Genomic DNA, 72,089 nt, shown 5'->3' with positions numbered 1-72,089 from the left:
TAACTGGCTAGATCTCACATTGACGTTGAGTTTATGTTAAGCGTGATAAGCAGAAAAGCTGGGATTTCTCTCAGACATAAATGGGTAACACTTTATATTACAGTGTCAATAATACATGATTGCTAAATAATGTAAAAAGTTAGAAACCATCAATAGTTCAATTTATAAATTATCAATAAATCTTTATAATATATGATTTATCATTTTAAATACAAATCTGTTTTATTAAGTATTTACCAATTATTTATTAATGAAATCTTAATATAAAGTGTCATAAATTAATAACCAGGGGAAGGGAAAAAAATACTTTTAATTAACAGCATGACTGATATATTGCAATTGCCCTTGATTTTGTATGGTGTTCATAACAAAACACTTGTAGCTCTGTCTAATACGACCCCCCCCACCACACACACACACACACACTCCTAACTGTGGTGTGCTGGAGTGAAGAGTTCGTGGCAGGCTGACGTCACCATGGCAACCAGGGCGATGAACTCTTTGAAGTCAATCTCCAGGTCTCCATTCTGATCCAGGTCTCCGAACAGCTGGTCCAAAGTCTCCTTCTCCTGGATTTTCTGAAGTTGAGAGACAGAGAGAGAAAGGGGTGGTGAGAGGGGGAGAAGGAACAGAAAGAGATACAGAAACTAGCTTTTGTCGTGTCTTTTTTCAAGCTCCACCCCCACCCAAACCACACTCGAGTCCAACCCCAACCCGGCCTCACCAATATGAAGTGAGTCATCTCATTATTAATCAGCTCCTTTAGCTCCGCCTTCCTCAGCTTGCACTTATGGCCAGAATACTTGTGAAACACCTTGATGATGGAAATCATGGAGTTCTCCAGCTCAGACATGGCTCTCTGACCGACAAAGACAGACAGACAGACACAGTCAAGAGGAGAGTCGCCACATTGACTCCAGAACCCAAGAATTACAAACGGTTACAAAATCTCTTCAGTCTTAGAAAAAAAAAAAAAGGCTAAGAGGAGTTTTAAAAGCAGCTGATTTATTAAAGAAACAATAACATTAACAGTTAATGATCTTGATATAATAATAATATTAATAATAATAAACCTACCCAGTCTAAAGGATTGCATGTTTGCATTTGTAATACCTTTAATAATTCCTAAACTATTTTAACTATTGAATTCCTTACTGTAAGTAAATAATGACAACAATCATTACTGTATTAATATAATTCTATAAAATTCTTTATAGTACAAAGTGCTGCTAATCTGAATTACACTATTTTAACTTTATATAAAACATTCATATTATCTTATATACATGTATCTTAATACGCTATACATATAACAAATGCACCACTGCTTATGTCTTCTTCTGCTATATTGCCAGGAGGGCTTGATGTAAAAGGAAGGTCTTACCGACGGTCTGGGGGACACAGGAAGTCTCCGGGGAGTCTTATTTTTGCTGTCGCGCAAAAACACTGAGAAGCTCCCAGTGAACATAGACTGCAACACAAACAGTATACAAACAGACAGGTTAATGAGAATAGCATTGTGTGGGCATAGACCATATCAAAACTTTGAATGAACTGTGAGTTGGTTACAACTATATGTACCATTATTAAGAAGTTGTAAAGTGACTTCTGAAAGCAATTCGGCACAGCTGTATAATGGTCAGTATGGCAAAGTCTTATTTTGGCCTCACCCCCAAGTGTGTATCGCTACAGAGCGCTTTCCCTTCTCCTAATTTGTCTCATTCAAGCTCTTTCTCCTCTGTCACCCCATAGGGGTGCCATGAGGTCCCTGTCAACACTGGGTAGGCTAAACACTTTTGATTTGGTGTATATGTAGGACATTGTATTTTAATGATTGTTAAATCGCCTCAGATAAACGTGTTTGGCAAATGCATAATAACATATTTTGCCCATTTTTAATATGTAATAATTAAAATCTGGACCACCAGAAGCTTTTGAATGGACCGTGAGAATAATTTTAATTAATTTATTATCATTGTTTTTTTTATGTATTGTTATGGAGGTTTGTTGCACTCAGTGCTTGTTATTGTGTGGAACCCAGTAGCAGCCCTTCCTGGTTATTAGCCAATAGGATGTTACATATTAATATGGGATGTCCTATATAGAGTTCGTGTTCCCGTTAGTTACTTGATTGCTCACAGATTCCCAGGGCAGTTACCAGAGTGGGGGATTTTCACCCAAATCTGGGGGATTTTTAAGTGCCCAGAGGGAAATTTGGGGGCAACATCTGTATGAGGGAAATCTTGGGGGATATTATTTTCAACCTGGGGGAATTTAGGGGTTTTCACAGTTGATCTGCACCTCTTGTATTGTTGAGATAGAATGCTCTAAGAAGCTGAAAACACTTCATGAACGACCGGGGGGTGCACGGTGCCATAGCTTGTATTCACCTAGAAACTCAGGGGTGGAAACAGCTGATTTCCATTGAAGACGCATACTTCTAACAGGTGCACAAATTGAGAGTTGTGCATCCACACTCGTTTCAGTTACAGAGACCCACCAACACAGTGATTGACAGGCACCAGAATCCTTGTCTAGTTTGCCTGCATAATATTGGTTGATATGTGATTTTTCACTGGTGATATGTGGTTGTGAAGCAAAGGTATGTTTAAATCCAAATCTGCCTGATTCATGGAGATTTAGAGCTATGTTTTTCGACTTCGAAATTTCAAGTCTCCAATTGTCAAAATCTTCTGGGGGAGGACCCCCAACCCCCGCCCCTGAATTCCTCAATCCTCCATGCTCCATGAAATGGTTTAGACTTCAATCTAATAAGACACGAAATGCTTGAAAGTTTATATTATGTATATCTATATGCCTACAAAAATCTTTAACAAATTTAAATAAAAAATGGTCTGAAACCATTTTAATACTAATATTTACATTTATTTAAACGTTTTATTTTTGTACTTTGTCAAATGAATGTACTAAATATAAGCAACTAGGTATATTACTAATTCAAATAATTGTGTGCGTGATGGAAAGGGTAATTTGAAGGGGTGATTCCCCCCCTATGATGTCTGGATCTTGACTATACCTTGACCAAGAAATTTGGACCCTGACAGAAAATAATTGACTACCCTTGACCTAGATTAACCCACAATTTAACAACCCCCCACAGTTGTAGATTGTAGCATATTAACTATAGTACCACCAAATTGTTCTATTCCAGTCATTTGGTGTTGGTCCTGTATATGAAGCCCTTAAAAAAATGGGAACTAATCTCCCACATCCTGCTACATATCTGCTGTTATGATATAATTACCGCAATTTAATTAGGTTTTTGTAACAGATTATATACATCAATAATTGTAACCCTTGTGACTCGCCAGAATATCATTATTTTATTATTATCAACAACAACAACAATAACTAGAAGTTATTAAGCTTTTAAGGCTTCCAAGCTATATCAGCAGGTTTCAGATTTTAGAAGGCATTTGTAGTTTAAATGCTTATGTTTTTAAATGTTTAATTTCCAATTTTAATCCAATATAGTATACATTTGAGGTTTTCATTCTAGTGTAATTTGAAGTGTGTATTTCAATCTCAGTGAAGATTGCATGCTTCAATTATGTAAGGTACAGTTGTATTTTTCACTTAATTCTAGCATATATGTGAAGTTTTCATTCTTGTGTCATTCAAGATGCAGCATGCAATTTCCAAACTTGAGGCTGTAAAGCAGCCATGTTTTTTGTCCTATCAACTCAGCTTCATCCATTTTGACAGATCATTGTACTAGTGTAACTCATTGATATGTTAAGCACTTCAGGCATTCCAGTTCTGAAGATATTCACTGTTGCAAGTGATATTTTGTAATGCACATTGCTGCCATGTTGCGGCACCAATGGTGACGAAATTCACCTCAATAAAGCATAACATAGCCCTTTAGTATTGTTTCAATTTTGGTGAGTTTTTTAATATGGTCTATGAGTTTTTTCTGGGGTTAAATGTCACGCATTGAAAATATGCATATTTTTCATACATGCATATTCATTGCCTTGTGGCGGCCATGTTTTTGCACGCAGTCACTTGCCTTTTGCAAATTTGATAGATTCCAGTCTCTATGTAACATGGGTAAAGTTTGACCCCATGGGCCCTATGGCTCCGGTGCAGTAGCCGTTTTAAGATGCTCATGCGAAGAAACATATTTTCCAATATGGCAGCCAAACCATGTACCCTATGAACTTAATCTTTTCTGGTTGTAAGTTTAAGACATGGACATTAACTTATATGTGAAGTTTCATGTGTGTACTGTATTGCAGTGTGCAGAAAATGTGTAATGTGCATGGCGTGGCGCATGTGTTATCTTTCATTGGCCCACAGTAGCCAAGTTTTAAAGTGGAGCAACTCACCTTGAACAAACTTGGTAGTGCTCTGTACTAGTGTCAAGCATGCCAAATTTAATTATTATAGGCATTATGGTTCTGAAGAAGAAGTCACTAGAAGTTGGAACCAATGATGCGACATCACTGCCAAACTGTGTGACACACTGACTTCTGATGAACTGCCGTAATAGTAGGGTATAAGGTATGTATGTGTATGAAGTTGCATATGCTTGTGCCAAGATGTTTTGGAGAAGAAGATTTTTGTAGCATGGCGTACCTTCGCCACTAAACACAATATGGCAGCTGCACCATGTGACCAGCATTTGTAGTTTTCACTGTGATTGAAGGTCTTAGTGGTTTCTACAACACTGGAAAGTTTCATGAGTTTATATGCATCTATGACCGTTTTAGGGACATTTGAAATTTTGGTGGTGAAGAAAACAAATAATAACTAGAAGTTTGCATGCAACTTTTACATTACATTACATTACATTACATTATTTGTCATTTAGCAGACGCTCTTATCCAGGGCGACTTACATTTGTAACCATTTATACAGCTGGGCATTTTACTGGAGCAATCTTAGTGAAGTACCTTGCTCAAGGGTACAACAGCACTAGAGCCCTGCATTTCAGCCCGAGCCTGACGGGCCCGACTTCGGGCTTCGGGCCAATTTTCACATCATAGTCCACACGCGGGCCGGGCATCGGGCATGTTTTAGGCTCCTCCTCCTTTTTATATTTTAGACATTAATTAATTAAAAGAAACTATGAGAAGTTGATGATGGTAAAACAAACATAGAAAGATGTTATATAATCTATCACACTGACACGCATGACAGTCTGCTCACGCACACAGGTTTCCCACGGACAACACGAGAGCATGCTATTGCGCCTGCGCAGACCGGCTCGCATGGTGTTAGTGTCCCCGCCAGCGGCAGCAGCAGCAGCAGCGTGTCTTCAGCGCAGCTGGAGGAGGACAGAAGAAAGCAGGACTGGATTGAAACCTCCACTGTGGACGCTGTGCTTTTTCTCCACGATGCTCTGTAAGAGACTGTTCTGCCTGTAGCCATGTTAAGACTAGGAGGCTGTCTTGTTTTTTGTTTGATTGGACTTTATTGTCATTAGTCTAACTGTTGGAAACTATTGGAAATAAGAATGGCCATGTTCTGTGGTGACGCCTTGATTTTTGAGGTAAGATAACCTGCGTGTTTCATTTTATTTGTTTAGATCGTACAGCCCGTTCGTTCGTTTTTCCGCACTCTGTTGTGAGCAGCAGAGCAGCCTGGTCAGCTTGTCAAAAATGCCTTTTTACTGTGGTGGTGATAATAAACATTTAAACTAACATTGTGTGATATGCTTCAAGTGTTTTATATCTATCGATTTTATTGTAGGCAAGTCAAGTGTTGATTTGAGAGGCTAAATTGATCAAACGTGATCAACTCACTGTCGGCCGCTGACTGCTTGGTCGTCACTTTAAAAAACAAAAACTTTAATTTAACAAACAAAAAATGCTCCAAACATTTTTCTAAATTAACTTAATAAAGAAACGAAAAGAAATATAACTACTTTGCCATTAAAAACAAAACTGAACTATTTTAATGGCTGCAACAGTAGTATAGGCTGCCATGATGGACTCGGGCTGATAATTGTGATAAGCTGTCAGACAAGGGCCAGGCTGGGGCCTAGATTTAAGGCCCATGCAGGGCTTTAGTGAAGGGCAATTTAATCACTGATTAGTTAATTATTGTATTTGTTTATTTCAGTTTTATATTGTTGTGTGCACATTCAATTGATTATGGTTATTTTCTTTTATGCAGTATGTTTATTACTTCCTTATTTTGGTTGTGTTGGTATTTTTTTTTTTTTGGGGGGGGGGCGGGGGGTATAATTGGGTTATTGGGTTTTTAATTGTTTTATTGTTTGTCTTGCCCAGTACACGCCACCAGATACATTCTCACCTGGACCGACCCGCATAATTTCTCCTAATCACCTTCACCTGCACCCTGGTTCTCTGCTTTTGGATATATAAGCTGAGAGGGGTCCTTCAGCAGCAGGGCACACAGAGGGTCACAGACAGAACTGCTTGTGAGGTGGTGAACAGCGGGACGTGGAAACAAAGCCAGTGCTGGAGAGGGGAGCAGTGGAGGCTTTTGCGGGGCTGATGAACTCTTTATCTTCCAGTGGATTACAAATAGTACAACGGAGACTCTTAATCCGGAGACGGCGATGAGATATATTAAGGACTTGGCAGCAGAGCAGTGACAGCGAGAGCTTCGAGCAACTAAGTCCATGGGTTTTTTGTTGACTGTGTGACAGTGGTAATTAGTGAGAGCACGAGTGAAGCGGCTTTGAACATGGAATTTAAGAGCCATACACATTAGTACTGTTGGACTCTGCTTTATTTGGAACTGGGTGCATCCCCTCTTCCCTGGTATTCGCTACATTCAGTTATAGTTGGAGAAAAGCAAATATTATTGTGGATCGTATTGCAGAGTCATGGCAAGGAATGAACTGTGAACATTGATTGTTTTTCTCCTTACCTGAGGTCTTCCATTTCCAGTTTGCGGCTGTCCATTTGACCAACTGGGTGCTGTCGGGCGGCGAGAGAGAATGAGAAGTTAGAACTGACTTGCCTGAGTGATGGGATTGTTGATCATATTTGCGAGAGGAAGAAGAAGAATTATTGGTGTGTTTTGTACTGGAGATATAATTGTATAAGAAATGGTAGTTTTATAGGATTTTATGAGTTTCCTTTTTGTTATTTTTGGATAGGGTTTTTAGTGTTTTATTGCCCTTCTAATTAAGGCAGTTTATAATTCTGTACATTTGGGGTAGCGTAGTCGCCTATAAGCACCCACTAGGGGGGGAAACTAGTACAATCTATCAAAAACCGCAACCTTGAATTTCTGAAAGTTGTTCATAATTATTATTAAAAACTGAGGTTCAGGGGGTTTTGCAATGCAGTTTTCCCCCCACCATCTCATTTCAAAAGAAAATGTTAATATAAATGATCGGTATTTTTGATCAGTATAAAATGTTATAACAATAACTGGGTTCCAGAAGTGGAAAGAGTACTGAAAAATCCTACTTAAGTAGAAGTACCAGAGGTGTGTGTGTGTGTGTGTTTATTTTATTATTATTATGGCCAGAGTTCTATTGATTTAAAAGTTTATTTCTAAAAAGCCGTAGCTGATATTTAAATTAATACAAATAAAATCACAATACCTACTTACCCAGAACTCAAACAAATGTGGATATAACTTTATTGTCTGCTATCTCCACCTAGATGCACTCTCACCACCTCAAACTCAACCTCTCCAAATCAGATCTTTTTTTTTTTTCCCCCCACTCTTCCTCATCACACTCTCTCCTTCTTCCGCTAAAAATCTAGGAGTCACCCTTGATCCTGCGCTCTCCTACACCCAGTACATCACCACGCTGACACGCACCTGCAGATTCTTCCTGAGCAACATACGTTGAATCCGTCCCTTCCTCACCCACTACTCGCCTCAGCTGCTCGTCCAGTCACTGGTCCTCTCCTGCCTGGACTACTGCAGGCAGGCCGGCCAGGAGGGAGTTGCAACTAATACCCGCCCGCTCCAGCTCATCCAGAACTCTGAGGCTCGTCTGGTATTCTCTCTGCCCCGATTCGCACATGCTACTCTACTGCTCCGCTCCCTCCACTGGCTCCCGATACGGCACGCATTCAGTTCAAGACACTGACCCTCACCTACTGCTGTCTCAACCACACAGCACCAACCTACCTTCAGTCCCTTGTCTCCCTATACATCCCCTCCAGAACACTGTGGTCTTCCAGTGCCCAGAGGCACAGCTTATGACCAGGCAAGCCAGGCAGCTGCCTGGGGCCCCAAGACTAAATGGAATCCACTGCACTGATCGCAACGCAACGCTCCCCCCCCTGCTCTCACTGGAGAAAACTCTGTCTGGAGCTTACGGCTATTGATTTAGTTTAATTTTACAGATTGTGAAAACAAATAGAAAATGTTCTGCCTAGTGCCTCCACTCTAAAATCACTACTGCTATTGCCAGAAGATTAACTCTGCCTCCTCTCCACTCCCCTTCCTCCAGAGACGCTCCTTCTCATCCCTGGCCCCCAGATGGTGGAACGACCTTCCCACTGAAGTCAAAACAGCAGAGTCCTTGACCTCACACAGGAATCCTAAAATCCTGAATAGACTTTCTTTAAAATAACCTTATATAAAACATAAAAGGGGAATGACATAGAATGACAGCCGCTTTCGATGGAATGGCAGGCATGGAATATCGAAAACGCACTGAAAACATAGCACAAATAGATTTGACTGCCTGTGTGTGTGTGTGTGTGTGTGTGTGTGTGTGTGTGTATATATGTGTATATATACACACACACACATGTCATCTACATTGATGTACACTGCAAATTCAACCTTATCTGAAAAAACAAACTGTGTAAATGGGCAACTATATGTAACATAATGTGAAGAATTTTTATAAGCAATTACCAGCAATAAAGACAGCATTATGATAATTAACTGATTAACTATTTTTACATGCTTTTATATTCAATTATATTGTTTATCCATTTCTGCACAGTAATTGCCATTCAATTACTTTCTCAAGTACTCGAGAACTTTCTATTTTATTCCATTTGAATATTAAAGCAATAGGTTTTATGAAAAGTATTGTGCATTTTTCTGCGGTAGATAAGGTTTGTTTAGTTTTGAAAGTAAATTAACCAATCAAATGAGAGAGGGCATGGTTCTTTGTTGTCAATGCCAGTGGTATCATGGAGCTTGCCTTTTGAACAAACCATACAATGTCCAAGGTATTTAATCTGTGAGACCTCCTTGTAAATCAATAGGTGTGTTTGTGCAGAGCTGGAAAGAGTACTGAAAAATCCTACTCAAGCAGAAGTACTGTTACTTTGATTATATTTTACTCAAGTAGAAGTAAAAGTACTGGTATAAAAAACTACTCAAGTAAAAGTAAAAAGTAGCTCATTTACTTTTATCAAAGCATTGTCACATGATCTCCAAGCAAATACTAACTCTCTCTCTCTCTCTCTCTCTCTCTCTCTATATATATATATATATATATATACACCAATCAGCCATAACATTATGACCACCTGCCTAAAATTGTGTAGGTCCCCCTTTTGCCGCCAAAACAGCCCAGACCTGTTGAGACATGGACTCCATTAGACCTCTGAAGGTGTGCTGTGGTATCTGGCACCAAGACGTTAGCAGCAGATCATTTAAGTCCTGTAAGTTGCGAGGTGGGGCCTCCATGGATCGGACTTGTTTGTACAGCACATCCCACAGATGCTCGATTGGATTGAGATCTGGGGAATTTGGAGGCCAAGTCAACACCTTGAACTCATGATTCATCAGACCAGGCCACCTTCTTCCATTGCTCTGTGGTCCAGTTCTGATGCTCACATGCCCATTGTAGGCACTTCCGGCAGTGGACAGGGGTCAGCATGGGCACCCGGACTGGTCTGCGGCTACGCAGCCCCATATGCAACAAACTGCGATGCACTGTGTGTTCTGACACCTTTCTATCAGAACCAGCATTAACTTTTACAGCAATTTGAGTTACAGTAGCTTGTCTGTTGGATGGGACCACACGGGCCAGCCTTCGCTCCCCACATGCATCAATGAGCCTTGGCAGACCATGACCCTGTCGCCAGTTCACCGCTTTTCCTTCCTTGGACCACTTTTGATAGATACTGACCACTGCACTCCACAAGAGCTGCAGTTTTGGAGATACTCTGACCCAGTCGTCTAGCCATCACAATTTGGCCCTTGTCAGAGTCGCTCGGATCCTTACGCTTGTCCATTTTTCCTGCTTCTAACACATCAACTTTGAGGACAAAATATTCACTTGCTGCCTAATATATCCCACCCACGGACAGGTGCCATGATAATGAGATTATCAGTGTTATTCACTTCACCTGTCAGTGGTCATAATGTTATGGCTGATCGGTGTATACATATATATATACACACTCACCTAAAGGATTATTAGGAACACCATACTAATACTGTGTTTGACCCCCTTTCGCCTTCAGAACTGCCTTAATTCTACGTGGCATTGATTCAACAAGGTGCTGAAAGCATTCTTTAGAAATGTTGGCCCATATTGATAGGATAGCATCTTGCAGTTGATGGAGATTTGTGGGATGCACATCCAGGGCACGAAGCTCCCGTTCCACCACATCCCAAAGATGCTCTATTGGGTTGAGATCTGGTGACTGTGGGGGCCAGTTTAGTACAGTGAACTCATTGTCATGTTCAAGAAACCAATTTGAAATGATTCGACCTTTGTGACATGGTGCATTATCCTGCTGGAAGTAGCCATCAGAGGATGGGTACATGGTGGTCATAAAGGGATGGACATGGTCAGAAACAATGCTCAGGTAGGCCGTGGCATTTAAACGATGCCCAGTTGGCACTAAGGGGCCTAAAGTGTGCCAAGAAAACATCCCCCACACCATTACACCACCACCACCAGCCTGCACAGTGGTAACAAGGCATGATGGATCCATGTTCTCATTCTGTTTACGCCAAATTCTGACTCTACCATCTGAATGTCTCAACAGAAATCGAGACTCATCAGACCAGGCAACATTTTTCCAGTCTTCAACTGTCCAATTTTGGTGAGCTTGTGCAAATTGTAGCCTCTTTTTCCTATTTGTTGTGGAGATGAGTGGTACCCGGTGGGGTCTTCTGCTGTTGTAGCCCATCCGCCTCAAGGTTGTACGTGTTGTGGCTTCACAAATGCTTTGCTGCATACCTCGGTTGTAACAAGTGGTTATTTCAGTCAAAGTTGCTCTTCTATCAGCTTGAATCAGTCGGCCCATTCTCCTCTGACCTCTAGCATCAACAAGGCATTTTTTCCCACAGGACTGCCGCATACTGGATGTTTTTCCCTTTTCACCCCATTCTTTGTAAACCCTAGAAATGGTTGTGCGTGAAAATCCCAGTAACTGAGCAGATTGTGAAATACTCAGACCGGCCCATCTGGCACCAACAACCATGCCACGCTCAAAATTGCTTAAATCACCTTTCTTTCCCATTCAGACATTCAGTTTGGAGTTCAGGAGATTGTCTTGACCAGGACCACACCCCTAAATGCATTGAAGCAACTGCCATGTGATTGGTTGGTTAGATAATTGCATTAATGAGAAATTGAACAGGTGTTCCTAATAATCCTTTAGGTGAGTGTATATGTTACAATATATTGTCCTATCATCTTAGAACATATAATAGCTTATAATATACTACAATATATTTTAAAATATATAAATTATTTAGATATATTTTAAAAAACATATCAAGTTAAAATTTGCTTTATTGGCATGACCAGAGTCCTCTACAATGCAACTGCACAATACACAGAGTAATACAAAAACATCATAATATAAACAGGGATGTGAAAATACAAACACGGAATTAAGCAATATATAAGAAATACATTATCAAAACATCAAAATATAGTTTAATTATTATTATTATTATTATTATTATTATTATTATTATTATTATTTCTTGGCAGATGCCCTTATCCAGGGCGACTTACAACATAAGTGCAAACAAAATGCAAAAATACAGAGAAGTACAAGGCATTAATATATTACCATATATTGTATTTTCTGGAAAATATATTACAGTATCATATACTTTAAAATATTTACATTGCAGTTTTTGTATATTGTGAAATACATTAAGATATTTTTAAAACATAAAAATGTGAATTATGGCCACTTTTATATACTGAAATACATAATACTTTATATATTTTTCAAAACTTCTAAATATATTGTTAACATACTTTTAAATATAAAACATACACCTTGATTTTGAAAATAATGATAATGTTTTAACGCCTGACATTGCTTTAAATATGTAAATATTTGATGGATGAAAAAATAAGCAAATGTGTTTTTCATTAACCCTTTACGCTCCCATGTACATGTCCATGTTCAAGAGAGAAAAACACTTTTGTTACAACAAATAAAACAATGCAAATGCGATATACATAACTTTACAATAGCATACTTTATGACAAAGATTTTTTGTAATACAAACAATACACTAAAATGCAAATAAACAAAACACATACAATAATGGGAAATTAACGCAAATGAAAATACACTGCGCTATTATAATAATACTAATAAACACGAACAGTAACTATCAACTAAAACTCAGTCACAATCCAAACCCGTGCCATCATCGGCTTTCTCTGTGCCATTTATTGACATTTTTATTTCAATACACTTGGAAGATGCGCTACAGGGCGCAGCATTGTGATGGATCTAGCTGCCGTAAACGCTGCTTCACTGCCTTGTATTCAGAACTGTTTTCTGAACGTATCTCGTCACAGCACTGTATATCTTTTGCTAAAAACTACATAAACTACAACTTAGCAAGTACAACTAACAATAAACCGAGCAATGATATAAAACTATGTATATACTTGTAGTGAATAGATTGCCGCAATAGACAGAGGACTTCTAGGCGCACACAGTCCAGTGGAAACTCTAAACACATGCTATTATATAAAATCAGCGCATGATCCCCCTCTGCCCGAGGCCATTAACAATGACATCACACAGTGTCAGATGAAGGGCTGGTATGAGGCGCCGTTAGGGACAAAATTCACCCAGTGGTACATACACCATCTACTGAGATGCATACACCATATACTGAGATGCGTATACACTACATGCTGTGATGCGCATATACTGTATACTGAGACATATACACTACATACTGAGATGCATACACCATATACTGAGATGCGTATATACTGTATACTGAGACATATACACTACATACTGAGATGCATACACTATATACTGAGATGCATACACCATATACTGAGATGCGTATACACTACATGCTGAGATGCGCATATACTGTATACTGAGACATATACACTACATACTGAGATGCATACACTACATACTGAAATGCATACACTATATACTAAGATGCGTATACACTACATACTGAGATGCACATACACTGTATACTGAGACGTATACACTACATACTGAAATGCATACACTATATACTAAGATGCGTATACACTACATACTGAGATGCACATACACTGTATACTGAGACGTATACACTACATACTGAGACACATACACTACATAATGAGACGTATACACTACACACTGAAATGTATACACTACACACTATAATGCATACACTACACACTGAAATGTATACACTACACACTATAATGCATACACTACACACTGAGATGAATACACTACACACTGAAATGTATACACTACATACTGAAATGCATACACTACACACTATAATGCATACACTACACACTGAGATGAATACACTACACACTGAAATGTATACACTACACACTATAATGCATACACTACACACTGAGATGAATACACTACACACTGAAATGTATACACTACATACTGAAATGCATCCAGTGAGATACTTCCGCATACAGTGAGATTTCACATCCTTTTACACTGAGATTTGACTCCTCATACAGTGAGGTCGGTCATCAGTCACATGTCCGCTCAGCTCCACACATTAGCCACACAAGAGCCATTTTTAAGATATAGCGGGAGTTTTAATAGCCAGGGCAGGGGTTTATTTCTTCAAAAATCCATTCTTGTCTGGCAATACGTCCCACTAGAATTAGCCCTGTGTGAATAAATCAGCTGTCTCCCGCAACGAGTGTATGGATAATTACAATAATGTTGCCGGGCTATATACGTGTATTGGTGTAGTGGTCCAGTACAATATCGTGTTGTTTATATCCATCGCCCCTATGTCCCTCCCCTGAGCTCGAACTATGACTTCACATCTTGTCTGCAATTATTAGCTCACAAGGATGTAGGACCTGGATTCACTGTATTTGTTCTTATGCGCTTAAGTCATTTTGAACTTGTAATTTGTACTCTGTTTTGATCTGTAATTGTATACTGTATTGCACTTGTATAATGCTCTTATGTTTTGTAAGTTGCCCTGGATAAGGGCGTCTGCTAATAAATAAATAATAGTGATATATAATAATAATGAAATGTAATCATGTTCTACTAGAACCCCGAGATTTCTGCTTAAATACAGTTGTTATCCTCCATAAGTCAACTTTGAAACGAAAAGTAAAAGCTATATTATCACACTTCGCTCTTGGGCAGGAACTCGAACCCGGATCCCCGGCGCCGCCTTACGGCAACATCCCCGCCTCTCCTAACAGTTCAATACTGCTTAACATGCATAAACATTACCAATCTGTATCTTTACAGATTACATTTTCTAATGCTACAAATAAAATAATACATCGAAAACTCGAAAGTGTTACATTATTTTTATCCAACTGTTTTTATTTTCGTTTCAAAGGTATTTAATGAAGGATCGAGCAGCACATGTTGCGGGTGTGACAGCAGATTAGACAGAAATCTCGGGGTTCTAGTAGAACATGATTACATTTCATTATTATTATATATTACTATTATTTATTTATTAGCAGACGCCCTTATCCAGGGCAACTTACAAAACATAAGAGCATTATACAAGTGCAATACAGTATACAATTACAGATCAAAACAGAGTACAAATTACAAGTTCAAAATGACTTAAGCGCATAAGAACAAATACAGTGAATCCAGGTCCTACATCCTTGTGAGCTAATAATTGCAGACAAGATGTGAAGTCATAGTTCGAGCTCAGGGGAGGGACATAGGGGCGATGGATATAAACAACACGATATTGTACTGGACCACTACACCAATACACGTATATAGCCCGGCAACATTATTGTAATTATCCATACACTCGTTGCGGGAGACAGCTGATTTATTCACACAGGGCTAATTCTAGTGGGACGTATTGCCAGACAAGAATGGATTTTTGAAGAAATAAACCCCTGCCCTGGCTATTAAAACTCCCGCTATATCTTAAAAATGGCTCTTGTGTGGCTAATGTGTGGAGCTGAGCGGACATGTGACTGATGACCGACCTCACTGTATGCGGAGTCAAATCTCAGTGTAAAAGGATGTGAAATCTCACTGTATGCGGAAGTATCTCACTGGATGCATTTCAGTATGTAGTGTATACATTTCAGTGTGTAGTGTATTCATCTCAGTGTGTAGTGTATGCATTATAGTGTGTAGTGTATACATTTCAGTGTGTAGTGTATTCATCTCAGTGTGTAGTGTATGCATTATAGTGTGTAGTGTATACATTTCAGTGTGTAGTGTATGCATTTCAGTATGTAGTGTATACGTCTCAGTGTGTAGTGTATTCATCTCAGTGTGTAGTGTATGCATTATAGTGTGTAGTGTATACATTTCAGTGTGTAGTGTATTCATCTCAGTGTGTAGTGTATGCATTATAGTGTGTAGTGTATACATTTCAGTGTGTAGTGTATGCATTTCAGTATGTAGTGTATACGTCTCAGTGTGTAGTGTATTCATCTCAGTGTGTAGTGTATGCATTATAGTGTGTAGTGTATACATTTCAGTGTGTAGTGTATGCATTTCAGTATGTAGTGTATACGTCTCAGTGTGTAGTGTATTCATCTCAGTGTGTAGTGTATGCATTATAGTGTGTAGTGTATACATTTCAGTGTGTAGTGTATGCATTATAGTGTGTAGTGTATACATTTCAGTGTGTAGTGTATGCATTATAGTGTGTAGTGTATACATTTCAGTGTGTGGTGTATACGTCTCATTATGTAGTGTATGCGTCTCAGTATGTAGTGTATACGTCTCAGTGTGTAGTGTATTCATCTCAGTGTGTAGTGTATTCATCTCAGTGTGTAGTGTATTCATCTCAGTATGTAGTGTATGCATTTCAGTATGTAGTGTATACGTTTCAATGTGTAGTGTATGCATCTCAGTATGTAGTGTATGCATTTCAGTATATAATATATGCGTCTCAGTATGTAGTGTATACGCATCCTAGTATATATGCATTTCAGTATGTAGTGTATACGTTTCAATGTGTAGTGTATGCATCTCAGTATGTAGTGTATGCATTTCAGTATATAATATATGCGTCTCAGTATGTAGTGTATACGCATCCTAGTATATATGCATTTCAGTATGTAGTGTATGCGTCTCAGCAGGGGCGTCGCTAGTAGACTTCAGGTCACCCGGAGCTGACAGTGATCTCTCCGGTACGAGTGGTGGTGCTGCTGCTGCAAGTTTTTTTAAATACGCTTGAGTTGCTACTGTGGTGTTGCCTGTTTGAACTTGTCTGTTTTGACTGAATTGTAGCGCTATTGGGTATGAGAAAAGATAAATTATTATTATTATTATTATTATTATTATTATTATTATTATTATTATTATTATTATTATTATTATTATTGTTGTAGTTGGGGAGTTAAAGAAACAGTGGCGTAGCTTGTGAGAGGCACACCAGAGCAAGAAACTGGAAAGGTTGTGGACTTAGTGCGGTTCCAATGGGCAATGTCCTTGATGGACAACTTTACGGATTACGGACTAATTAATTGAATGTTTACTTAAAGAACCTGTCAGCAATACAGCACAGTATAGTTTTCTGAAAGGTGTATGATTGTATTGAGACGGACGAGCCGATTTACGTCAATAGGCGTCTCGGCGGTGCGGTGACATTCCTGAATCGATTCAGAATCGTCCGCATCTTAGAATCGATGTTTTCCACCACCCCTATTATTAACCCTAACCCTCATGAGTCTCCAATAACGTTACATGTACACAACATAGTAGAGCAATAGGTAATACAACATTCAGAATGATCAACAACATGCCATGAGGTTTTCATTTGACCTACAAATGGAGGTAATTGTGGTTGAGTTACCACTTTTCTATGTGCAATAATACCTAAATCATACACATTATGCAGGGACCTCATCACATTTTCAGCTGTATACAAAATAAAAACAAAACCTATAGTCTTAGTGTCTATGTGTGGGATTTCAGTTGGTTACACTCTCACAGTTTTCAACAGTTCTAGAAATTCAAGTGGCAGGGATCGACAAGTTTGTACATCATATACATCACAAACCAAATGTATACTAACTACAGATCCAGTAACACATATTATAGAGTTTAAATGAGGATAACACAAATGGATACTATTATAGTAGGTAGGAGTGAGCATCTGTACAGCAGTTTCTACATCTAAGTCAAGATTATCTACATTCATAACACATCTTAGGCTTGCAATTCCCATAATGGTTATGGAGTCTCATGATTGTTTGTGAACTATTGCAGCATCAATGGCAACCCCCAGGAAACCATCGAGGAACAGCATCATGGTCTCCATTTTGTCTCAGGAACACCTGAAATATCAAGGGTAGCAGTTATCACTTAACAGTTTTTATCTGATTGATGTGAAACCATTTAAGAGTATATTTGCCTTTTTCCTGAATTTTGATTTTGTACACTGCTGGACTTAATTTGTCCACAATGAGGAATGGTCCATACCAATTGGCTTCTAAGGTATGGCGTTTGTGTTTGTAATTTCGAACCATACATCTGTAACCAATCTGCAGTTCTTCTTCATGAACTTTGGTGTCAAAATACTTCTAAATTTGTCTCTGTGACCTAATTTTTTAGCTACAAAGCATTGCATGTGATTTACAGACACTAGGCAATTTCGTAACCAAGTCACATTAGCAGCTTGCAAAAGAATAGGTTGTTCTTCCAAAGGAAGCAAACAATGTCCTGGGACATGCATAAGATGCCCAGTCATCGCTTGATGTGGTGTAATTCTGGTAGTGGAGTGTGGTGTTGACTGCATTGCCATTAGGCACAGAGGTAAAACCTCAGCCCACCTTTTTGGATTGTCTTGACAATTTTTTTTTAAAGTGTTTTTAGAGTGCGGTTTCCACGCTCTGGGTGATGCCTAATGCTTGACACATAAGTTTCACTACACTGCTTTTGAAATGTGTTCCTCGATCACTATCAATCACCTTCGGTAGTCCCCACCTAGTGAACACATTTTGGATGAGAGTTTTCGCTACAGTTGCAGCAGTGGCACGCCTGCAAGGAAAAGCCTCAATCCACTTTGTGAATTTGTCAAGGATAACCAAAATATACTGGTTACCCTGTGATGTTTTGGCTAAAGGACCAATAAAATCTATTTGTATATGAGTCCAGGGACCTTCCGGTGGAGTTGATAGTCTGTGTTTGGATTTGTGTGTGAAAGGTGCAGGATTCACCTGTAATCAGACAAGACAGTGGTTACATGCAGTGGTCATGTCAGCTTTCATAGTCGGCCACCAGTAGTACTGTGTAATCTTCTATAGTGTCTTCTCTACAGAAAAATGACCTCCTACTGGTGAGTTGTGAAATAGGTAAAAAATATCAGGAGCTGACTGTGAGGGAACACAGACTACAGGGTATTCAGATTGTGGAATGTTTACCATGAGGACTTTGTCAGAATCACCCGCACCAACTAGATTAGTTTTGTGAGACCAAAACGTAGGTTGTGGAAGCGGTTTCTCCTGCAAATGCCAGTGAATATTAATCTAGATGTCTGAAACTAATTTTTGAATCTCAAATAGAGAGTGCGATTTCACCAAGGCAGAGACATTTTCATTGGTAGGCAATGGGTCTGGCAAATGCCACGGACCACAATGTCTAGCAGCTAATTTAGCACACTGATCAGCTTCATCCTTTCTGATATGATGTTCACCTTTACAATCCTTTCTCACATGGGCCTTAACTTTCAAAACAGCAATTTTGCCTGGTCTAGACTGAATAGAAGACCAGATGTGTTGTAATAAGGTAACATGTTTCAAGGGACGATCATCTGATGATGGAAAATTGTTTTTTGGCACAGAGAGTTAGCAAGGTACATGTAGTAACAACATAAGCACTATCTGTACAAATATCTGCAGAATCATCAGTTATCCTAAGGGCTTCTAGCAAAGCTGCCAATTCAGAATATTGTGACGATTGTCCTGGACAAGAAAATGTAACAGTGTACTCTGCAAAACCTGCTAGCAATCTACCAGAGTTCTTACAAATGTATGCTGATCCACACGGAACCTGTGAACGCAGCTCAAAAACAAAAGGATTAGGCAAGATATCAGTGTCAGGCAATGGACACTCATGTGTTTTACCCTGCATAAGCAACATTTGCGGAATCAAAGTGGTTCATTTACAATCAAGGTCTAAGTCATGTTTAACATTAAAAAAGTCCAATGCGAAAGTCTCTGTGATTAAACTGAAGTATCTGTGGGCTTCAATAACAAGTTCAGTGGAGTATGCGGTGTGTGCAGCACCACTTTGTTCAGTCCTGTAATATAAGTGAAATGTTTTACTGCCCAAAAAGTCACTAACAAGTGTCTAGTGCCCGTATCATACTGTCTCTCAACACCCTGAAGACAGCGCGAAGTGAAGGCTACTGGTTTCAGCACACATGGCGTTCTTGACAAAGCACGGCAGTCAGTGCTTCTTTGGAGGAGCCCACCTCTAGGTGAAAAGGTAGTGTAGGGTTTGGAGTTAGCAGCACAGTAGCTTGCACTAATGCTTGTTTTAACTGTTAAACGGCTTTAGTGTGGTTCTCTGTCCAAGTTTCATTACTGTAGAAATCTTCAGGCACCTCTTTTCGCAAAAGTTCGTATAGTGGCTTTGCAAAAGCAGCAAACTCTGGAATAAAGTCTCTTTGGTATCCCATCAAACCTAGGAAAGAACACAATGCAGTTTTAGTGACAGGCAAAGGCAACTTTGTGATTAGCTGAACCTTGGCATTGTCAGGTGATTTCCCCTCTGGAGTGAGAGTAACCCCTAGATATGGAACAGAGTCTCGAAACAATTGCACTTTCTTTGGGTTGATTTTCAAACCTGCTTGTAAAAGGAGATTTAAGAGTTCATCAAAGAGCTGAAGATGTTCTTCTTCTGTAGTTGTAGTGAGCAGTAGATCATCGTATTGGACAAGGCACTCAGGTCTGGAAAAACCTTTTATAGCCTCAGCCATCTGCTTGTGAAAAATGGTTGGAGAATTATGCAAACCTTGCGGTAAGCAAGTCCATGTGTATTCCCGATTTGTCAAAAGTGAAGGCAAATTTGAATTGGCAATTTTGAGCAAGTGGAACGCTCCAGAAACCATTGGAAATGTCCAGCACTGTGAAAACCTTACTGTCAGTTGGGACACGGGACAGTAGAGTGGCAGTGTCTCTTCCAATCGGTGCACAGGTAGGTGTCACAGCGTTGAGTCGCCTGTAGTCCACAGTCAGTCTCCAGGATCCGTCTGGCTTCCACACAGGCCAAATAGGAGAGTTTGTTGTAGAAGTACAATGTCTTATGATTCCTTGCTGTAACAGAGAACTAATAACAGTTGCAACAGATTTGTGACTTTCATTGGGGATATAATATTGTTTTTGAAATTTGTGAGGAGGACCATTAATGTCTTCCACCTGACCCACATTACCACAATCATGCTTATGCCTGGCAAACACATCAGAGTATTTTGCTATTATTTGCCTCACTGCATAATTTACACTGAATGGAAGCGGTAATTCACCTGGTGACTTAATAGTACATACTGCATGTGAATCACTAACAGTGTACACAACATTTCTGCCTCTGTTAAACCAAATCTGATTATTAGCGTAATCAAGTATTACACCTTCTCTTCTCAAGACATCCGAACCAATAATTGACTGACCCTCAGATAAAGGCATTAATATAGGAGACCAAGTTGTCTGATAATCCCCTATTTTCAAATTACATTTAGTACCCTTCATAGCAGTAGTCATGTCTCCCTTAAACCCAAATACATTAGCTGTAATACCTGTAGATAATGTGTGTGTGTGTGTGTGTGGAGATTGAGCATGTAGGACAGACACAGAAGCACCAGTGTCTAAGAGCATGCATTGCTGTGGGCCTCCATCAACAGCTGCTCTTAAGATCGGCCTGTTCCATCTGTCCCGGTAGAACTTCGTTTCTATCTTCAGGGAGGCCACGCACCCCTATGTGTGCTGTGCATGGGCTGCTTTCCCTATGAGATCAGTGCGCAGTTGTTGCATTTCCTGTCGCAGGAGCTGTAGCTCTTTCTGAGGATATAGGGGAGGAGTTGAGTACTGAGGAGGAGTCGGTGCTGCCTTTGACTCTTCATAGGTGGGAGGTGTCATGTTAGGGTATCTCGGCCTGTCTGTTTGATTTGGGGTCAGTGTGAGTCTGATCTCCAGCGTGTTCACGTCTGCCATTGTTGCGCCTGTAACCAGAGTTCTGTTTCTTTTCCCAGTGTGGATTATGAGGGGGACAACACCCATATTCCCCATAGTTTAAGAAAACATGAGGCCCCTCGACCTGGAATAATTTTTCACGGGATTATTTTTCAGTTTTCCCCTATTATCAATTTGAACAGATTTCCAAGCTCCTTGTTTCACTATTTCCTGTGCTCTGCAAATTTTAGGGAACAAATTCTCCCAATCTTCGGTTGCATCAACCGAGATGCACAGGATTGCTTTCAAATCAGGGTGTAATCCATGTAAAAAGGATTTCTTAAACTGTTTGTCATGTATATCATCATCAATTGAATCCAAAAACACATAGAGAGCACGTTTTCGCAGAGCATATGCCCTTACATGTTTGCCTTTTCTCTGTGTTGCAGAATACATTTTACTTCCCCAATCTGCTGCATTCCAGCCACAAGCTTCGCTTATTAATTCTAAGACCTCAGTCCACGAAGTTGCTCTCACCACTTCGTCAACACTTAACAGGGATCTTAAAGTCGCAGTGCACGCAGCTAAAACTATTGTTTTCCAATGTAGGTCGTTCAGTTGTGGATGCAACTGAATGCAAGATAAAAGTCGAACTATTCATTCCTCTAAATCTGTTTCTAAAGTAATTGGACCCAAATCATCTTTGAATGCTCTCAGTTCCAGAGCAGTCAGATGCTTAGTTGTCTGAGGCTCATTATTTACTTGAGGATCATCAGAACTGTTTGAGTTTTCTTAATTACGTTGCCTTCTCGTAGTTTCGTGAATGAAACTGGGCTCTGCGAAGCTAGTTCATAACATGCGCTTTACGGCAGCCCGAGTACAAACTACGCAAACGGGAACAGCACATGTTTCAGGATTTAAATCATTCCCAATAGTTATTCCCAATATTCATCATCATCTGTGTCCAGTTCAGGAGAACACGGACCTCTGACAGCTGCAATGATACCAGTTTTCATCCCTAGTTTCGTTTTTAAGAAAATTTCTAGCTGTTTACATTTTGTGTGATTACTCAGGGAAACTTTGGTTGTAGTGTGTCTGAGAGCTGCCTGGCAATCATGTAACTTTTGTTGTAATGCACGATTCTCATTTCTCAAAGCCTCATTCTCAGATCTGCACTGTTCTTCATCAAAACAGGCAGCAGCTGCAATAACAGCATTATTGCTTACTGTTTGCATTTGAAGTTTCAACTCTGCATTTTGTAAAAGCAGGGCAGATTTCTCTTCGTTTAAAAATTTCGGCAGAATGATCAGTTAAGACCTTAACACACTGAGCTAACCCATAAAGAGCAGATAATTTTAGTTGTGACTTGCCCACACTTTATGTGGTTTCCCTCCTTGGAGTTGAATTTGCTACACACTCCTAAGGTCAATGATACAGTTCGTACTATCCTGGTTATGCTGACGACAACGATACGCAGGAGTCGGATATACAGTGCGTACTTCCCGTGATATCCTGTCTAATGCATGCACATTAATACTCTCAGAGCAATCTGCAAATATCCATCATCCCCATAGTGGCCACCACTATGTAAGAGAATTTCGATATGCTTGGTTTTTCAGTAAGTCTAAATAAGTAGTTGAAATGAAAACTCATAGTTCAATTGGTTTCTCTTTTAAGATTCTTTTTAGAGGGAAGATGCGGTTAAGACACAGATGTGCAATAATCATTTATTTGTGACAAAAATAGGAAACTAATATCATTCAGTTATATTACTGAAAATAAGGAATATTAAGCTTCTGCTGGATTAAAAAAATAAAATAAACAGATAATACCCGATTTCGCCTCTTCTCCTCATAGGACAGCTTATAGGTCAGTCTGATCAGGCAGCAGTGTGTCTCTCTCTCTCTCTTCCTCCTGCTCTTCTCTTGTTGTTATCGCTTCTTCTTGAACTCCTTGAAGATAACTAAACTTCTCTTTGTTTTCCTTTTTATAAGGTTTCCTTCCAACCAATCACATATTGCCACCACCATGAGTTGGGTGCTTGATGCTAATGTTATTTAGAAGTGGGGGGGTCCTTTGGATTTTGGCTAGGAGCCAATTAGAGGACAGGTACCCTTTTGGTCTCTGGACACATAGATAAGCCAGTGGTGGGAAACGCGCACACCAGGACTCTCTGCTGCAATATTTTGGAAACACATTAACAAAAAATACATTCAATGCGAAATAATGCAATGTGACAATTTGTGCAATTGCAAGAAGTTCTGAACTTTATTTTAAAAGACTCCTCTAACACAACAACTTTATTAAATAAATTCAGAAACATACCTGTGCGTTCAAGTTCCTGTGAAAACAAAATATATAGCAATAGCTGGCTGTGTGTGTTTTAATAATATTAGTTTGTTTGTTGCTCCTCTTTCCTTTTCTGTCATTGCTAGTTTCGCAGAAGGGTGTTTGGCTTTTAGGTGGGTTAACATACCAGCTGTAGATTTGTGGTATATTAATTGCACTGCACATATTATACACTTAACAGTGTTTTAATTTACTTTGTCAAAGAATTTCCACACAGAAGAGAGGAAGCTATTGGTCGGGTTCTTGTAGCGTCGCAGATTTCTGCAGATCTGCAGAATTCCACCGATTCCCTCCATTGGCAGAGTCGCACAGATCTGTCATTGTCAGCCAATCACAGACAAGAAATAACAAATCCCACCCTCCCGTCAACCTTCATTACAGCTACATAGAGAGCCAATCAACCGTACAGGTTTTAAAATAAAATCATTATTATTATTTTATTATTATTATTATGTTAACCATCGAATGCTAGATTCTCTTGTCAATAGTAGCCATCTATAACGAATAGTTGAATTTTCGACTATTTGGTCTCATCCTTAATATATATATCATATATATTAAATAACTAGTAAAATTGTATAAAATGGAAAGAGAGTGTTACTGTATCTTCTGTAACTATGTTGATTCAGGCTCATCTGTACTAGATGGAGTAAGAATAGGTTTATGCATAGAGAGATTCCAATGTAAATGGTCAAATAAAATTGTGAAAAGTGAAATGCAAACAAGTTTTAAAGTATATTCATCCTTAGTAAATGTTAGGGCTTTAAAAAAAAAATGGTAATATAAATATGAATGTGTGGGACATGGGAGGGGGGATGCGAGCTGTGACCCAAATGTTTTTGGGGGGGTGCCACACAGAAAGTTTGGGAACCACTGGTATAACGGACATTCTTAAATTATTTATAATAATAATATAAACTAGAAGTTGCATGCAACTTTTAAGGCTTTCAAGCTGTATCATTAGGTTTCAGATTTTAGCATGCATTTGTAGTTTAAAAGTTGAAATGGGTAATTTTCAATTTCAATCCAATGTAGTACACATTTGAGGTGTATACACGATGATCAGTGAGGACCAGGAAGGGATGTTTAGCACCCTCCAGCCAGTGCCGCCATTCCTTGAAGGCCAATTTGATGGCTAGGAGCTTGCGATTCCCAATATCATAATTTCTCTCTGCAGGGGATAGCTTCCTGGAGAAGAAGGCAAATCGGAAAAGCTTGGCAGGATGACCGTGTTGTTGAGAAAGAACCGCACCTACACCGGACTCTGAGGCGTCTAGCTCAACCACAAAGGGGAGAGAAGGATCAGGGTGCTTCAGGATGGGAGCTGTAAGGAAGGCATTATTAGCTGCATTGGACCAAGACAGAGTACGGGGAGATCCTCAGAGAAGAGAAGTCAGGGGAGATACTACAGTGCTGAAATTTGTTATGAAGCGCCGGCAAAAATTGGCAAAACCCAAGAATCTCTGCAGTTCTTTTATAGTCCGGGGCTGAGGCCATTCTGTAACGGCTTTCACCTTGTCTGAGTCCATATGTACACCATTCGTATTGATCACATAACCCAGGAAAGTGATGCAGTGTTGGTGGAACATGCACTTCTCAGCCTTCACGTATAGTCCGTTCTGTAAAAGACAGTGAAGTACTTTTCGCACATGGGAGATATGTTCTAGAAGAGTTGGTGAGTAGATTAGAATGTCATCAATATAGACGATGACAAAGTGATTTAGGAAGGGTCGCAATACTTCATTAACAAAAGCTTGGAAGACAGAGGGTGCATTAACTAGTCCAAATTACATAACTAGATATTCATAAAGACCACTGCTGGTAAGAAATGTCATCTTCCACTCATCTCCTTCTTTGATTCTGATAAGATTTTAGGCGCTTCTTAGGTCAAGCAGCTGGCATTAGGGGCAGAGGTAACGATATTTCACAGTAACTGAATCTAGACCTGTAATCAATACACGGTTGCAGTCCTCCGTCCTTTTTGGCCACAAAAAAGCAACTTGCCGCTGCTGGCGATGTGGAGGGACAGAAGAAACCCTGTTCAAGTGCTTCCTGGATATACAGTGAGGGAAAAAAGTATTTGATCCCCTGCTGATTGCCCACTGACAAAGAAATGATCAGTCTATAAGTCATTAAGGTTTCAAGGCTGACGTTTGGCAACTCGAACCTTTAGATCCCTCCACAGATTTTCTATGGGATTAAGGTCTGGAAACTGGCTAGGCCACTCCAGGACCTTAATGTGTTTCTTCCTGAGCCACTCCTTTGTTGCCTTGGCTGTGTGTTTTGGGTCCTCCCGTGTAGTTCTGGGCTGATTCCTCACCGTTCTCATGATCATTGAAACTCCACGAGGTGAGATCTTGCATGGAGCCCCAGACCGAGGGACACTGACAGTTATTTTGTGTTTCTTCCATTTGCAAATAATTGCACCAACTGTTGTCACCTTCTCACCAAGCTGCTTGGCGATGGTCTTGTAGCCCATTCCAGCCTTGTGTAGGTCTACAATCTTGTCCCTGACATCCTTGGACAGCTCTTTGGTCTTGGCCATGGTGGAGAGTTTGGAATCTGATTGATTGATTGCTTCTGTGGACAGGTGTCTTTTATACAGGTAACGAGCTGAGATTAGGAGCACTCCCTTAAAGAGAGTGCCGCTAATCTCAGCTCGTTACCTGTATAAAAGACACCTGGGAGCCAGAAATCTTGCAGATTGATAGTGGATAAAATACTTATTTCCCTCATTAACATGCAAATCAATTTATAACTTTTGAAATGCGTTTTTCTGGATTCATTTGTTGTTATTCTGTCTATCACTGTTAAAAAACACCTACCATTAAAATTATAGACTGATCATTTCTTTGTCAGTGGGCAAACGTACAAAATCAGCAGGGGATCAAATACTTTTTTCACTCACTGTACCAATGTTTGTGTATACCAATGCAATAGATTAATGTATGTTGTATGGAAGAGTATTTGAAATGCATTTGGTATACTCAATTGCATTTCAAATACTTTTCCATACAACAGACATTAATCTATTGCATTGGTATAAATTAAATTAATTAAATTGAAATCCAAAGTACTTGTATTTCAAAATACAAATATCAAGTGAAATGCAAATAATTCAAAATAAATACAAATTGTTCAATCTTTTTTGATGTTATTTTGTTTGTTATTTTTGATAAAGTTTGGAGGTTGAATATTTCAGAATTGATTCTTCCTTAGGTGAGCACCGAGCAGCACCTGATCATGAAAAAAAAATAGCGCCTTGCTGTGCTCACCAAGTAATCTTTTTACTGGTCAGGTGCTACTATTTTTTACGGCAGACTACTATTTTTTACGGCAAGTGCTACTATTTTCCACTTCAGAACTTCAGAATCTCTGCAATTGTCCCAGATAATCTCCTAACTCAGGGTCCCACTGATTTGGCCTTCTTACATAAATGATTGAATAAGTGCCATAATACAAACAACGATCTTGTACTGTATCTAGAAGAGAGAATAGTTCTAACCGTGCATAGGCTGTGGTGAAACTGGCGATAAAAATATTTACATTTAACAGCTGTGTGTAGTGCTCTTTTGTACATTTCCAGGTGACACAGAAACAGTCATCGTCAAGATGACACAAGATGAGACCTCGTGGTATGGGGCAAACACATATTTAAATAATTTGTTGGGGTCTCTCACAATACTGGTGTTTTGTTTCGGGTCACTGTCCAAATTTTACCCATAAAGAATTCAAAAACAATTTTGAAAACAGTCTTTTGGACGGATTCTTAGTAATGTTGAAATGATGTAAGTGTACACCCTCTTTAGCATAATACTCTGTGATGTAGGGTTCACAGTCTGTGTCATTTTTGCACCACTCAGGGTAGCCTGAAGCCTCTTGTTTGCCTTATAGATGCGTTTTAATATAGTCAGAGAACAGCATGTTGGATGAGTGTTTAAAATGCCAGATCACATATATTTCAGCTATTCTGTAACCCTTCTGTAGCAGCCAGCAGCTCTGGCGTGCACCAGACACTGGTAAGTGCTCTCTCCTAAACACTGTGTGTGCAGGGAGAGCCCTGCTTTGTGTCAGGACACATCGGACAGAGTGTAAAGAAAAGTTTTTTAACCAACTCTGGTTGGTAGCACAGGGAAAAACAATCGTCTTGCGGGGTAAACTTTGACTTTTGCTAGACCAAAGTAATTGTGTAAATCTTCAAACCCCTCACATATTATATCAGGATGACCAACCGTGTACAATTTGGTTTTATTCACAAAAGGGTACAAACTAGTGAAATCGTAGTAATGGAGCTGCTCACCAGGGTTTGGCTGATAATACAGTGTCACAGCATTGGTCCTCCCACCGAATAGAGACTCCCTGGGGTCTAAAGGTGCTGGTAACTGTGTTTCGGTAATAAAATCGCTAACATCCAGATTTTCATTCTGCATTGTCTTCCATTCGTGTTCCCACATCACTTTGACATCAAACCCGTGTAATTTTAAGAATTTGGTTTTATACATTGTCTTTTTATATAGCCAACTAAATGTTGTTTGTGTGACGCTGTTGAAGTCATTTTCACTATAACAGGTATTGCAACCGTGAAAGAAACAGCCATGGTACTCAAAATGCAGTGTTCACACTGTTTATTACCACAAAACCGTCTAGATAGTATGGGCCATATTTACGCTTTAGAGTGTGTTGTACACTGATCTTGTCTGTGTGCTCTGTATACATAAGCCATTGAATAGCCTGGGTGGAAAATTGCTTTTTCTGTCTATGATAATTCTCGTGGGGGCAAGGAGGACCCAAGTGCAGACTCAATCACAGCTGTGAGGCAGGGCAAACAATCCAAAAGGGGCAAATCCATGAGTCAGAAAGATATAACAGTCCAGAGGTCAATCGAGGAGACAAACAGACAAAACCAGGGGATCCAGAAGAGTAGTAACAGGAACAGAACAAAGAGGTCAAAACACAGGAGGACATCAATAATAAAGCTCAGATTTGACTATCTAGGATAATGCAAAACTTCACAATAACTGATGGAAACTGATGGACATATATACAGGGGCAGAATGAAGCAAGGGACTAAGGTAGGGAGTGAGAACCAATGGGAGAGAAGAGTGATGGAAGAAGTGCACATGGTGAGTTGGAATGTTAATTGGGTGATTGAGGGATGTCAGAAGCTGAGTTCAGTATTCATTGGATGATGACCTCTGGAAGTGAGCTGGGGAATAGGAGAGAGAAGTGAGAGAAGGTGTGAGAGGAGATGTGACACTGAAAAACATGTACCGATACATGGTCATACAAACTGAAGCTATCATGATGTACTGAAACGGGTCAAGACTGACTTTAATCAGGTCTGAATCGGGGACTGATGGGCACTTTGGATGTATCTGCTCTGTCTTGCTTAAGACCTCATCCCTAAATATCATGCAAGCTTGTCTCAGTATGTTCACATCCTGTCTACAGTAACGTTTCAATTCATCTTGGAAATTAAATTCAGCGTGTCTGTGTTCATTGTACCATTTCTGAAACTCACCCACCCACTCAAATCACCCATCATTTAGTCTATCCCGTAAAATTGTTCAGCAGGTAATGGACCTACATAATTTTGGTTTGCAACCGTATTAAGGAAGTGAGGTGACCTTTCGCACCCATGAACCCCATGGCTTTTGGCATATTGCTCAGTTTCATAGGTAAAAAGTTTAATGAATCAATGAACTTGATGTTCAGACCAGTCACTGTCATGCACATAATTTGACCCTCCTTGTGTGATTAACTGCATATCAACCTTTTCATGTATGAGCTCTCTAATTACCAAGTAGTTATCATAGTCTTTACCATTGTGTGAAATAAAAGTGTAGTTTTTAAAACACGTGTCGATGAAACATTTCTTAAAGTCCGATAAGCAAGAATCTCCTTAAAACTCCTATGAGAGTTCGTTGTTTATGAGTAATAAACACATGTGGCATAAACATAATTTGGGATGTGTGTCCCTGTTTCTTGCATGCATTCAAAATCAAAGGAAATGTATTTTTTCGATTGTTTGGGGATGTGTACCACGCTCATGTAGCATAAATGAATGTCGGGGATCTTGATAACATGTCTACAACGCTGACACAGCTTTTCTTCACAAGTGTGCGTTATTGGGAGAAAAGTATGGCACTCTGTACAGAAAAAGTTCTGAACACATTGAATCTCTTTGGTCACAGCTTTAGCCATGTGTCTCCTGAGACATGCACCACCTCTGCAGAATATTTTACATACACTGCATCTTGTGATGGTCTCTTTAATCTCAAAACAGTGAGAATCTAAACATGCATGGCACAGATCCCTACACGTGTGATTATTTTTATGTCCATAGGCCGCCTGACAATACTCGCAGAAATTGCGAGCGCCTATAAATAATCTGATGTTTAAAACACCATAGTAATGTTGTTCGTGAAGTAATACAAATTGGACTTTAGCATTTATAGGTGTGGGTCCTGTAGTAAAATACAGCCACTCGTTTTCAATGTACAATAACTTGATAATGGCCCCCAATTGTCTTTCAAATGCCTGAATATCTGAAAAACTAATCTTTTTCTGAATGGAAACCCCTTGCTGACTATGTATGTGTTTGGCACCATCTAACATTTCTGTATCTGTGCACTCTTTCCTCTTCCACAAACGGTACACACTGGCAGCAAAACATAAATTGTCACCTTGGTTTTTAAAATCAATTAGATGACACCTTTTTGTGTCTATTATCTTGCTAAACAAAACACATTTTAAGTGCTTCCGTGCACCACCTTGCATATTTCTAATTACTGTGATTGTTATTCTCAAACTCCCATCTGTTAGGATTCCGGTGTGACTGTAGTAAATTTGATATGCTCTCTAAGAAATCTGCTGCATCCAGCTCCCCCAAATTTCACCTCCTCAAATAGAAAGGATTATTTAATGACCCTGAGCCCAGTCTAAGCTGTACAAAATCATTAGGACCCACATTGTGTGATATTTAATTTAAAAGCCCTTGCACAGCTCCATGCACAATACGGGCAGCCTCCATGTAAGATTCTACGAGATCGAGATTCACAAACCTGAATTCTTCATAGAACTCCATACCCCGAAACCTATTAATTTCCCAGACATTGCGACGAATACACTCCAAAAACACCCAACACAGGTCCCCACCATCACCACCTGTCATGGTTCCCTAGCCCTTACCCTCTTTCCCCACTAGAGGCCGCAAATGTTCCCTTGCCTTTTCCTTCTCTCTTCACTGCTTTCCTTTGTCATTCTTTCAATTAACATTCCTCCACACCCTTGTGCACTTCTGTTCCTTTCCTCTGCTCTCATTGGTCCTGCTCCTGCCTTCCTAGTTTCTGCTTCCCTTTATATACCCCTCACTGCCCTCAATCTGGGTGAAGTGTCGTCAGTTCTACCTGTGTCACCAAGCCTGGTTCCTTGTTCTCCTCCTAGCGCTTTGTCTCCAGTCCTGTGTCTCTTTCTGTCTCTCTCTCTCTCTCTCTCTCTTGCTCCCTGTCCTAGTCCTGTCTCTCTCTTGACCTCCTTGATCTAGACCTTTGCCTGTGACCTTAACCACGTCCTTGCTTAGTCCTTGTGTCTTGGTAGCCCCTTCTACAAACACTGCACCTGGGTCCTTACTCCCTTTCCCTGTGGTCCCCCCCAGTGACCGTGACACCACCCACCCCCATTTGTAAATCATCATTTTCATTATTCACCTCAAACATTACAGCATCACCACCACCAATCTGATTATCATTATTGTCAGCTTGTAATGCTAATTCATCAGACAGATCCAGACCTATATATTCTTGAATTTCCAAGTTTGATGAGTGATCACCATGCTGTACACAGCTAACATTATCAGCGTGTAATGGTGTCTGTGATCATGCTAATTGTAACACATCCGTTCTAGATTTAAGCCTAGCAGTATTCTTTTGGCAGCATTAATGTTTCTTTCTCAGTACTGTCTTATGTAGTGCTTTTCTTGGCTCTGTAGAACTGAATTGTACTTTTTTTTGTAAAGTGTCTGTGCGCTGTGATGCTGGTGGCTGCTTGCCCTGCTGTACACTGGCCGCTCCCTTATCAACACGATCGGGTTTTTTAAGCAATGGGCCTCTTGACCCCTCTCTCACTGGCCTCTGCAGGGGGGCTGATTGCCCTGGCTGCGCAGCGTTTTCAGCTATAAGAAACAGACACTGTCATGGTGTTTACACTTTATACGGTGACTTTTCACTGCATTTAGAAAATAATAATAATAATAATAACATCAGTAAAAACCAGTGAATGTTACATACCTCCATTAAAAGTTTGCTCTGTGACTTGGACTGGGTAGAGGAGTGCGTAGTCAGGGGCGGCGGCAGGGTATGGCATGGTTGGGCTACAGCCCCACCAAGAATCGTGTTAGCCCCACCTTAGCCCCACCATTGAACAACGCAGAATATCACCGAGCAGAATAAGCACTAGCCAGTTCCATATGCGTCACTGCGTCATTGCTGCATGAAATTGGCGGGCGTTAGCATGCAGTGTAGTGATGCAGTGCATCACACATTACACTGATCTTAGCCAAATCAATTAATGCTAGCTAGCTAAGTAATTTGGGAAATTGTAACATTGCTAACATTAGTATGGAATGATCCAACCACAACAACTGGCAGATTGTGCTCCTTTGAAAATGTAAATGGTAAGTTTGGATATATTTTAAATAATAGGGTCGATTTGGGAACTGCTGACTTTGTTGCATTTTGTGTGGACTGGGCGGCCACCTGTTGAGCTCCGATAACTGCTGTATCTCTCTCTCTCTCTCTATCTGTCTCTGTATCTCTCTCTCTCTCGCTCTCTCTGTCTCACTCTCTTACTTTCTCTGTGTGTGAGAGGAGTGTGACACATGATGTACAATGCGCTGGGTTTGTAGCGGACAGGTTTGCCAGACAACATGAACGAGTTGAAATAGCATGAATAATATTGCCTACACTCAGTAGTAGTGACCGTCCACATGTGTTGCTCTCGATGTAATTTTGCTTGTGAAAAAAGGAGTGCAATCATCTACCCCAGCATCGGTCTGGTACTCCAACGATCCACCCCCCCCCCAAGGGGGTCCCTGGGGTCAAAAGGTTTGGGAACCCCTGATCTAACCCATAGCAGCCTAATGCGTGGTATTTCTAGGTACTGGGAAGGGTGCCAATCCATTGTGTGTGTATTCACATTGAAATTCAGACGTTGATTTGAGCCCCACCACTGTATGGATTAGCCCCACCGCCATCAATGTGCGGGTTAAAGTACGGTGGCCCTGAAGTGCAACTGCTGAAAAAATAAAGCAGCGGCTGCGACATTTGCAGCGGCTGCAAGATTTGGAAGTGCTGAAAAAATAAAGCAGTTGCTGCAGCATTTCATAAAGTATTACGGAAAGGGAGGGTACATTGTGAAATATATTTGACTTATGCCATTGCATTGGACAGCAAGCAAGGCACATCGGCCAAGCCTGCTTCTCCGGAAGAGTCAACAGAATTTGAGAAACGGGCACCAACTGCACTTTGTGGTGACATGTTAATAGAGTTATAGGGCTGTCCTAAAATGTATCAGAAATGAATTAACCATTGTTCTGTTTTTCTCTTCTGTAGCAGTAGAAGAGCAGGATGAGAGACAAGATCAGTGGGAAGACACATTACATTACATTATTTGTCATTTAGCAGACACTCTTATCCAGGGCAACTCACATTTGTACCCATTTATACAGCTGGGCATTTTATTGGAGCAATCTAAGTGAAGTACCTTTGAACCCACAACCTTCCAGGTTTGAGTGCAGTGCCCTAACCACTACTCCACAGTATGGGTGACATGATAGAAGACATGGGAGAGGAAGATTGCAAAGAACAATTCAATAAAAACTTAATAGCCATTATTGTCAGATGTTTTTATGTAATGGGGCTTCTATATTTTTAAGCTTAGCATCTGGCGATACATTTCAGTATGCAAATGCATTCTGTCCTGCTCTGTGAAGATTCAAAATAGTTCGTTTCAGGTTTTTCCGAACACTGTAGTTTACTAATATTGTTTTTAGCCACAGATGTATATACAATCCACGTAGTGACTGGTCCTCTCTGGCCGCAGCTGCTGCATGGAGAGCAATTGCAATTAGCTCTCTCCACACAGGTGTCTCTCACTCTATTAAACCCTCTCTCTTTCCCTCTGTCTCTCAGTAGCCCGAACTCTGACAGCCGACTCTGAATGTCCTGTCTGAACACCAGCAGCTGTCTTTTCATTTGCCTTTCTTGTTTTATTTTATTTTATTTTATTTGATGTTATTTTGGAACACCTCTGTGAGGGGGATAGGTTTAGTGTTTTCTGACGTCAACATAAATTGCAAAACTCCTGATGTGTTTTTTCCACCTGTGACATGTATTCAGTAAGATGTCTTCAGCTTAGCTGGTACTGAGTCTTATAACACACACTGGATTAAATACCTTGACTGTAGCAATATGACCAGCCAAGAATAAAAGTAAAAAAATACTTGCAGCATGGATTTTAAATATCTTTGTATTTGAATTATATGCATAAACTGCACATATTTGTACTTTAGATTAACTATTCAGACATGTTTTACTTTAAGATTAATACAAATATTGTATATTTCTAGGTGTCTGTGTATATTTCAGCCAAAGCAAAGGACAATTATTGTTATTCTAGTGCATGATTACACATGATCATGATTAGTAAAATATAACTAACATTGTGGCCACAGTCAGTGGCATTTTTTTTTATTGATCTGTTTTATGAAAAAGAGTGTGTTTTTTGCATTTACTCTTCATTGGGAGTAGTAGTCTCTGTCCATTTTACTTGACCACACTACAAATAAATCCACTGACATCAAGTGCTGAATTGAGGTCAGGCAGAGATCATTGGGGCCGAGCTCTGTCCTTCATCCTTCCATAGGTCAGCTGCAATATGTGCTACTAAGGCTGTGAGCACAGTATTTGGCTAAAAACAACTTGGGTCTTCATACAGTGTACTTTATAGATAGTTTACTCCAAATTAACAATGAACAACAAAACAAAAGTGTACACTGTATAATAAGAAAGGCAATTTAATTTATTGTAATACATACAGGTAGACAGTACATTTGTTTGCAGTCATTCTTTACATACATTAAATACATTGTGAAAGTCACCTAGCTCCTTTACCTTAATTGTAACCTCCCAGCCAAGACACTTATTTTTTATTAGCAAATACTTGATTAAGAGAAAGTATAATGCAGTACGAGACAGTTAAAATACTGCAGCATCCCCACTGTTTTGTTTTTCTTTTCTCATTGTGGAACAAATTACATTTCCTCTACAAAACCAAGTTCCCTTCATGTTGAATCATAGGTTTGTGTATACAGGTACATTAAGCCAGTGTATTAAATCACTCCATTAGCTGATGGAACATCATAAAGTTTCACGGTTCAGTAAGTTTTCTACAAATTAATTTCTCCATCTTCACAATCTAATTGCATTTTAGCTGCACAAACACATTCTGTCTACCTCTGTTGCTGCTCCTCATGTTTGTTATTTGCAATACTGAGTGACTTCTCCAAGAAACACACAGGTCAAAGACCCCACTTGCTTGCCAGGAGTCATGCAGAGGAAGCAAACTCGAGGTTGGGAAGCCCAAGGCTGAACTATCATGTCATTCAAAATCTAATCTCAGTAAAAGCAACAGAGAAAGTCGGCAGATCGCACCATATGACTGGCAATAGCCCAGAATGGATAATAAAACTCCAGATTTAAATTGATCCTGCATAGACTGTAGCTGGGGACTAGGGCATGTACTAAAAGCCAAAGCCCTTGTTTAGCAGCTTGTGCTTAATTTGAAAAGACTCCCGCACTCCCAAGGAATGTACTGCTGAACAAACCAGTTGACAGGAATGCATATTTCACCCTAGCAAATAAGTCAATTTAATCTTCATACATCTTTCTATAAAGGATAAGTCACATGGTGTTGTATACAGATAGGCTCCATTTATTACTGATTATTCTCCATTTTGTTTTCTTTCTTAAAACCTTTTAACTTCAAATCAGGACCAGTTTCATAATGAAGCCCATCTTCATTAACTTCTGTACTTTTCAAACTGAAAAGATGCCTTTTTATTATTTTATATATTGTTCACATTAAAACCTGTATTGGGGTGTCTGAGTTTTGATTGTTCCCTTGATTTTTGGTCGAACTACTTTTTTTTTGTATGCAAGCTGTTCCCATGTTTCAGACAAGGTATTCCATCTAGATTGGGGTGTCAAGTGTCAAGATTTCATTAGTTCCTCTCGATCACCACACATGCAGAAATAACTTGTAACAAGACAAGTTTGTATTTTTGATACAGAAGCTTCACATTAACATCTTATAATCCAAATAATGAGGCAAAATCTTTAGTCCATATCTGAAACACAGTGGAATAATGATAGTCAAATGTAAAAATATGAATACACAATGTTTACCTTTTAATTCTATTTTCTGTTTTGTGCAAATCAGAATAGTTGCCACAATTGTGTTTTTTTCCATTGTGAGCAAAGGGAACAAGACATTTGAACCTTGTCAGATACGAGAAACAATTTAACAGTCATTACGGCACAAGGGGATGCTGCATCCATTTAAAACAATCGAAAAGAAAATGCTTTTTTTTTTTTTTTTTCAAATTGTACACATACTTGATTTCATTCACACAGACTTGTTGTCTATAAAAGCCGAGTGTTAAATGTGGTTTATAAAAATGGAAGTGAAAAGAATGAAGCGATGGGGAAGGGAGGGAGGCCAGGTGAAAGTATGTGAATGGAGTGTTTTGTGTTTATGAAACAAAACATCCTCCTATGTCTGCAACTGTGTTTATCCCCCAGAGCATGCATTTGCCTGCCCCGATGGGTGCTTCTATTGGTGTGAATCTGTTAAACTATCCATACCTACAATCTCAGGGACCCCCCTTGCTGTATATTTTAAGAACCCTCACTAATAAACATTTCCCCATATTACTCACGAGTGAGTGTTTTTGCTGGCTTACAGCTTACCCTCAATCACTGAATTTCCTCTGTGATGCTATAGTTGTACTTGTACAATAAACTTCACTTCACCAGAAAGCCAGTGCTCAGTTACTAATGAGGAGACTGTGTCCAGACCTGCCTTTGCTTGCTTCTCAACACTGTGGTCACTGCATTGGCCCCTTCAGACCCTCCAAGCATTGCCCTACTCACCCCATCACTCGATCAACTGTCTACCCCATCTCCAGCAGAATCCTATTCCTCTTTCCTAAAATATTAGGAATTTGGTAACTGAAGGGGTGGCGTGATAAAAAGCACCCCTTCCTTCGTTGAATCCACTCTAGTCTACCCCCCCCCCCGTTATAAAATGCCTAATATTTTAATCCCACACTTCCCATTTATAGACTTTTTTTCTGTAGGATTATTGTTGTGGTCCATTTGTCACATCTGTCAGTCTGCCTTCCATCAAAGCTCTCAAGCACGATTTAAAAATATTTTCTAGCCACCATTTCCAAAGCCAATACAATACCTTGGAATATAAACTTCCCTAAACTTGTGCAGAACAGGATCTTAAAATCAACAGGCCTTGGCTCTGAAATCACTGTTCACCACTTGGCCACATTGTTTTACACTGCATACTGCCACATACTTGCTGGAATACAGTTGGGATTTTCATAGTCAGACTGCCAACCAATAACCCTCTTGTCAGTTCTACTATGCAGGGCTTCACATTGAACACAAGCCAGCCCCCACTGCCATCCCTCTCTCTTATGGGCCTAGCCTGTCCGGGTTTATTAGAACAGATCTGAATTGGTCAAGTCTTAAACTCAACAGTGCAGTCTAGTACTTAACGTTCCTCACCAACGACTATTACAATGACCAAAAACTCAATGGTGTACTAAATAAAATGTACGGCAAATTGTGGACCCATCACAGATCACAGCTGGGTAGTACATTTAGAGAAATATGGAGACCGATTTACCACAATGACCAACCTCTTTACTACCAAATGAGTAGTTAAATATGCATCAACTTTTTGCTACCAACCTTTGCTGTAAACCAGAGGTAATGCTTCTTAATCTTGGGAAAAACACAGACATGAAAGTAAAATCACCATATCAAAAAAGTACTTTTCACTCTCTGACATGCTGGACGTGGATACTTGAAATCTGTGGCAACCCTAATTGTCAGATGCACATCAGTGAATAATGAAAACCAACAAGTCGTTTATACATTTCTTAACTGAAACATCAGTGTAGGTTTCTGCATTTGTGTGCTGTGGAGTTTTGTTATGAATTGTGCCCTTGGAGATGGTGTAGAGAAGGTATTGAAGTCAGGTTTCGCCACTGCATTCACTGTGCTCAAATTCCATCTTTTAGCTGGAATGTGGCAAATGATGACTGACTGAATAATGGTGCGTCTATAGCAGATCCCCATTTCCTTGTATCAGAACTGCAGAATTGGTAAATGTAATGGAAATATTGGGGGCAGATCTGATTTGCGATTCTGTACTGCACACCTTCAACATTCTCCGGGTGAGGACTTGGCCCGGTGCCTTTCACCAAAACCAAAGCAGATCTCGAGATTCAGACATCTGTAGTAGTGCTGCTTCAAATCACTTACTACCCTTCAAACAGTTGCCCTGCTCCAGGGAAGCACTTGTCAAGCAGTTCATGCCAGTCCTTAGAGAGCACACGTCTGTTGTAACACTCTGCAATGTCCGTTATTGAAAATGGGCAGTGCTGTTATGGTTGTACACTTTGTCGAGGGAAATGATTTGAAGTGTGCGGCTGTCTCGTGGGATCAGCGTAGTAGCTGGGTGTGTCAGTGCAGAAGAGTCTCAAAGTGAGCCCAGGTTAGTGGGCTTCTCTCTGGGAAGGGTCAGTGGGTGGGATTAGACTGTGGGATTTAAGATATGAGGCTCAATTTGAGACACAGGGCTCTGACACCCCCTAGAATTGGTTCCAGTAATGCACTATCCACAATTCCCCTTCCCCAACCCCCAAATCCCAACTCCCTCTCTCCATGCATTCCCCACCCCATCACTCTCTCTCTCCTCAATTCCCACAGCACTGGCTCTTGCTTGGCTGGCTGGGCTGGCTCAGATCCACTCCGGTGCGCCCCCCACGGCCCGGTGCCCCACCAGTGCCACCCTGGGGATCACTCTTTGGCAGCTTCTTGGCTGAAATAAAGAGATGAGAGAATTACCACCTTGGTAAACAGACTGTGTTGATACTGCACCTGGGGTAGCTGCCTTGCTTGAACCCAGTTATCTAGTGCCAAGGTGTGAAGGAGCTGAAATCGCCTGATGGCAGTGTTGTCTTGCCTCTAAACGGCACCCCTCCTTCACTTTAGACAGATTAGTGCATTAAAGGACTATTGCAACATATACACAAACTTCTTTCCAATAACCACATATTGCTAAGACTGTTACGAAGTCAAGCTAGTTATGTTTCTGCGCATAATGAAAACACAATGTATTGTTTACAACACAAAAGACAAAAAGACATGCATATCCTTACTCGGTTTTATGACGAAATATAAGCCATCACATACAGGGTGCACACTATGTGAGATGGGGCATATTTTAATCTTGTGAAATAAGAATGTGTTACGTGATAGTATACAACTCTTTCAGAGTATTGATCTTATTACTGTTTGCAACTCCCGCAGTAAAAGTTAATGTTTAAGGGAGTGCGAACGCGCACAGTATGGTAATTTACATTGGAGGCTGGGAAAGAGAAGTGATGTGTATTGAGAGGGGGAGTCTGCAATAGTGTTCATGAGGGAGTTTACTGTGAAGGACATAATATATCCCTGGTAGATAATGGTATGATCCAGTGGGAGGGGCGTTGACATTATATAAAAGGGCTCTGTTGTCCAGGAGGAGGGGGAAGTGTTACAAATCAGAGCAAGTGAATGGGCTCTGGGTGGGTCTGCTTAAACCCTAATTCTAACCTGACAAAACCGTGTTTGTTAGTTTGTTTGCTTATTTTGTTTGTTTCCACTCTCTATATATTGAGAGTGTGTATTTGTTTTGTTTTCAAGTATGTATTTTGTTTTGTTTTATTATCTAATTTCTCATTATACCTGCACATTCTGCAGTCTGAGTCTTGCTGGCATAAACTACATTCTTTTGATTTCCTGACATTTGTGCTCCTGTTGCCTCTTCAGTATAAGGCACAAGGCTGCACGGCTCCACACTTACACAAGGGGCTCTAGATGTCATGGGGAAGGAGACAGGAGGGAAGTTCTGCCAGTCACAATAATGTACACCGAGTTTCATCTTAACTGGATTTTAAGAGGTCTTCTTCCCTCAAGATCCACCAAGATCCTTATTATCCCACAAAAAAAATCTTGACTAGTTTCCTGGATGAACCCTCACCTACCACTGTCTCAACCACACTGCACCAAGCTACCTTCAGACCCTCGTCTCCCCATACATCCACTCCAGGCCACCTTCCGGTGCCAGAAGACTAAACCTTCCTATTCTCCACTCCCCTTCCTCCGGAGCCGCTCCTTCTCATCCCTGGCCCCTAAGTGGTGGAACGACCATCCCACTGAAGTCAAAACACCAGAGTCCTTGACCTCCTTCTGGCACTTACTCAAAACACATCTTTTCAGACAGTACTTGTAATTTAGTCTTTTACTCTCATGTAAGATAGCAGTTTACAACGTTTTATCATACTACTTGCCTTGCGTTACTAGTACTTGTATTGTTATTTTGATTTCCCCTATGCTCCCTTTCCCTTGGCCCTTGACTGTGACATCTTGTCTGCACTCAGCTTTTACAATCCAGGATGTAAGACCTCATATATTGTATACACTTGTGTAAATTGGAATTTGTCAAATGTATTATGCTTTAAATTGCACTGTATTATGTAAATTGGAATTTGTAATGTCTTTTTGCCTTGAATTGCACTGTATGTTTTTTTTTTGCACTTTGTATTGCACTTATGTTTTGTAAGTCGCTCTGGATAAGGGCGTCTGCCAATAATTAGTTAATTAATTAATTAATTAATAATGATAATGAATATCTAGTAAGATACAATTCTGCATTTCAATTTGACTAAAATATTGGGGTTCAGAACTTCAGATACATACCAATTTGTTTCACTTTCAATTTACTGTAAACAAAACATGTAACCCCCCCTCTTTTGGCCAAATCACAGTACTTTAATGCAGATGGTTTCTACTTTTCAGGCAATGTCGTGTATATATATTAAATATTTCAATATCATATTTAGACAATATCCAGTTCGTTTTATTTCCCAAAGAAGAAGACCACCACTGTCAGAACGGCAATCCACATTAGTAACAATTGTATTGATACATTTGATTTGCTCTATAGAAAGACACAGCTATGAAAAGGTAAACTTGCAGTTCCACATTTTTTCACACAGAGCACACATTATAATTTAGAACATTATATTTAGTGACTTCTTCCCAGCTCCCCAATTTAGCAACTAAATACCTGGCTAGACTATCTTTATTTGCCTTACTTGACCCTTTCCTTTCAAGGTCTTCAGCTCTGCAAGACGTTCTGAAGTTATGCATCTCATACTCTGTGTGACAGACAGATCCATAGATCCATATAGAAATAACTCTCCATGCCCTAACTTCTTTGACTTTAACAAGTTCCTGGAATCAGACTTAAGATGGATTTGAACAGGTCCTGTTGTCATCAGTCAAAACTGAATGTGTTCCCCAATTGTCCACAGTTTGATTACGGTCAAATAATGCAGGAATGAAAAGTCAAAACTCAACAGTCGTAGAGAATGTGGCAGCGTCTGTATCTGGAAAGCAGAGAAATGCGACTCTGCCTGAGCACTGATACAGATGTAGAAGGAGGCTGGAAGGGAATCTGAGTGGAGTTTGGACCAGGAAGATGATGAAAAGATAGTGATGAGAAAGTGGGCATGTCACTTAGTGATGATACTAAGGAAAAGAATGTGAAGACTGAAGCCTCATCCACATTGGGCAGAGAGACGTGAGCGATCCTGCACAATGTCCAGCAGTGTGATTCTGCAACGATCGTATGTATGAAACGTATTTAAACTTTTCATTATTGTAAATGTAGTTTCGAGTATATATCCAGTAAGTATAACAGATATACTCCCTGTACATAGTTTGAATTTAGAGGAGAGATCCCCGCCTAGTGCCCAGAGACAATTAAAATTTTTTGTCATCTCCGACTTCAGTTTTAGATTATATTGGGTCATATCTATAAAATATTTACCAGGTTTTAAAGTGACCTATGAATCAATTTTTAATCTAATCTAGGTAGCCAAAAGGTTTAGGGTTTGTAGCAGGACCTTGGTAATCTTTTAGTTTGTTTCATTTCCTATTGGAATCGCCACAAACTGTACAAGTATATAAAGTCTGTCTAGTTGCCACTAAATGTACCTTCCAGCATAATTACTACATCAAAGTCTATGTACTGTACATTTCAGTATGTCTTTAATCATTTAATTTGTAAATTTCTTGTAACACCTGTAAAGTCATCTCGGTTTACTTCCAGGTGAATGTTTTGAAAGGTACCACATCTGGTTAAAATGCAGATAAACACTGTCACTGTTTGGGCATTTGATGCTGTAATTTTATTATTGGTTTAAAATATTTTCTATCTATTATCTATTTATTTGTGGGCCCATTTCTATAATGTTTTGTACATGTAGGGCTATATGAAATCTGTTTTATTATTTTGAAATTTCAGATTTACTTTTTCCTGATTTAATATTTTTTCATTATTATACAAACACTGTACTATTTAATTGTTTTAATATATAGGTTATTTAAACTTACTTTTTTGTAATGTGTTTGAGTGCCTGATTTCCGTTTTTCACCATGAATTCAGCTTTTGCCACCACAGTCACTCACCTATTGCCAGGAAGAGATCGTTTACGTTCATGGCAGACTTGGCGGAAGTTTCCATAAATAAAAGGCTGTTGTCATCTGCATAGGCCTGGGCTTCCTGACAGAAAGAGAGAGTGTGTGAGTGTGAGAGTGTGAGTCAGGCAGAGAACTGTAGGAGAAAGACGTACATGACAGAAAGAGAACAATAAGGTTGCAGAAGAAAGGATAGGTAAAACAACAACACAAAACTGCAGAGGTGAGTAGGTCATTAGACCCATCTAGCTTGATTAGTGGCTAGTAATTTAAAGGCATAATGATCAAATCATAAAATAATACAAAAACACCTCTTACCATCCTGCTCTTTTTGAATTTAGTCTTTATATAATAATAGTATGACCTAAACCATCTTTATAATACAACATTATTATTTTGACATGTCAGACAGTAGAGCAACGCAGGTTTTCCTCCTGGTACTGATGCCTGTGTGTACTGACATACCCCAAAAGCCCACTGTGTGCCCACTTTTATTGTCCATGAGCTAGTTTTGGCATTTTACCAGGCCTTTTGCACTTTTACAGTGGTTTATGATTTTAAAGTAGATTATTAATTACTGCAACTGAAGTGAAGTATAGAATGCATAGTACTTCCACGTGTGATTTTGGCTATCCACTTCAAATTGCAGTGCTTTTGTTTTAATTTATGTAGCGATACCCAATAAGACAGAGGTAGAGCAAATCAAAAACATAAATGAGATTAACATTCAAAAGATGTTAGTTATAAAATCAATGCAATCAAATAATAAAAAAGTAGCAAAACACACTGTTGTATTTCCAATTATAATGTACTATAACTTTGTAGAAAATGGAATCAAGATAAATGGACTGAACTGAACAACCTATGATTTGCTGATGACATTGTCATCTTTGCAAAAACATTTGAAGACCTGCAGCTTCAAATTCAAGAACTTTTAGATGCAAGTACGAAAACTGGACTCAAAATGAACTTGAATAAGACCAAAATCATGTTCAACAACTTTGTTAAAACTAAGGAAATTGAAGTAGATCAAAAGGAAATTTAAGTCAAAAGTACTTTGGACAGGAAATCTACACAGATGGAGATCTTATTAAATAAACTCTTATTTAGAAGACACTCACTACTGAAAGGAAATGTATCTATTTGCTAGAAAAATCCATACTACCAGTGTTCACTTATGGCTCTGAAACCTGGTCAGTAATTGCAAAAATGGAAATGGAAAAGGACAAACTGGAAATGACACAAAAAAACATGGAAAGATGCATGCTTGGAATAACAAGATACAGAATAACAAATAAATTAATCAGAGAACAATGACATTGCTGAAACTGTGAAAATTATTAAATGGCAATGGACCAGACACAAAGAAGCTACAAAATAAATGGGGAAAGACCTAGAAGACCACATAAAAGATGGGAAGATGAAATAGGATTTGCTGGTGTGCCCTGGAAAAGAGATGCTATACATCGAAGCAAATGGAAATATCTTGGGGAGGCATTCATCCAGCAGTAGATCAATATATAAAACACTACAGCCTAATTGACAGGAATCCCAACCCATAGTGGGGGCACCATTAGCTTTCACTTGGTTCAAAGTTCACTTGATTGAAGTGTTGAGCAGTTAAATGTACTGAAGAGTCCAAATTAATTACTTAAAAATAAATGTTGGAAACTTATTTATTCTAAATAGCTCATAAGGACAGACACAGAGCAATGCAAACAAATGCATTCAGACAGACGCTTACTTCATACTCCACAGCCCGTTTTGCAGACAGGTCCGCCTTGTTGCCGGCCAGTGCGATGACAATGTTGGGACTGGCCTGTCTCTGCAGCTCCTTCACCCAGGTCTTAGCCCGTCCAAATGTCTCCTGCAGCCCACAGACACAAACAATACCTCTAACTTACAAGGTCCAGACACACACACAGACTGTGACTGGCAGAGTGCAGCTGTACAGTAGGGCTTCACAGACACGGCGGACACAGACAAGACGCTTCTTCAGACTAAACTGTAATCCTGGATTGGATTGTCATTCTGAAAGATCAGAATCATCTCTGATTAATGTGAAATATCTATCATTGACATCATAACTCAATAGACAGTTCAATTAGACACTGTTTACAGTGTAAGTCAAAAGATTGTATTTTTTTATTTTAAGCTTTGCACTAAAATGAAAAACTGCAACCTACTACTATGTAATTTACACAGTAATACTGCACTATACCACCATCTCTTATACTACAGTTTGAAAGGTATAGGCAGATTCTGGACCTGTTCACCCCGTGATCCTTTTCTGGTTATAATATGTAATGGTCTATATATTAAGTTATTACGAGTACAAAGCTGCTTCACACAACCCACTATGCAAATGAAAAGGCACATTTTGTTTCAGAATTACTTCTACTTCTCACTGGCTGTACTGTCCTTGAGTATTGTAAATCATTACCTTATTTTCTATATTTTATTTTTGTTTCATATTATAATTTATTGCATTATTGGTTTTGTTGCTGTACAGCTGTAAATCATTTATATAGCTTTTTTTTTTGAGCAGCAGTCATTGTATAAATGTATAAATTCATATTTTACATGCAATTGGGCAATACAGAGAAATTAACCTGTTACAGCATTTAACTAGTGACCTCTTTTCACACGAACAACTGTAGCCTTCAGATGGTATATAATCCCAGCGATGCTATTGCCAGCTTTAACCCAGGAGTTCCCAGGAGAGGGTGTGACAGGATATGTTACCTGGGGGCTGAGTGAGCAAATCTGTTGACTGGGAATTGAGCGCCTTCCCGTTGTTTGTAAGCAGTCGAAGTTGCAACAAACCTTCTGGCTCATGTAATAGCTAGGTAAACTAGGAACAGTGTGCATTTCAGAGGACTAGTTCATTGTCTCATCCCTGCCAAAGAAGCACACAATCGTAGCAGTGCATAAAAGTTATTTGAAAATTGGGGGTGATAAACAGGAACAAGTATCTAAATAAATACATACATAAACAAACACTGCATTTTCCAATTTGGAAAAAGAGCACACTGTTCAACAGTCTACAGCCTGATGAGTGATTAAGTGTGAAGCAAGGAGGCTGTACCGTGTTGGTAATGTCATAGACCACGATGGCTGCCTGGGCTCCTCTGTAGTACATGGGGGCCAGGCTGTGATAGCGCTCCTGGCCTGCTGTGTCCCAGATCTCAAACTTCACCGTGGTGTCATCCAAACACACAGACTGAGTCAGGAACGCAGCTGAGACAGAGAGAGAGATGGGAAAGAGCTCAGGAGAGATACAGGAAGAGAGGGAGGGACCAACAAAGGAGGAGCCAGAGCCAGTGCCAGTGGAAAAAGGGAAATGAAGACCTCATTAAAGAAAGGCTGGGACAGAGAGAGAGAAAGGAAGGAAGCCAATATATTATGGGGGGTGGGGGCATAGAAGAGAGTAAGGCAAGTGGCAAAGATAAAAAAAATTAAACAAAAATCACAGAGAGGAAGAAAGAAAGAAAAGGGACAGGAAGCAAGAGTGTGGGAGACAGGCAGGGGGAGGGAGATCATGTGATTCAGAAATCAAAATCAAAGCTGCTGTCATTTTCTACAAAGCTGGAGGGAGGTTGATAAAGGTTCCAGAATGCCCTGCACACACCATATTAGTACAAAGTCAAACATATTACAAAACTATGCACATTTGACTTCATTCATCTGTACTTCTGTACTTCTCTGTATTTTTGCACTTTGTATGCACTTATGTTGTAAGTCGCCCTGGATAATGGTGTCTGCCAAGAAATAAAAATAATAATAATAATAATAATCTGCCTCATGCCCCCATGTGCCAGGCACCTGTGTGTGAGATGTACATGTAGACAAATATGCCTTTATGACTGAGTATTACCTATTTAAGCGCTCCAGTAACTTTTCCATTTACTTGTCTTGTGATAATACATTGAGATTACATTTTCAAATAATACTGTTTTGCTATGGCAGAGACCAGGACTGCAGGAAATATTAATAAATGTGTATCTATATTAGTTATAGTGAGTATGTATTAGTATTAGTGACTGGTATGCACACCACAGTCACTGTTCGTCTAATGAACGCGTCACTGTGTAGAGTGTTCTGCTAAGATGATACGTTGCATCGACATCCTCATTTATGATCCTCCATCAAGTTGCTTTACAAGGAACCTTAGTGAACCAGGTATGAGGACATGGTGAGGTATTTTGATCCATACACCCACAACTCTTGGTGTGGTACTAATCCTTTTTCTATCCTAAAAACACTTCCACTTCATGTCTATGTTGCATAGATTCAGTTTCCTTGCTGAGCTTTTAGTCCTTGCAGAGATTATTTTTAGAATGATTTTAATACTTGAATGAATTCTACACACTGTCTTTGTTCCAAGTTAAAAAATATTCAGTTATTTTAAGGTCTCAGTGTAAAGTCATAGCTATCAATCACATCGGTCTTCTTTTATCTCTTTCCAATGCAGGATGTTCATCTGGTGTGCTGTAAGTGACTCAAAATGCAGCATACATAATGCGATTGTATGGACACATCTAGGGTTTTAACATTACCTCCCTTACCTTTTTACAATATTTCCAATCATTTTGGCAGCCTACTTCCTCACTGACACACAATATTTATACTGCACCTGCATGTGTTTATAAATGACAGTGTGGTGTGTACACTAGTGGGCCTACTGATATGTATTTTATTGAGCTTTGCACAGACAATCATAAATAAACTTTTGAAGTTAATCTTGTAAACTTGTTTTAAGTTGCATTAATACAGAACTAATTAACACAAAACTGATTCCTTCCATCTGATAGCAAAGATCAACATCAAATTTCTACCAAAAAAAGTGTGATTGTAGATATGCACGTCCATTTCCCCTTAGCACTTAAAACGTACGTGGCACTTTAACATCAAGGAAAAAAACAATAGCTGAGCAATAACTTTTAATCGTCAGTCACAGTTGCATATGTCAACATATTACTGTTGGCGTGCATATTAGCGAATGAGTGTGTTTTAGTGGGCAAGCGCATATATATTATTATTTGTAACTAGACTGTAAATATTAGTGTGCATTTATTTGTATTGATAAGCTATTGATTGTATTGATGTGCATATTATTGAGTAAGTGGGTCTATGAAAGCCACTGTATTGTGCCCATGTATAAGTGAATCTAATAAATGTCTATTGTGTGTATTAGAGTGTGTATTTGTAACCAAATGTCTATATAAATCTCTCTGTGTAATAGTGAGTGTCTATATGAATGTCACTGTGTAGTAGTTGTAATTAAACTAGCATTTCACTGCATTGTGTGTGTGTGCGTGTATTAACAAGGAAGAGATATAGAAGTGTATATAAACGTCTGTATTATGCACATGTATTTGTGAGCAAGTGTGTCTTTAATCGTCTGTCTTGTGTGTGTGTGTGTTTCACAGCAAACATGTATATATGCTGGACAAAGTCTGTCCATATGTCTGTATTGTAAGCATTCTGTGTGTGTGCGTGTCTACTGGTGAGCAAGTGTGTCTATATGCACCAGTCTCACCTCCAATGGTGCTCTCCTGGTATTCCTGGAATTGGCCCTTGACGAATCGCAGCACTAGGCTGGACTTGCCCACCGCCGACTCGCCGAGCAGCACCAACTTGAACTGGCACACCTTACCGGGCTGGGGCTGGCCATTGGGCCGCGACGGGCGCCCTGCCATAGCCAATGTTCAGGGACGGTGGTGTGGAGGAGGGGAGCGGGTGGTGTGGAGATGACAGGGGAGGGGGGGTGGGGGGGATGGGAGGGACAATGACCACGGGTTGGGGGCGAAAGGGGCTCCTCCAACTGAGAAGCTGGCCGGATCTTGTTGCCGGAAAAAACCTGCAGAGACATGGTAAGGAAAGACATCATCACAGCATTCAAAGCTTTGGATCACCCACCCACCTGGGGTCAATTAGAACAGGTGTGCTATATATTGTAATTGTAAGGAAGCATGTTTTGCCTGGAGAGGGTCAGGTTTTTCAAATTGTGAAGTCTCAAGCAGTACAATGGCATAACTGGACTGAAATTGAACTGTAATGCATCAATAATATATAGCTAATGCAACCATTTACCAGACCACAAAAATAACAGAAGTTATTGCTTTCAGTAGGTATCCTAATGAATTCAAGAGTTAGAGGCAAACAATGTGCTGCTGCTGGGAGCCAATACAAATTAAGTGCCACCTAGCCTATACACTGGCACTTGGGTAGACAATACAGTTTAGAGCAGAAGTGTAAAGCCAGGTATCTCTGTGGTAATAAATAAAAAACCTGATGAGAACAAACTACTTCAGAAAGAAAAGCTACAAGATGAAACACTGGTCCCCAACTGCTCTCCTTAACTTCAAAACACAAGAGTATGGAGGGTCGTCAGTGACAAAATTAAGTTACGCATTTTCTGATTGAGGTATTCTAATATGAAAACTTGTTTCCGATCGCGCACTTGAAGAGCCACATTCCTGTACAGTGGTTGTCATGGAAACAGAATAAGACCCACAATTCTGAACGGCCTGACTGTCCAATCAATCAATCAATCAATCATAGCCACACTGTAAATAAGTTTTGTATTTTTAGATCACACATAATACATAAATGCATTCCACCGTGAATCACCCTAAAAGATGCAAATTGAAAACTGTTCCAAGTCTGCAATAATTAAAATACTATAAAGTAAAATCCCTTAATGCTTCCTCAAACCAAACCTCCATAAGAACACTAGTATTGTACTACTTATATTATTTATATATGTGGTGTATATATATCTCATCATCATCATGATCAGCCTTATCCACTGCAGGATGAAGACCTCCCCAAGATGTTTCCAATTGCTTCCCTTCTCCATGTCATGTCTGCAAAGTTTATTTAATCTTCCCATCTTTAATGTGAACTTCTACTAGCTTATTTTCCCATGTCTTGGGATCCATTTAATGCTAACAAGGCTATAAAGACCATGTTGGGCAAATAATGAAGTACTGCAGTATAAAAAACCATTAGCCTTTCATGCTCAAGTTTATTAACCATTTCATCAACAGGTCCGTTTTTCCTTGTGGAAATGCATAGAGCAACTTTCTTTCAACCTGATGCCCTCTTGCAGTTCCAGTGTGATAATTCCACCTGACTGCAGCTTAGACATGTATACTGTCCAGGAGGGCAGGGCTGAGGTATTACAATAATACAGTGCAGTAAAATACAAGTACAGTAACAATAATTAACACGATTTCCAAGTATTTAAAATAGAAATGTATGGTTTACCTTGACCTATAACAACAAAAACTGGATTTGTGCTCTCTTGACACCAAAGACTAATTTCCCTAAATGGAAAACGCGATCAGATGCAATAGCTTTTAACCACCACATAAAGAAATAATATTAGCTTCATTGCTCTGACCAGGCAATTGTCTAGTGTGGCAAAGGGGGTTTCAGCTCACCTGTAAGTGTAACCCAATAAAGTGGGACTGCAATCCAACAGACAGGCCTAGTATCCACAACAATTGAAACCTTAAAGCAGTATATTTCATAAATGGAGAGAAAACATTCACTCGAGAGCGTAATCATTTATGCCAGGGCAGTTTACTGATCCTTACGAAGTAACCCATTTGACACAGCAGACGCGGTAAACAGCGGTGCGGCACACCTGTGTCATTCGGTACCGGACCGTGGAGCTCGTTCTGTAACTTCTAAACTAACACAGCGGTAACATCATGCATTAAAAACGCACAGCGAAACCCTTTTAATAAGACTGGAGTTAGTATTTTAAGCCGCTGTGACTTACGCAGTCTGAATACAAATGTAATTTCCCAGATAGCATAGTGCAGGGACAGGAGTTCAACCAGCTTTATTACAGTGTTCGTTCTTTATTGTTTTCTTCTATTTTGGATTGAAGAGTGACTCCGTGTGTAACTAATCCAGAAGCATCAACACTAACTAGGGGAAGTGTGACTGTTGACAATAAATATGAGCGCTTCCCTCCCCCACCCCGCCTGTCTTTCAGCACCACCCAACGCCCCCACTCCCTCCTCTTCCCAGCTCCGCAGCGCCGACAAAACCAGCGCACCAGGCTCGCTGACAGCCCCGCGGCCTAACACGCAAAGCCGACGGGAGTCCCCTGTCTCTGGGTCAGTTCTTACCTGTCGCTCCGTTTCCCTCTCTCTTGCCCTCTCTCCAATCTTTTCGCTGTCGGCGCTGCGGAGCGTCTCTGCCTCAACCAAACCTCACGGATGGTGACGGACAGGCACGCCAGGCAATGAGAGGCGTCCTGGGGTGGAGTTACGGTTTGACCGACATCCAACGATCCAATTAGAAGAGAAGAAAGTCTAACGCTAGCGTATGCTTACGAGGAATGGGCGTGGTTTGTAGCCGTGGGAGTCCCCCCTCCACCAGTAAAGTCATTTAAATGGAGAATGCATCAAAATAAGGTTATGCATGGGAATGAGTTTGGGCGTAGTTCGAGTTTTGGATTTTCCTTGTTTTTTATGCAAATGTGTTTAAGTAATGTAACTATAGTGTTGTATTCCGAGTGATAAGCGGGGTACTGCTGGAGAAGTTGTTGGGTTGTATTTCAGATTAAGTCACTCGATATAAACCGTTATGTCAAAATAAGCTAAGTCTATTAGTATGAATAGTAGTAGTAGGTTTCAACAAGGTTTAGACTCACCCTTGGCCTGTATACCCGTTTTAATTATACTATTCCAAACAACACGGTTTTGCATTCTCTCCCAGATTGATTGGCCATTCCAGTGCATCCCAGAGGTGTTCAATATGAAAATATATTGTCAACACTTTTCTCCTTTAACAGGTATAATGCCAGCTTTGTGTCAGATGCAATTTCATCAATTGGCAGATATGGTGCCATTCACTATACATAACATTCCCAGTCCAACCCATAAGAAAGACCCTGATACCATCACATTTAAAAATGAAAAAAACAAAACAATAGCATAAAAACTGAAATACACCCTTTGACCTCCACTTGGTTTCAAAGTATGAGTAATCGGACACATTTGCATACCCTGGACACTTCCAGACACACTTTTACTTCATGGAATATTTAGAAGCAGAACCACCATACTGTCTTAGACTCCAAGATGCCACAGATCTCCTATCCCTGGCTGTGGCTTTATCTTAGATTTTTTGTAAATTTATCTTTATACAAATGAAGTAACATCTTCTGCAGCAGTTGCTATCTTTGCCATGAGAAAGAGATATTGATCTAATTCACAATCCTACAATAATCTGCAATCTTATAGTTCAGCGGTGTCCAACACTGTTCCTGGAGAGTATCAATCATATATGTTTTACAAGTCTATTTAAATCATCAGTAACTTAATACATTGAATCCATGCTAATTTTGATTAATGAAGCCTATTAAATGAATTGATTAATTAGTTTACAGTTTAAATCAAACAAAAAGATATTGTTACGGTTAGTAGTAGTCAGCTACCATATTGAAACTGTCATATCCATATACCATATATAACATTGGCTTTATATAGGCTACCTATGGACCAGTACACACAACAATGTACATAGCACAGTCACTGCTACAATCTGTCACCAGCAGAAGGAGGCTTGTCCCAATATGTTTGGAACCATAGTTATTTCTCCATACATATTGAATTATTTCTGAAATTCTCTAGCCCTTTTGGCACACGACCCTGCTCTGAGTATTACAAGGAGATGGTGTTTTATTAGAACTTCTGCAAAGAAGAAAAAAACAAGTTCTATAAATTGCAAAAATGTGAAGATCCTAATAGTGTGTGTGTGTGTGTGTGTTAAAATATCCATAATTTTCTTTCTTATATAGCTCCCATCTTATGTCGCCATATCTGCATTTAATTGGATTTCAGACTTCTAATCTGTCCCTTCAATTACAATTAAGTGTATTATAATTCACCCTTTTAATTAATTACAAATAAAACTAATTATGGAAACACGTCTATATTTGTGGACATTTGAAATGAACTACTGTGTGGTCAGATACTGTGGTGACATTCTGGGTGGTGTGATTATTTTTCTAATAAACGTTACCAAAAGGGTTGAAAAAAGGATGTTACAGTATCCAAAGCTTTTCTTCAGTATGACGTTTGTAATATTTGACAGATCTGTATCACGTCCTCAGACACCCGTGACGTGTATAAACAAACAACAAATACACCGGCAGTGAGTCAGGCTGAAATCCACCAATCAAAACTCAAACAATTTTCAACACCACCACCAAGCCTTCCTATCAGGTAGCGAGATCGTCAGCTCATTCCTCAAAGGCCCACCCTTTCTCCCGCCAGGTTCGGTTGTACTTACCCTATTTCCTATTGGATAACGGGCTTCGAGAAGAAATGAAATTGCGTCTCAGAGTACAGACAGATTTCTTGGGGGGGTGATTTTAAAACGAAAGATTTGTTCAAGCCAAGCAGAATAAAAGTCACATGTATTATTTCTTGTGATTTTAAGGATTATTATTATTTGTATATGAATTAAATGAAATGAAAACTTATTTTTTAAAATCCTGCTTAAATTGCAAATTAATGTTTTAATCCAACTTGATCTTGAAGATTGACGTTATGTGTAAATTGTAATTTGTAAAATGTATTATATTTTGAATTGCTATGTTTTAGTTAAATTGAATTTGTAATGATTGATGACTTTTACTTAACTGTATTTTTGTACTTTGTTTTGCACTTATGTTGTAAGTGGCCCTGGCTAAGGGCGTCTGCCAAGAAATAAAAATAATAATAATGGCTTAACCACAATGTTGTGGAAGTAACCACAATGAAAGTAAAATGCTAGATTCCAACAAAACAGCAATATGCTTCTGTTTCTGTTGCATAATAATAAAGAAAGGTTAACCGTAACATGTTCCAAATTACTCTGTTCTGAAGATTTCATACCCTGTATTGTTTTTTATTGAGCAATGATGTCCTTTGACACCCCTCACTGAAAAATGGTTAATTTACATGATTCCTAGGGCTAAACTATATCAAGACTTTGACCAGCTCACTAATAGCATCCATTAATACATATAAACATGCACCTACCAATTTGGAGGTCATTTATCTTTTCAAAAGTACCAAAAGCAGTATTAAAGCCCTTAAGGTTAAAAATGCAATATGTTACTATTAAAATGGAGGGAAAATCAAACAGATGTTGTAAACTAAATATCTGTTGCATTTTTGAGATGTCACTTGCTTTGATACTTTTAGTACAATACTTTTTTTTTCTCCAACACTTCCTCTTGGAATACATGCATTTTGGATAGAAGTATCAGCCAAATAAACATACCAATAAAATAAAAACATTAACCACAAGGAGTGTGAGAAAACCATATTTATCAATGAAATTTCAGATATAAAAATTGACTCCCATACAAACTGATAAAATGAGTAACTGACAAAATCTCAAGAACAAAATTGGAAAAAGACATTTATGGGGGAAAAGCAAAAAAATAAATAAAAAAATCTTCACTGCCTAGAGAAAGTTACTTTTGCAGGAACAAGATTGATGACAACTTTTATGTATGTTGAATTCAGACATGAATTATGTTTCTCCACCCCCCTCACCCCCCCCCCCCACCCCCTGAGTCTATCCCTTAGCTTGCTTTTTTGTCAAAGCACCCCTTACTGGTCACACTCTCCTGGAAAGCCTAGGACAAGATCTCCTAAATGTGGTCTATTTCAGCCCTAAGTTACCTGCTGAACCTCAAACTGGGGCAATCACAACTTGGGGGAATCTTAGAAGAGACAGGACAGTCAAGGTGTGGTGGGGAGCAATGTGAAATTAACAAAGAGCAAAACAGTGGACATCCTACAGGAGACTAAGCCAGTGGTCCAGTTTCTCAAATAAAGGGTTCATTTTATTAAGCAATGAGGTGGAACAAAAACCAGCACCAGTACCAGTCTTCTCCACCACAGCTGTAGCAGCCCCCAGATAAGCAAAGATCTACCTCTTCCATCATGCAAAGAATGGTGGGGGGTTTAAAAAGTTACCTGCAGATTCTCTTTATGCTGAGCATTTGCAATATTGGACTCCCAAGTGGCTTAACTAATAACGGCCTTCATTCTGAGGGCAGGTTAAAAAACAATAACTAATAATTTAAGAAAAATGGCGGACAGGCAGACAATTAAGCTTTTATTATTGTAAGTTTGACTTTGAATTAGGGAAAAAGTCTCCAAGGGAAGACACAGGGAACTACTCTGTGTATGTCAGCAAAAGTAACATTTCAGTGTTCACCTCTGCTTTTGGAACCACTTAAACACTTTAAACCTGCTATGCTGGTCTTTCTCTCCCTCCATGCTTTATTAAACCAACCCTGAAGTAAGAGCCACCAGATTACAAATGGCATTAAATATCCCAACAAGGCCAAGTTTCATTATGGCCTAATCTTGAGATCACAACAAAAACAAATCCATCCACTCCTTCAATATCAACAGTATGGTTATAATTAAGACCCTACAAAACTCACAGGTTAATTTAAACAACCTGAAGATCAGATTTATTCAAGCCATCAATCCAACAAATTCCAATGTCAGGAAGCAATCAATACAACTCAACTACTGGCTTATCAAATATCCTATAATACTGAATAACAATTAAGGTATTATTTCCAATTGATAATTAAAGCTTACCTACAGAAATTAAAACCTTAAAATGTATATATTTCCAGAAGTTCTATAAACTGGACAAATCAAGGTTACTGAACAAAATACATTTTAATGTATTTATTTATGATTCCTACATAATTACAGCAATAAATAAAAAGTGCAGGGGGAACATAAAAACAAAAATAGTTGATAAGTTTTTTCAGTCTGTAGGTTAAGCTTTAAAAAACACATCAAATGGATATATGGTAATGTAATTATAAGAGGATACATTATAATCTGCCAATTGTTGGGTTTATTGATTACTGGATTTATTCTCAAGACCCACTTCATTACAAAGGCTTGATTGACGTTGAGGTTTCCGACTGTAAACCCAGTCTTGAAGTCATTAGAATTCACCTGGTCTTGGCTACAATATTGTTGTCCAGATTGTTTCGTGGTTCAAGCACCAGCATCATGGCTTATGATCAAAACATGAACTTTTTCTTATTTGGTTTGATCCCAATTACAGAACACTCTTAAAACACAACCCCTCAATCAAAACTGACTATAATAACTATACTCCCACATCGATCTACAGAAACCCCCACCCTACAATGGGCTAAAAGAACTGAGGAAGGAAGTTGCGATTAACCAGTATTGAAATGTCAAGGTCTATAGCTTTGGTCTCCAAACCTGGAGCTATGCGCTGTAGACTCAGTTGGAATAAGAGTTTTATGGCCATTGAGATGTATGTTTGTTTCTAAAATACAAAAAATATATATAATACAATAGGCCAGTTGGATCTTGCCAGGAAAAAAAGATCAGTTCTGAAAGGCACTGGAATGTCCTTTGGGATCATATGGAGGAGCTCTTCCCTCGCCAGCCGCCTGTCCGTCGGCTCCTCAGAGTCGCAGGTGAGGCACGGGCATCGTGACGTCTCTGAAGAAACGGTGCACCAGCGCATTCTTGGCAGAGATCCTCTTGGTGGGGTCGTAGTGCAGCATTTGCTGGAAGACAGACAGGACAGCAGGTGAGTTGGTTAGGACGATTAAGGCATACACTCAGCTAAGGCTCAGACTAAGTTATGATTGTCTCCTTTTCATATTAGGTCACTCTAAGCTTGAAATATTATTATTATTATTAGGTTTAGTTTCTCCAAGGCTATTGCTAGGATTAAATCAAATCTTTGACTCACCCCCTATTAAAAATTAAAACATGTTCTCAGTGGTGACTGTATTTCTTCCTAGATGCTTTGATTATCATCCACTATACAACTGCTATTAAGTGAAAGGATTGCAGTTTGTGGGTCAACGTTTTGATTCAATACTGCCCTGTTTATATTTAGACAATTATACTTGTGAAGTATGTGGGCTTACGTGCCAAGCCAAGCAGTTCAACCCAGACAATAAATAGAAGATCAACACTGTTGCCAAGCTAAACAGTTCAAACCACACAAAAAACATTTTCACTTCTAAAATGATTTTAACCGACAGGGGAGTTTAATGATCCTCAATTCATTTCTAAAAAATAAAACCATGACTTACTGCCAGCAGGTCTCTGCCATCCTCGTCTAATGGGGGGACCACCTTGGACATCTCCTGCCGTGGCCACTTAGGGAAGGAGGGCTTATAGTCGGGCATAGTGGTGACGCCTGGCCACGAGGCTTCGTCCGGCGTACCCAGGGTGCGAAAGATCCGGAACAGCTGGTCGATCTCAGAATCACCAGGAAACAAGGCTCGTCTGGTGATCTGGAAACAGCAAGAGTCAAACTTAAAATACACTACAGTTATTTATTATGCATTAGGAAATTTAGTTTACACCATAAAATACCAAGCTTTTTAAAATCACTTTTGCAGCGAGAGAACATCTTACCATCTCAGCGAAGATGCAGCCCAGACTCCAGACGTCTACTGCTGTGGAGTAATATTTACAACCCAGAAGGATCTCTGGGGCTCGGTACCATAGTGTCACCACCTGAGATGTACAGGGAGACACACAGACGCAAGTTAAACCTGGATCCCTCACCATCTCTACCGGGTAATTATCCGCACAGATATTCACACAACAGGAGAGTAATCATTCTGTGCTGCACTATTTGGAAAGAAGATTACAGATGAGAAGAAATACCCACTAGAGGGAGCCATAATCAAACAAGTAACAGACCTAACTTGCTTAAAGTATTCTGGTTCAGAGCACTAAAGAGCATCCAACACTGTATCTAGACAGGTATTCAGATACCCGAGACTGCATGTTGTATAAATATCTGTATATGTAAATGTGCTGGATATCTGTTGTAAATCCATGCACTCTGTGGATAAATGTAAAATGATTTTTCTTTATAGGATAGAATAACCTATACCTAACGTTTTTGAATGGCTGAAAGAAACCAAAAATAAATCCTGGGGAAGTTCAGTAGAATGGTGGACACCATCGGCATCTCACCTCAGACTTAACCCCACACCTCACAGCCAAAATCCTCAACACACTTGTCAAAGCACCTCAAGTCCTTTCCACCTGAGCACCTAATTAGCAATCTTAACTAATAATTCACTTAATATCAATAAACATGCCTGGTTCAAAGGACTAATGCAGACCTACAAACACAGTTAGGATTGTATCCCTGTAGGACTGGAATTGAAGAACATGGCCTTGAAGGAAGTGATCATCTGTCCTAAAAAACACCTGCCCCCTACTCTTCTCACCTCATGGGTGTAGGTGCGCACTGGCACCCCAAACGCCCGGGCCAGCCCGAAGTCAGCCAGCTTGATCTCTCCCTGGGCATTGATGAGCAGGTTCTGTGGTTTGAGGTCGCGGTGCAGAACCCGGTGCGAGTGACAGAATGCCAGGCCCTGCAGCAGCTGGAACAGGTAGCTCTGGGTACAGGCAGAGTTTATATAAACATCAAATTATCCAGCTCTTTATAAAATCATACATTCTCAAATCATTGTAATTAGGGAAGTAGAGGACTATCATCATGGCTGCACTGCAAGGACACTTCCCATGACATGTTTAGGACTTTTAAGAGTGGGTTTTCAAAGGTTCCGAAATAAAAGGCAAACATTTTCAAACTATAAAAATTCCCTCCAGACTGCAGTTCTGGAAAACAAATCGAACATATATTACATCATTGGGGGATGCTGACACAGGTATTTCTTAAATTAATATGAACCATTACACACATCTGAGGAAAGAATGCTGAAAATACATAAATCTCTTGCTCTCCCTACCTTGACCAGAGGTAGTGCGATGCCAGAGATGGAGGAGGAGTCCATGAACTTCTTCAGATCCTGGTGGAGGAACTCAAACACCAGGTAGAGCTTGTTTTCAGTGTGGATTACATCTTGTAGCCTACGGACCGAGAGAGAGTTTCACCCCAGCATTGACACGTGCACAATCCCGTAGCTAGGAGCGTACAGCTAAAGAAAAAGACTTACTGAACTGTGATCAACAAACTGAAATGTTTCCAGCTGACAAAAACCCAACAGTAAGCAGAGGGATCTGATTACTGCTGAAGAGTACAATATGGGAAGGTTTTTCCAGTTTATACAGTGGAGTTTGTGTAAAAAACAACAACAACAAAAAAAAACATTGTTGAACTTATTTCCTTTTAGCCAGTTTAAAAATGTATAACAAATTACAGAGGGAATTACGAAGTCCAAAATGAGGACAGTGGGCATCAGAAATAAACTTTAATAAAAGGATACCTGTCAATAAAGGCCCTGTTCTGGAAGACTTGGAAACTAAATAAATTGTCAAGCACAAAAGAAAAACCTGTATATTGCCGATATAAAGATACCATTTTTAGTTTTTCAACCAAATAAATGAATAAATGCTCATTCTGCAAGAGATAGATAGAGCCTCTTTCTACCCTGAGTTCAAACAAAAGTAAGCAATCGTAGACCAAAAACAAAAGTATCGGCAGTTGTTTTGCTGTGGAAAATGCAAAATTATTTGCTTTACAACCATTTTCTCTCAGACATGTAAATGATTCCCGTGTGAGATGAGCCATCTGCCAAATCACAGCATTCCCCAGGGAGTGTCAAGGTCCAAAAAAAGCATTGTTGGAATAAACATGTCAGAGTTTAGAAGCTGTACTTCAGTGGACTTACTTGACAATGTTGGGGTGGCTGAGCTCCTTCAGAAGGGAAATCTCTCGTATAGCAGTACTGGGTACCCCCTCTGTCTCCCTGAAACACACCGATACACCTAGTTGAGTTAGGCTAGGTCAACAGGTACATAGCAACAGTGAGCATCCAACGGCCCTTTAATACCCAAACTACAGATATTGCTACAGGGGAGGGTGTGTCAGGACCAGTCTTCTACTATTAGTAGTAGTAATGATTATAAGTAGTACTGCTAGTAATGGATGTATGTGTGGTTGACATCTTTGTCCAAGTGACCCATATTCAACAAGGATCAGTACAGAAATAACATTGTCGACTGATAAAACAGTAACATACAATATAGATTTCAAAAGTTGTTCAGAGAAACAACATACAGTACAGAATACAGTAATAAAAATAATCAGGCCCAGGACTAAATTACAAATGATTTCCCCATCCGGATGTACTGTGAATGGGATACCTTATGGAAAATACTTTGATACTGTAGTTAGTATATTAGACATACCATCATTACATTGGGGAAGAGTCTACAAATGTAGAAAATGTTTACAATGGCTCAATGTACTTAAATGTACCCAATTTGATCCAGATTTTACAAACGACAAAGGCACCTCCCAGTCCTATATAGAAAAGATTGGATGGTTATAGTAATATTAAAAGCATAAGCATCATGTTAAGCCCTATTTATATTAAGCACAATTAGTTAAAATATGGCTTAATGTTATATGTATGCTTTTAATATTACTTTAAACATTTAATATTTTGTATGTAGGAGTGTTATGAGTCTTGTCATTTGTAGTTTGGATATAAACAGGTAGGTTTTCAGAACAGTAACTCACGTTAACCCATTCAACTTTGAAATTAAATTATATTATATGAAGGGCTTAACATCGTGATTATTGTTAGTCAAACGTCTGCATCTTGTATTGGTAGCTTTAGGACATGCCCAAGTGTAAACGTAGACACTCTGAAGAAAGGTTTAGTTTAATTACAGCAAAATGACGTCCGTTAAGCGTTGTAGACCCTGCCATTACACTATGAGTGCATGCCATTCAACTGACAGGGGTCTGTCTGGTGGCACACAAAGAGAGGCGAGACTAGGGCTGTAAAACAGTCCAAACAAAGCGCCACGTCTGGGGAAACGAGAGCAGCCCACATCCAGAAAATAAATTCAACAACCAGACCTAAAGACACAGGCTACCACAGAGCTGCGCCATTTCTCGATGCAGGAGACCGACGCATCCACTGCAAAAATAATCACAGTAACCCAACATACACCCAGCTGGAAAGTGGCTGCCGTGGACACGCTGGGAAGTTGGGCTGCTCCGCGGACGGCCCTCCGCCGGGACAGGAAGCGAGTCGCAGCGCCGTGCGGGCTGTGGCTGTTGATGTCGGTGACAAAGGAAGCAGACGGTCTCACGGTTTGAACAACAGCCGGTCCTGTAGTATTTGATAGTGGGGGTATCACGTCCCCTGCCACGCAAACTCGTCCCGTTATTGGGGGGGGGGGCACCGAAAACGAAACTAACAAACACAGACAACAGCGACAAGTTGAAAGTTATACTCACGTATCCAGTCGGATTTTCTTCAGCGCTACGGTCTCGCCTGTCAGTTTATTCTTTGCCTTGTACACCACCCCGTAGGTCCCCTCTCCGATCTTCTCAACTTTCTGAAATGACTGCATGTCGCGCCCCCCCCCCGCCACCCCAGTCTCTCGGGCAAAGTCCCACCGTCGGTCGCCCCCGATCAAAGCCCGATAACTGTCCGATTAACGGGATTATACACGGATCTTGGCGTGTGACTGCTCGAGGTGGTCCGCCCGACACCAAGGGGGGACATGAGGGGGGGGACGAAACTGAACCCCGAAAGACAGCGCCGCATTGACCCGCTCTCTCCCCTCCCGAGACAAAAAGTGCCTGAACCCGCCAATTCCCGCGTAGACGAAACCACGCCCCCGACCCCAAGCCCGGCGGAACACACCTCCGCTTTGTCATATCCGGCATATTTTCAAGGCGCTGAGTGGACAAGGGCGTCAAACCACGCCCCTCACACACAATAGACACGCCCACAGCAACACCAGTATGCAGGACTCATTATCATAACCCCGCCCTCTTTCGCGCCGCGGACCCGCCCTGTGTTGCACAAAGGCGGGACAGCAGGCTTGTTGTTCCGGAGGGAGAGCTCGTTTTGAATTGAACTGCTGATTTTGAGGCGGCAACGTGAGCCCGCTTCTTCAATTCAAATTTTCCTTTCACTTTTTTTTTTTTTAATTTTATTTTCTATATATAGCCAACAGTTTTTTGGACGTTGCCCACGGGATAAAGCTCACAGAACTAAGCCTGTTTGCATCCTGATCTCTGCAATGTTGAAAGTGCTGCATCAGGCGCTCTGTTGCTGATTCAGACACGCTTTTGCTCACTGCTAATATAGACACCATCACATTCTCACTGCTGCTTCTTCGGCCAGCTTGTCAAAAAACAATCATTGACTTTGATTTTTTCTTGTATCACGAACATACTTTTCTAATTCTTGACACGTTGGTTTGGTTTCAAATGCTATATAATTTACGTAGGCGTTTCAAACTAAATTGTTAGAAAGCCAAGCTGTCTTCTATTTCCCCCCCAATCAAGCTCTTCGCTGACTTTAGTTTCTACCTTTTTATTTTTGCAATTTATTATTGGCAAGTTCAACCTGAATACAAATCATATTAACCTATCAACTATTGAAATACATTAGATATAGTTATTGTCAGTTGCTATATAATTGTTGATGGATAAGATAGTTATTAACAGGTGCTATGTAGTCTTTTGATAGGTGAGTTTTGGCAATTGACGTTCTATATAGTTGATGATAGGTGCTATATAGTTTTTTAGGATGTAAGAAAGGGACAAAAGTCAGTATACAGTGTAAATAAATGCTGTCTTCACTACAACATTATCACTCTAAATTCTACCCATGTAGCATGATTACAGAACTTGGGCATTCAAAACTGTATTACCTTTACTTTCTGTATACCTGTGTTGTTTCATATTTATAGGTGGGAATTGTTGTGGAAATAGTTGAAAAGGCAGCAGAGATACTGTGAATGTTATAAAATGTGTTTTTTAAGTAGCTGTTTTTGTTAGTAATCTTAAATTAGTTAACTGTTAGTTAAGTGTTAAATTAGTTATTATTCTGCAATGATTTGTAGAGTGTTCATCTCAGAATAAGATTGTATTGCCTTTCAGGCCTGATGTTGTTTATATGCTACATTTCCAAAGCTTAAAAACAAAAATCTGGGTGTAGGAAAATTAAGCATTTCCTCATGTTGAGTCTTATAATGAGTAAAGATTTATATTGTTATATTTTTTCTTCTGTGTTTTTATATGCTTGGGTATCAAATGGATAAACTGTGTGTGTGTGTGTGTGCAATTGATTAAATAACTAGATCAATTCAGAGTTCCAGTTGTAGTGAGAAACAGAAATAACCCTTCATGAGCTGAGATTCCCCTCCCCTTACCTTTAACCACCTGTGCAGACTCACAGTTTCCCCCAATTCTAACTGCTACCCCAAACTGCCTAATTTCTTCACCTCTCAGTGTCATAGTTTCTTCACTTTTAAACCATAGTCAATTTGGCCATTCCACCTACTTTTCAATTTCAAGTGGATTAAATGGCTGTGCAATAAAACAGAACTAGGCACATTTAATCAATAGGACATTACTGCTCAGTTAACAATAATATCTTGCATTTATGTAGAAGCTTTCATCTTGTGGAGTTCCAAAGCACATTAGTTGGGAGGGGACTCACTTCACCCACCACTAAAATGTAGGACCAGTAGCTCACCACACTGCTAAGTTTTTGTTTTTTTAAAAGGATTTACTTAACCAATTAAAATATACTGGCATTTATTTAAGGAGGCCAGGTTGCAATTTAGCCAGGATGCTGGGGTTTGCATGCATGCATTCTTTGGAAAAGTACCATGGGATCTTTAATGCCCACATGGGGTCAGGATCCCAGTAAAATGTATCACAAAGTACACCCCTCCAGACCTGTTTTTCTCTTGGCTTGTCAATGGCCAGCTCACAGGACAGATTTTAACCCTCAGGAGCTCAAATCTTACTGAACTGGGAGTCACAAGAGCTCCCATAAGCCTGATTAACTTTACATGCCATGCATATTTTTGCTTTATCTTTCAGCTCTGCTTTGTGTGGAGTTTTTGTTTAATCAGGACAGAAGGCTGGAAGCCACCCAAACTGGTGCCTAGGGCCACAGTGTCCCATCGCACCATCATGATTATGACATGAGTCTGATCTCTACAGTATAGTTCCCCTATTCAAAGGCTGTCCCATTACTGTGGATTTTTACTAAGGTCTTCTTGGCTGTATTTCAGAGCGCTTATCACCCACTTCTGCAATCAAACCTTCAGATTATTCACACATTAAATATGGATTTATGCATTAATTACTATGTAATTTTAATTATAATTATTACTTGCCTGTTGCATTTGTCCAAGGGCACTCATATTTGTGGACGAATTAAGTGAGTTTTTGCTAGTTAAACCTTGTGGAGTGTAATCTCAGAGAGCCGTTATTGAACGTAATGCAAAATTCAGTACAAACAAACATACAATTGTATAATCAATGAGGGGAAGTGACTGGCTGAATAAAACAATGTAACTTTCACCCATAAGTGTTTCACGTTCTCTAAGGTGTTTTAAAGGAAAACTAAGATAATTAGCGGATATAAAAATGTTTTACATTACCATGATCTTTATTATTATTATTATTATTATTATTATTATTATTATTATTATTATTATTATTATTATTATTATTATTATTTATTTCTTAGCAGACACCCTTATCCAGGGCGACTTACAAAATATAAGCGCAATACAAAGTGCAAAAATACAGTGCAGTTCAAGGCATAAAACATTACAAATTCCAATATACATATTACAGTGAAATTCAAAGCATAATACATTTTACAAATTCCAATTTACACAAGTGTATACAATATATGAAGTCTTACATCCTGGATTGTAAAAGCTGAGTGCAGATAAGATGTTAGGTCACAGTCAAGGGCCAAGGGAAAGGGAGCATACATTTATGTAGCAACATTATTCCAACACTTGTTTCACATTCCACATTTAAACATTGTCCAATTTTCACTTTTTATTAGTGAAATACCTTTACCCATATTCCACTGCACATGTGGTGACAGAACCCAGTTCAATTTTCAGTATGACCTAGTGTTTAGTTTGATTTATATGGAAACAATAACTGCTGTTCTGGACAAGTCAGGGTGCTGTTTAAATTCTGAAAGTACCATTTTGGTATGCTGAGCAGGATGTCAGCAGGAAAAACTAAAGCTTGTTTCTGCAACAGCGCTTATCCATTTATCTTTTCTGCTGAGATTTTTGCAGGGAGTGCTGCTTTCTCCCTGGAATAATAAAAAACAATCTACTGTCACATATACATGAATAACATGTTCAAGTCCACTTTTGAAAGGTTTTAGTATTGCTGTACACATTTTCATATGCCTTAAGGACTTCTCTTTGTGACCATGTAATAAATATAAAATATTCAGTGCTGAAAAGTTTAGTTTTTATTTTATTTTGTTTTAATTTCATAGCCAGAAATAGATATTGAAATTATGTTTATATTCAACTTTCATAACATATGTGGATCAATCATTTACACAACATCTAGGTCCCCATGTTATAGTCAAGTTAAAGTCCCAAAGTGCAACAATTAATAATACTATTTATAAAATGGTTATAAAATAAATGGAAGGAACCTCCATAAACAATTCTCAAAACAACCCATATAATTCCTGACTCAAATGTCTGCCCTTGTAGTATAAAAACAACAGTTTCAAAGATTAAACAAGTGGCATAAAACACATTAAAAAAAGCAAAATAAATAAAGGCATATGCATCACAAACACAATTTAAAATCTTTTAAAGGAAAGCATGGGAGGTGGGAGAGATGCTACTTAAAATCACGTAGATCAGCTGATCGGTTCTTACAGCACTCCACAATCATGCTGTTGGAGTAAAATTACAAACAACCCCTTAGTTGTCTATCAATAACAAATAGTAAGCTTGGTCTCTCCCACAGTACATCTCTCTCCCAGCTCGAAAGCTCTGTACTCAGGGGGTGTTCTCCTTACACATTTCATCTACAAGAAAGCTGATTTCTCAGATTGGTGCAAGAAGCCGAGACAAACCAATGAACAAAAGTGCGTCACACTCCCATGGCAACGAAAGACCAGGAGCACATTCAAATACTTAAAACATATACAAATTAAAACAGAGATGAGGTAGGAAATAAACAAGCAAAACACTAAAATACATACGAAAACTACATTAAAACCACCTGGTTGCAATGTTCTGGTTTTCATTAATGATACCTTGCACCAGGTCCCTTGAGACTTATGGCCCCGGTGCGTCTGTGCCCTATTCTGCAATTATAGCTTAGCTCCTATCCACCAACCTGTGCTTCCACATAATAGTCACAGTGTTTTACGTCTATACTTTGCTCTCTGCATTGGCTTGCAGTTAAATGCAGACAAGTCTTTAAAGTTTTGATTAGGTTCCTCACAGTGCTGATCCCTTATATCTCTAGGATTTTTTGGCACTCTCTAACTAATCATGAATGGATGACACTGAAATGTTGCTGGAGGAAAACTGTGATTGGTAGTAACCTCTGGGGGGCACATAGCTTCCCAGCAATGACATCACATTTGCTATATGCATAATCAGCCTCTGCCAAAGGGAGTTCCTGGGTGCTGCATCCAGTAGATATGCTCTTGATTCAGCCGGTCTTGGATCTATGCTATTTCCAGCTTTAGCTAGAAGTTTCTAGGTAGGATGGCACACAATAGGCCACAGTCATATGGACACAAATCATCTAGAGACTACTGGGATCATCACATACCACCGACTCCCTGTGGTTTAATAGGTGCCTGTAGGTTGAGAGTGTTAGTGGTTCAAACTACATCAAAGTTCATACTGGTTTCACAGCTTGGCCGTGGGCATGCACCTACAGTGCAAAAAAATAGCAGGTGGCTTTGATAAGTTAGTTTCACAAGAGACCTGCTTTTTCCTGTCCCTCCTGAAGCCAAATGGAACCTTAGCAGGGAACGGAGTTCACTAACTAACGATCCTAATTTATGGGGATTTAAAATACAAAAAGAGTAAAAGAATGTGAGGACAAATATTTTTAATTGTTGTGTATCTTGCCTTTGTATCTGTGTTACATTGTGTGTTAGGAATGCTAATACAGCTGAGATGTTTTGCTTTAGCGGATCGTACGTGGCACTGATTGTTGGTTAGTGGTTTTCTATTTTATGGCTAGTGATTTTCTTGTGTAATGATCTTGAATGGATTACATGGAGTATAACTTGTATTGTGTGAGGCCATGCGTTCCATGTTGAAGAAGGAATTTTGTGTTCCATCATTAGATCCATGAATTGAAAGATTGTGCTATCGGGGGTGTTTGATGGTCCTTTCTTGGTTTAGTGAAGCATTAGAACAGTACTCATGTGACTCTTTCATGTGCGTCTATACCCCACCCCCCCCCCACGATAGCATTCTAATAGTCTACTAAATCCCTCATAGGCACCTGACTGAACACACCATACACTCCCAGCCTTAAAGACAAGTAGAAACAAGTCTATAAATCTGATAAAATAAAGATCTCTGTTTAGCACTTCTGTGGATCGGAACAAAAATCCAATTTGATGATATAATATTATTTTTATTCCTGCCTTGCGCCCTATGCTTGCCGGGATCGGCTCCGGTGTCCCCCGCGACCCACATGGATAAGCGGTTTCCGAAAATTGATGGATGATGGAATATTATTTTTTCAATCACAAATCCACCCCCCCCGAACTAATTTTTTTCCTCTTTCCTTAGCAATTGCAGCATATCCAAAGGTTGTGGGGGTGTGGAACAAACAGTCCAGTAAAGCTGAAGCTGCCCACGTTTATTCAAGAAATAGCTGGATGAAATACAGAGATTGATTAGTTACAAGAAAACCAAACAAGCCTTCATAATCTCACTTAGGCTGTTATGTACTGGGATCCCTCAGAATAAAATGTATCAAAGTTTAATAAGACCTGATTATCCCTCCGCCATAACTGACCTCAGCATTATAATCTCCAAGTCTGGTGAGGCACAGGGCTGAACTAGAGTCACAGAGAGGTTGTAATGCAAAGGGACAAGCACAGAAACACAGCTCAGAATGTGTGCAGTAATAATCCACTGAGGCCCAGTGCATTCCTGCAATTTCAGCCCAGCCTCACAACAAGGCTATGTCTGGTTATATGACATTTGAAAAGCCTTTAAAATAAAAGAAGCTACAGTTACTTAGAGGCCATCCTGAGTATACTTCACCTATGCACAATCTTGTTCCTCATTTAGGCTTTTGCAAAGGGGACCATAAAGCCAAGAGAGTGAACATCCAAGGTTGTTTATTTCCTTGCTATTGCCAATACACTGTTAGCCCCCGACTATGTTAGTATCACCTCCAAATGTAACTTATAGTTTAGTTTGTCAAACCTAGCAGTGACTTCAAACATTTTTAAGATCTCTTTTTGCTAAGAGTAATTTTTTGCGTTTTGTCTAGTCATCGGGTTATATATGACACAAGAGTTAGGACACAATGAAAAATAAAGCACTCTTAAGAATGAGAGCAGAATGCACTTATTTAAACCGATGGTTGAAAGGAGTCTGGAACAAGGGAGAGATTCTCAGATCAATTCGTTATTAGCATACAGATGGGCCTGGACACTATGGAGCATAAGAGAGGTGCCCTTTACAAAACATTGTATAACTTTAATGAAAGATAAATTAACCTCAACACATTGAATGGCAGGGGCTGTGTGTAGCCTCATGAATGAAGTCATGTATCAAAGAGCCCATTGACAAAGTGCTCCAGGAGCTCATCTTGTGACCCCCTTACGATGCCATGATGCTGATCACAGAACACTTTTATACCATCAGAGACTCTCTTTGAGCTCTCACCCACGTAAACACACGCACACACATGGGGTATGACAATTAACCTCTTTCATCAGAAGGGTTAAAAGTCTTACACTTGTGCCACAGGGAAACAAAAAACTATAAACTAAAGTATGCAGGGTCATATTAAGGAATAAACAGGGTGGGAGAGTACACTATAGATGTGATATGTAGCTCAGTCTACTCACACCAATCCAGCACCAAGGCCACACTTACAATTATCAAGGATTGGGAAATAGAATTAACTAGTAATTAAATAATTTTACATTACAAATAGTATATTTCAGTATACTCAGGTGATTTGCTATACATACCCACTATCAAATGTATGTATTTATTTAATGTTGCAGTGATTCTGTATCTTGATGTAAACTTGATTTACAAATACATTTTCACTAACTGGATTTGATAAAAGCAGGTCAAATATAATCAATAATTTTAGTGGGCAAACTTGGATAGGGAGATATATACAGACGGGTGACAAATTAAAGGGAAAAACAACATAAAGTGTCTCAGTTAGGTGTTGAGCCAAACGAGCCATCAGAACAGCTTGGTATAGATTCTACGAGTCTCTGGAACTCTACTCTGGGTTTTGATGATGGTGGTGGAGAGCACTGTCAGCCCAAAATCTCCCATAGGTGTTCAATTGGGTTGAGATCTGGTGACTGCGAAGGCCATAGCATATGATCATTTTCATACTCATCAAACCATTCAGTGAGCCCTCGTGCCCTGTGGACGGGGGCATTGTCATCCTGGAATAGACCACTCCCATCAGGATATAAATGTTTCCACAGGATAAAGCTGATCACTCAGAATAACTTTGTAATGATTTGCAGTGTATCCAAACCATGCCAGGAAAATGCCCCCCACAGCATAACAGAGCCTCTAGACCCCCTCACTGTAGGAGTCAACCAGTCAGACCTGTACCATTCTCGGTGTACGCCACACATGCACTCGCCCAATATGGTGAAGGATGACTCATCTGACCATATCACTTTTTTATATTTCTGTAGACCAGTGCCTATGGTGCCCCAATAATGCCCCCTCTTTCAAAGTCACTTAGATCCTTTCCTCTTGCCATCTTGATCCAAAATCGAGGTCAACTGGGCCTGCTCAGCATTTTTATACATGCCATAGAGCATGATAGGATGTTAATTGCTTATTGTATCATGCAGTTCACCTCTTTGGTTTGTCCTTTAATTTGTCAAACGTCTGTATATATGACATATATATATATATATAGGAAATGTAAAATATTGGTGATTGAGACAAATATGATATAAAATTACAAAGAAATATGAAGTATTAATATTAATTCCTAAACTTTCTTCAAAAGTCTTAATTTTCTCATGGTCACAAAATAAATGACAAGTATTTTTTTTCTTTCCATATCCATACAAAAGTTTTCAGTTTTGACAATTGTTTGGATTGGATCACAGCCAAATTAGATTATTTGTAAATCTATTTGAATACAAATTATGGGCAATATCTACTGATTTGCTGATAGTTCCCTTTTTAAACCTGTAATATACACTACCGGTCAAAAGTTTTAGAACACCTCAATTTTTCCAGTTTTTATAAAAATGTACACAGTTTAATATCTCAATATATTCTTTGTACAGTGGAAATCAAATATTGTTCAGAAAGTCCTTCCCAACACAATTGAGGAAGTTCCCACAAATGTGTTCCACATGTAGGTTACTTTTTCTTTCACCCTTCTGTCCAGTTCATCCCATGTTTTGGGTCATTATCTTGCTGTAGGACGAACCCCTGACCAACTAGACGTATACCAGAGGGTATTGCATGGCGTTGCAAAATGCTGTGGTAGCCGTTTTGGTTCAGGGTGCCACTCACTTCAAGTCGCCGACTCTGGATCCAGCAAAAGAGCCCCAGACCATCACGCTTCCTCCTCCATGTTTGACAGTTGGTGTCACACACTGAGGAACTATCCTTTCACCTACTCAATGGCATACAAAAACCCAGCGTGATGAACCGAATATTTTTGATTCATCGGTCCATAAGACCTTCTTCCAGTCTTCAGCAGTCCACTGGCAGTGCTTCATGGCCCAGGCAAGCCTCTTTTTCTTATTTTACCATCTTAGCAATGGCTTCTTACTGCCACTCGACCTATCAAACCTGCAGCTCAAAGTCTTCTCTTAACAGTTGAAACTGAGACTGTGCTTGAAGCTGTTGTCCTGTGAGCTGCCTATCACACAAGCTGTTGACTCTCAGAAACGTGTCTTCTGATTCTGATGTGGCTTTGGGTATGCCAGTCCTCTTCCTGCCAGAGTTTCCTCCAGTTTCCAAATGCCTTTTGATGGTGTAGCAAACTGTGCTTAAATTTCAGTAAAAACTGGAAAGATGAGGGTGTTCCAAAACTTTTGACCAGTAGTGTATAAATTAAATATTAAATTCATAGCTATTAGTGCTAAATAGTGCAGCTAAGATAAATATTATGTTATTCTTGTCTCCTGTGAATAATGACAATTCTTCTGTATAAGCCTTAACATCTCGAACATCTTTCACTTTCCTGTTATATAGTTTTATTTGTGTAGAATGTACTCATTTTGTGTTTTGTGTCTTCCACTTTTTGCAGAATTGCAAAAAGTGTATTAATAAGCAGAATATTTGAAGTGTAGGGTTTTTAGTCCTACACAATCCATGAGCTGAGCTACTGGTGCAAATGCTACCACAATGGATTAAGTTTTCATTCAGGTCCATTTTGAAAAGCCTGACCTGCTTCAAAGTCAAGAAACTACATGCTGATCAAAGTAAAATATATGTTTTAGTCTGCAATTCAATACAACACTTTATTATAATTTCTGAAATTTGCGTTGCACTTATAGAGCCTCTGAAAAAACAACACGAATATTTTATCACCAGATTAAATTCTTTATCATACTCAACATTTAGTAACAAAAGCTAGTCAAAATATACTACTATCATTACACAATAATGCACTTCATCATTCTGGATTTGATAAAAGTTTGATTAAAAGACATTAGGAACCCCTGTTTGTTCTGATTTGGGAGTGTTAGTATGTCTGACACTGTCGTGCGGTGTTAGTGTGTGTGCATGTGAGGGCTTTCATCATCCCAGCCCCCAGCACAGGGCTAAAGGAATGATCACTCTTACTGCTCTGAGCTGATGATGGCAAGCATGTGAGTTAGTAGATCGCCACTCAGTCTGCTGTGAACAATTACCTCTCAGAGCAGAAGAAGCAGGAGTCTATTGAGTTGATGCATTATAGTACACAATTTCTAAAATATTAATTAATTCTAAATTATTTCTATATTCCTATATAACTGGGGTACTCAGTCCTGGTCCTGGAAGGTCACAGTCCAGCTGTTTTTTTCCAGTTAACTTTAGACTGGAAAGAGTAGTTAGATCCGTCCTATTAATTAACTAAATAAAGTAGTTAAGCAAAATGAGAACCTGAAGACTCCGTGTCCAGCAGTGGGAGCCCCTGCCCATAAATGATCTTAATTAGTAACTGTATTAATCTTAACTCAGCTTAGCTCTCAATTTAGACTAATCTGATCATACTTAACTTGTTGACAAATTATCTTAACAAAGCGCAAGCCAACCAATCCTCCAAACTCTCACTCCCTAATGAAAATGTAAAATTATACGCTT

At 39.5% G+C, this 72,089-nt stretch overlaps 2 protein-coding genes across 3 annotated transcripts; both read right to left on the bottom strand.

The window, feature by feature from the left end:
• Positions 1-34,894: 34,894 nt before the first annotated feature.
• LOC136752688 (ras-related protein Rab-5B) lies at positions 34,895-50,954 on the bottom strand. 2 transcript variants are annotated; one of them, XM_066708203.1, is made up of 6 exons: positions 50,874-50,954; positions 48,266-48,586; positions 45,812-45,963; positions 44,468-44,590; positions 42,715-42,808; positions 34,895-39,016 (listed from the first exon to the last, which is right to left on the bottom strand). In XM_066708203.1, the coding sequence occupies exons 2-6, from the start codon at positions 48,423-48,425 to the stop codon at positions 38,892-38,894; spliced, it is 654 nt and encodes a 217-aa protein (XP_066564300.1). In that variant the 5' UTR covers positions 48,426-48,586; positions 50,874-50,954; the 3' UTR covers positions 34,895-38,891. The 2 variants fall into 2 exon arrangements, with proteins under 2 accessions (XP_066564300.1, XP_066564301.1); XM_066708204.1 differs by lacking the exon at positions 50,874-50,954 and adding an exon at positions 50,519-50,653.
• Positions 50,955-54,850: 3,896 nt separating this feature from the next.
• On the bottom strand, positions 54,851-61,371 carry cdk2 (cyclin dependent kinase 2). Its single transcript, XM_066708202.1, has 7 exons — positions 61,012-61,371; positions 59,429-59,506; positions 58,547-58,667; positions 58,022-58,192; positions 57,192-57,293; positions 56,864-57,067; positions 54,851-56,326 (listed from the first exon to the last, which is right to left on the bottom strand). The coding sequence occupies exons 1-7, from the start codon at positions 61,125-61,127 to the stop codon at positions 56,222-56,224; spliced, it is 897 nt and encodes a 298-aa protein (XP_066564299.1). The 5' UTR covers positions 61,128-61,371; the 3' UTR covers positions 54,851-56,221.
• Positions 61,372-72,089: the final 10,718 nt, after the last annotated feature.

The sequence above is a fragment of the Amia ocellicauda genome, chromosome 7 (assembly GCF_036373705.1).
Source record: "Amia ocellicauda isolate fAmiCal2 chromosome 7, fAmiCal2.hap1, whole genome shotgun sequence".
Classification (NCBI taxonomy): domain Eukaryota; kingdom Metazoa; phylum Chordata; class Actinopteri; order Amiiformes; family Amiidae; genus Amia; species Amia ocellicauda.
This window is presented reverse-complemented; position numbering and strand designations above follow the sequence as displayed.

What these genes read in the sequence shown, in the direction of transcription:
- LOC136752688 (XM_066708203.1), bottom strand. Translation starts at nt 48,425, where the DNA reads ATGGCAGGGCGCCCGTCGCGGCCCAATGGCCAGCCCCAGCCCGGTAAG. An exon ending in CCAGGAGAGCACCATTGGAG is followed by an intron (nt 45,964 to 48,265) that starts GTGAGACTGGTG and finishes TCTCTGTCTCAG; the next exon opens with CTGCGTTCCTGACTCAGTCT. An exon ending in AACGGGCTGTGGAGTATGAA is followed by an intron (nt 42,809 to 44,467) that starts GTAAGCGTCTGT and finishes TCTTTCTGTCAG; the next exon opens with GAAGCCCAGGCCTATGCAGA.
- cdk2 (XM_066708202.1), bottom strand. Translation starts at nt 61,127, where the DNA reads ATGCAGTCATTTCAGAAAGTTGAGAAGATCGGAGAGGGGACCTACGGG. An exon ending in AAGAAAATCCGACTGGATAC is followed by an intron (nt 59,507 to 61,011) that starts GTGAGTATAACT and finishes GGTGTGTTTCAG; the next exon opens with GGAGACAGAGGGGGTACCCA. An exon ending in AGCCACCCCAACATTGTCAA is followed by an intron (nt 58,668 to 59,428) that starts GTAAGTCCACTG and finishes CTCGGTCCGTAG; the next exon opens with GCTACAAGATGTAATCCACA.